Consider the following 71,191-nt stretch of genomic DNA (forward strand, 5'->3'; position numbering starts at 1 on the left):
TACCCTCTCTAACCACCGCAATGGAAGAATTCCCCGCGGGTGTCCCAGCTCGGGGCGGGTGTTGTGTGCTCTGTCCAGCCGACAGCCTTGCTGTCCGGCGCGGTTCTACATCCCTGCACTTCGGGAATCCGCGCATCAGTTCAAGGAGCAGAGGTGGCTTTTTGGGGCTGGATGAAAACAGCCCCGGCCTCCTCCACGCCCGTGCTTTGAGCCCCGCACCCGCGGAGCTGCGACGGCCGGGGGCTGCCCCTTTTCTCCCCGCAGAGCTGCGACCGCCGGGAGCTGCCCCTCTCCTCTCCCCGCGGGGGTGCCCAGGACGGACGGGGGGCGCGGGGTGCGGGGGCTCGGCGGGGCGGGGGATCCCCTGTCCCCTGTCCCGGGCCGGGAGGGCAGCGCCGGCGCCTTGGCCCCCCCAGGGCGCTGTGGGAGGGCGGCGAGGACACCGCCCGCACGGCCTCGGTCCGCTCCGCTCCGCCCCGGGCGCGCAGGTGTCGCTCGGGGTGGGATGTCGGCGGGGCCATGGCGGGGGCTGCGAGGGACACCCCGGCGGGCGAGCAGGAGGTAGGGGGCTGCGAGGGGCAGGGCGGCTGTCGGGGGGCTTGGGGAGACCCTGGGACACAGCGCGGGGCGAGAGCGGCGTTTGGCTTCCATCGCGGGCGGGTCGGGGGCGCTCGGCGGGGCCGGAGCAGCGCGGGTTTGTGCGGGGCCCCAGCGAGTACCTGGAACAGCTCTTGAGCCTTTCCCGCCGCCCCTGCTCGCCGGGTGTTTCCCCTGGAATGCGCTGCTGTGCCAGGGAAAAGCGCCTTCGCTCCCCACCTCCTGTCCCCATCCCGGACCGAGGGGATGCGGGAGGCAGGAGGGTTCCCTCTCTCTCCCGGAGCCTCGGACACTCCCGATTCCCAGGGCCGTGTTGAGGTGTGAAAGAGGTTTTCTCACGCTGCCTCCTCAGACTCGGTGCTCGCCGCGGTGGGAGGGGGAGGCAGGGGAGGGGGAGCGGGGATTCCCCAACTCCGAGGCTCCTGAGGGAGCACCAGGTGGAACTGGAAAGGGGCAGCTTCCAAAGAGAGCGGGTGAGGAAACCCTCCGCAGCGTGTTGGGGGCATTCAGCCCATGGAGCTCTTCAGACACCCGGCACGTCCTGTTGGGGGTTGAATTTTTGTGGTTGGGAAGCATCTGGGTGAATTCGCGCCGTAAATCTGCGGATGTTGCGCACATACACCGCCCGTGCCTCACGGAGCTCCTCAGGGCTGCGTTACCAGCAGCTGGAAGAACATCCCGAGAAAGCGCCACTGTATCCCACCTTACCCATCCCACCCTTCCCTAGGTGTGTGCACACAAGCCCCGCTCCTGTTTTCTCGCACTCAAGGGTGGCTGATGCCACTAAGAAACCCGAAACCCGCCCTGGGGGTGCTCGGTGTGAGGGACCCGGGATGCGGCCCCGAGTGCCGCGCTCCGGCTTTCCAGGGGCAGCTGTTGGGTCACTCACAGAACAGAAACATCACCGGTGGTAATTCCACGCTGAGAGAAAAGCTGACTCAAAAGCTGCTCCTCGCTAGCTCCATTTCATTGTTTCTCAGATAAACCTAGACTAGCATTTATCTTTGAGTCACAGGTTTCGCTCTCTGTTCTTGCTGCTTCTAAATGACTTGTTGGTTCAGTTCTGGACTCCACTGATAAGGAGTAGCTTAGGACAAAACGTGGCTGCTGCCTATGTCTATAGCAGTTGCTGAGCTGTTTTCCATGAGCTGAAACACTTTCTGTAGAAATAAGATGTTCTGCTATAAACATTGTATTCAATTTCTGTTCTGCTGGGGAAGGGAAAATTTACAAGTATGGTTTTAACTTACAAGAGAATTAAAAATAAAGGAACTACAATGTAGGAGAAGCATCAATTTTCCATAACAACGTTTAAGCTTTCTATTTAAGGAGCAAAATCAAATCTCTCAGTTATTATGCTTTCTTGGTTTGCCTTGAAACACAATTAAATTCGATATGATGGGAGCGTGTATAAGTGTGAAATTTTCAAGTTAATCTGAGAACAACAAAAAAAGGAACTTTGTTTGACCTTCCTTCCTCTTACCTCCCATGCTATCGTCTTGCATTTCTCCTAAAGCTTGTAGAAACTGATGTTGACGTTCAGCTGCACCACAGGGGTCTCGAAACATAATTTTGGTTGTACTTTTATGTTTCATTCCTTATTTGACCACTGCCTACATATTCCTGTCTCTAATGATTTCTGGAGCACTTTCAGCTTGCTGAGGAACCTGCGCAGGTGAAGAAGCTTTTGCTGGATTTCACAGGAATCAAGGGGTTTGTGTTTTTTGAGGAAGCAATGCAGCAGGGACACCCAGCCCTTGGAGGAAAGTCCTGTGAGCTGCTGATAGCCAGAGCTCTGCTGTTGGCCACGCAGCCCTGCTCGGTGTTATCCCTCCCAAGACACTTTGTGTCAACATTTATGGGCAGTATCATGCAGACCCAACCAAGGCTGGGGGACTTGCTCTTGTAGATCCTGTAACAGACAGCTGCCCCCTGCATCTTCTGTGCTCTTAACTGTAGGGAGTTAGAGGGAAGGAAATGCTTCAGCTTTACTGGTGCAGAATCCTACCTTCATTTTACCACTTTCCATTGCATACCGAGGCAGAAAATGTGGTTCTTACCATATGACTTCAACATGGAAAGACCAAAATCTATTATGGGCTGCTGCTTTTTGAAAGACACACCAGGATTGTTTCTCAGCAGATAGAAGCTCAGGGACACTCAATGAAATTACCAGGCAGCAGATCTGCAGTGACAGTAGCATTTCCTTTCACAGTACATGTCATTTCCATGCAGAACTGCTGTGGTGTTTATGGCTTAATGTACAAACAAGTTCCAAGAGCAATTAGGCAAAATAAAAGGAAAACAGATATGGAGCAGTGATTGGGATGTAACCTACCTTCCAGAGAGCTCATGAACTGCAGATTCCATGTGTTTCTGTGGGTGACCAGACAGAACACCTCTGTATGCCATGCCTATCTGACAGCTTGTTTTATTCTGAAAATAACATTCATAACCAAAATTTAATTAAAACTTAACTACTGCTGTGACCAAAGTATTAACTTTGCTTCAAGGTTATCTGGGAGCACAGTTCAGAGAGTAGTTGAGCAGCATTCTGGGTGTGTGTGGAATTGCAGTGAGACTTCATAAAAAATGTACTAAGATTGTCAATTTTCTAACCATGAAACTGCTGTAAAGACAGGAGTACCACTGCAGCCTTTGAGTTTAGATCTTGGTTGACCGTTTAGTGTACCACAGCTTTAATTAGATTAGTTCTTAAGAACTTGACATTCTTTGTGTTCTAAAAACATTTTGGAATCATGTATATTATATAGAGGCATTTACTTTTTCTGTCATACCACAGTCTTAGCTTTTGAAAGAACAAGGGGCAATGGTTTCAAACTAAAAGAAGCAAGTAAGAATTAAATTCTTTACTATGAAGGTGTTGTGGTCTTGGCACAGGTTACCCAGAGAAGCTGTGGCTGCCCCATCCCTGGAAGTGTCCAAGGCCGGGTTGGGTGGGGCTCAGAGCAACCTGGGAGAGTGGAAGGTGTCCCTGCCTGCAGCAGAGGGGTTGGATTGGGTGATCTTCAGAAGTCCTCTCCAGCCCAAACCATTCTGAGAGTCTATGAAAATTACTAGTGAAAGTAAGTGTGAAAGCAGCATTACAGACCTGAAAGGTTTTATCTGGTTTTGAGGTTGCAATAGGATACAGGGTTTGCATAGCAGTGGTTTATATCTCTTGATTTCAGCTGAAAGTCTTCTTGCCAATGCTTGGAGATCAGGAGGGAAAGTGTCAAGGGAAGGCAAACTTTTTAAGTAATATAATGATTAAAAAATAAAACTTAAAAAAGAAAATGACTAAAAAATAAAAAAAGCGAGACAAATTTTTTAAGTACACAGCCCCAGGAGCAAAGCTCAAGGGGATGGCAAGGCGTCAAGCTAGCAAAATTCTGTGGACTCACAAGTCTAGTAAAGCTCATATTTAGTAGGACTTATATATGGAAAATGAAGAGTTACTTTGGACAGCAAATATATGTATAGGCTGTTTGTTTTGTTTGCAATATCTTTTCAAATTAAATAGTATCATTGTTATGATGAAGTCTGCCTTGTGACTGTTTATCACTCTTTTTTTTTCCCTGCAAAGAAGAAAATTGCCAATGCAGTGTAAAGTGAGGCCTGCTGTGATGATAACATTCTGCAGCTCATGCCCTGACAGTGTCCACTTTCCCTGGGTGTAGTAATGGGATCCCACCCTGTCTTTTTCTGGGAAAACACAAAAAGGAAGGAGTCTTGATACTTGTGCTTGTTTGTTCACACCCACTCTGATAAAACAGTACAAAGGGAAATGTTTAGATGATGAAAGGCACTGCCTAGAAGTCTAAAACTTCTCAAAACTGTTACAGAGTAAAGATGATGGGTTAGTAAATTTAAAAATCTTCAGAAATTAGGTAATGTGTCAGAATATCATTGTGGTGGATTTCATCTTCATATCTCTATTTTTATCCTGATCTAACATAAGAATTCAGGGCTTGTGTAGTCAGTTGAGAGAGAAGGCAGACCCAGGATTAATATTGCTGCTCCTCTTCATGTTTCCTGGCTTCTGTTGACAGCAAATTTTAAAGAGGGACTGAAGGCTAAAAGTTAAAAATTTGATTTCATGTGTTGTTCCTCTGAAAGAGGAGTGCAGGTTAACAAAAAGTTTTTTTCTTTCTTAGTTTTGAATTTTATGGCATAAGATTTAATATTATGGTGGGGTTGTTTGTGGTTTTTTTTTTTTTTTTTTTTTTTTTTTTTTTTTTTTTTTTTTTTAATTTTTTTTTATTATTATTTTTTTTATTTTATTTTTTTAAGGCTTTCCAGTATCCTGGAACTTCTACTATTGGAAAAAAACCCCTATGTTCTTCATTAGAATCTCTATTAGAAACTGTGCAATTTTTGTTTTTTAATTACTGGTATGCAACCTTACTTTTTCAACATTTATCTTATTTGGCTATTATATTTGAGAATATTCTTACATGCTCATGGTACTTTTCAAACATCAAATGACAAATGAGAGCACAGTTTTGCAAAATTTTTTTACATACATTTGGAGTGATTTTCTAAAAAATATTTGGCCCAAAATCATTTACCATATGATGCCAATTTTCACAAAGATATAGAAAAGCCACATCAGAAGGAAGATGTGCAAGTCAAGTGACTTTGGCAGTGTCACACCAGCATTTTGTGACAAAGGAAGAAACAAAGCATGAATGTTTGGGATCTGTTTGGTCTGTGGAACTTTCTGTGAATGTTGTTTAATTACTGTGGTAGGAGAGTATTTATCAATTATTATCTGAAAGGTTAATAAATTTTTAATTTTTTTTAAGTAAAAGTTTTCAACCTTTAAAAATATGAATTAGGCATTAAAAGACAAAACCAAGGCCAAATAATGGTGTAGCACTTCTCTACTGCTTCTTGCTTGTTTGTAGACTTGTTTCCTTTTAATAGCTTGTGAGAGGAAGGTAGGTAAGCCTGAGGGCCACCACAACTCACTTTTAGGAACGCTGTAATCTGTTTTCAGGGACTGAATTAGAGAACAAACCCATTAAAAATCAAGGTAACGAGCACCCCAAATGCCTGTTGATGAGAGGGGTTGAGGGCATACAGATTTATTAGTGGAACAGCTGTGAAGCAAATGCATGAAAGTGGTGTTAACTATAGACTTTAACCTTATCACTTGTGTAGCTTTTAACTTGTGCACCTTGGTTTACTCATGGTTTGTTCTGCTTCCTCTCACACAGGGGTACAGGCTCTCGATGTGCAGCAAACTCTGCTATGCCATAGGAGGTGCCCCAAACCAAGTGGCAATCAGTGCTGCTTCTTTCTTCCTGCAGATCTACCTGCTAGACATAGCCCATGTAAGTAGCACAAGAAACATTTGCAGACTGTAGGCTTAACTCTGATATTGTCAGTCATGTGCCTGGAGTGATAGAAGGGGAATTGGTTAATAAATATTTTAAATTGTCTTGTTGTCATTGCCTCTAGCTGTTCAGCATCCTGGAAACTGCATAACCTTCTCCAGAATTATTTTTTTTTTCTCTCTAGTTTTCTTTCTGTCTTGAGATGGCTGTTGTTCACTTTTAATTTGGGATCATTATTAGAACTCTGTGCTGTAGAGCTCACACACTTGCAGACACAAGAAAAATCAGTTCTTGGTGTCAGGAGTCAAAGAGTGTAAGATATGAGACATCAGAAAACATTAATATCACCATTTTGAGGTTATGAAGTTTTGTTCATGGGGTTTTGTTAAAAATCACTCCAGTTGGACCCTTTAGCCAACATAGTTTCACGCAATTTTTATGTGGCTTTTCTAAGGTAATTTCATGGCAAATAAAGCTGAGTTATCCTTCCTGAAGGTTCTTTGCTTCCATTCTGTGGCTTTCTGGTATAGAAGCAGACCTAGTGAAACAAAGCACTAGGAGTCATCCCATTCACCTGACTTTCAGCTGCTCCAGCCAGAATTCAGGACATCAGAGACACAAAGAAAATCAATCCATAAGCAATTTTTACTGTTTTGGATTGTCTTGTATGCACACATGGTAACTAGGACAACATACTAGGAACAGAAAAAAAGATTTTATGGAGTTAAGGCCAAATTGCAGGGGGTGTGACAACAGCTCTGAAACTACAGGTGGGACTTCAGCACTGATGGCTGTTCCTATTTGCTGGGAAAAAACAGGAGGTTCTGGGTCAGATACCATTACTCATTTGCTCTCCAAAGACAGGTTATTATGACTGGAGGTGTCCAGAAGTTTGGATTTATGTTTTTCCTATAAAAGTCTGGTATTAAAAGCTGACTTGTGACTTAATAAAATTCTCAACAGAGTGAGGTGTGCATGTACAGATGAGATCATCTTGAGTGTCTCATTGAGATCAAAGTCAGAAGATGTAGAAAAGGAGGCAGTTTTGGTCAGCAGTGTCAAAGATGTCAAGGGGATGTTGTGGAATCTGAGGAGTTGGAGGTGGAAAAGGGAGCTTGGGGGTACAGCAGGGAGGTGGAGCAGCTCAGAATAAAGCTCCATGGACATCAAGGATGGCAGTACAAGCCATTGGAGATGATGAAGCAGGAAATAAGAGAAAGACTCTAATACCATTTCCCCAGGGTGCTTAGAAATAAGGCAATTTCCCCATTCTTTGCTTATCACAGACATCGAAAATTCTCAAAGCAAGGAACTGTTCCTTCATGCATTTGTGTCCAGAAAGCTGGGGTCCCATCTGTGCATCTTTGGGCACTATGTAAATAAGTGACATCAAAATAATTATTTTATTAACAAGCTGCTACTGAAACCCAATAATTTTGTCTAATGTTTGTAGTGATATACTTACACTTTCATTAAGGGGCTTAATTATTTGTTCCCTGATGGTTTAATCTGTTCTCTGAAGTAGTCCTGCAGGGACAGGATTTATTTCAAGACCTGATAAATAGCTCTGAAATCCACTCTTCTTTCCCACACATTTTCAGGGGAGAGAATGTAATTGTATAGTCACTACCTGGATTTATTTCTTGCCCACTTAGAGAGCAGAACTGTTTTAACTTCTTGAGAGAATGTGAAAGTCACCAAGTATAATCTTTCATACATAATCTGAATCCTTTCTAAGAAAATTATATTTTTATTAATTTTCTGTAACTTACAATTTTTCAATTTGAATTCCTTGTTCCACCTAAATTACCTGTATGGACTACAGATATAAATTTGTTTGGAATTCCAAACCACACAGGATCCTTGAGTCAAATTGCTGGAGAACACTAAAATTCTCTGATAAAAGGATTCTGGTCTTTATTCCTTTTGAGATGGGCGAATTTAGCATATTTTATCTTGTATTTTATTAACACCGAGAAGTTTCTGGCATTGGTGCTGACAGACACTGTCTAGATTTAGGAGATAAGAAAATGCAGCCAAGGGATGTATAAGCCTATACCAGTGATAAAGACAGGATGACTATACAGACTTCATTCCTAACATGAAAGAGATTTTGCTTTTTCCTCAAAGCTTCCTTCCACCTCTGTGTACCTAATATCCACTTCCTTTCAGTCTGTTCAAGTTATCCAAACAAGATACAAATGTGGAACTCACCTAATTTGTAGGTTTTTGTTCTTGACCCCCTCATAACTGCAATATTTCCACCCCTCTCTCTTTCTGGCTGCTATTTTGTGCTTATTTTGGCTGCCCTGTCTCTCCTGAGGACATCCCTGGTGCAGCCCCCCACCGAGTCTGCCTAAGGGCTGGTGGGCTACTTGTCACCTCTTGATGGCTGTGGGAGGGCAAGAGCCAGCAGAGATGGCTCAGCAAGGAGGTGGGACACAGTCCAGTGCTCATCCCAGCTTCATCCCACCACACAGCAATGAAATGGAGAGCCACTGCTGTTGTCTGCTGGGCACTGCCTTTCCCAATCCTTCCCTGCTCACAGACTTTCTAGGGTGGAGTATGTGTCTTGGAGCTGGTGGTGACAGAACATTGACTGCCACTGCAATTTCACCTGATTTGGCTAAAATATAATGGTTGTGTGGTCAGAAGTCCAGACCAGCACCTGCCCTTTGTGCTGGTCATCCAGGACATTCAGAGATAATTGTTTCTGTCCTTTACCTCTGAGAGAACACCTACAGCAAATTCTGCAGGCAGGGGACCAGCTGTGTTCCTGGTGATGCTGCCTGGTAGGCAATATCCTTTGCAGGAAAGCAGGGGATATCTGCTCAAGCATGGGGTTGTATCAGCTGTGTTTTCCAGGCTTTTGGAGCACTGCTGTGTTGAAGCATAGAGATGGAGAGATCTTGTCTGCTCTCACTGTTTAAGCCACAGAGGCTCTTTGAGCAGCTTCTCTCAATAATTGATGTGAGGAACATTCACATTTGTATAGGTATCAATGATTTTTTTTTTCTAGGACTATAGGGTTTTTTTCAGTACTATACTTGCAGTGACACAAACTGAGCACTTGGAAGAGAACCCACCTTTTTAAACCATTGTGTGATGGGAATTCCTAAGCTCTGTACAGATATATGTGAAAAAATAACTGCTTTGCCTGGGATAAACTGTGTTTCTATATAGGCACTAAAGTATAGTCTACCTGGGTTAATTTCAGAGGTTTTTCTACTTGGCCATTTTATTCTTATGTAAATCCATGAACGTTTTCCAAGTGAGATGTGATGGACACGTGCTGGCAACTCTGATTTGAGCAGATGTGCCTTACGCAATTCAGTTGTCACCACTCAGTCCCCAGTGGGTAAAGTCTGTTGTGCAACAACCTCTTCCTCAGCCACATGCCACCAGTTGGCAGCCTTGTTGCTAGTCTCAGGAGAAGAAAAAACATTACTGCATGTAAACAGCCCCCTCTGCCTGATTTTCTAGATCAGGTCAAGATAAAGATATGGGGAGATGGAGATGTGTGGGGGAAAAGCAAGAGGGTAATTACAGAGGGGCTCTGTCAGATTGTATGACTAAAACAAGGACTTTGCTATTTGACTGTCTGATTAATTTTCCTCATCCCAAACACATTCTGGATATTTCCTTCCTTGCATTTTTCCCTTCTGATCCCTTAATTCACAGTGCCAATCTCAATGTCTCATTTGTTTGCTCTGGGTAACCAATGGGAATTTCTATGACAGCAGCAGACGTGTTTTGTAAACGAACTATCATTATTCTTTAAAACACTGAGGTGTTTTTTTCTGGAAAGTTGCTTTATGCTGTTTCATTGTATTGTGAAACAATGGCTCTTGTTTACTGTGTTCTGCCTGTACTTTCAGATTACTCCGTTTCATGCCTCTTTGGTGCTGTTCATTGGCAAAGCCTCAGGTGCAGTTACTGATCCTATTGCTGGCTTTTTTATTAGCAAAAGTAGATGGACAAAAATTGGCCGGCTCATGCCTTGGTAAGTGTAAATGTGTACAAATATTTACATATATGTGGGGATATTGAGTGTTGTGATCATACAGCCACCTCTCTGCATAAGTCTCAGGGATTGTATTAATATATAAAATAAAAGCTAAAAATTGCCGTGTCATCTTTGGCTTGTTCACCCATGAAAACACAGAAGATATTTTCTACCACTGGAGATGCAAACTAATAAAGCCAAGTGACTATAATTTTAGCAAAACTGGAAGCCAAGATCTAAACCTTTCTTAAATCTGTGGTTGAACTTTCATCTTTGTCTAGATTTCTTTAGTTTGACTTCACTCTTCCACAAAGTTGGAACTTATTTCTCCTTAAGTCCTAGAGTGCCTTCAAATCTCACTCACATCAGCCTTCCAGGAGGTCCTTTAACTCCCCAGGCCTTTCAGTTCAGGAAAGGATGCATGCACAGATGTAAAACAGATGTGTGCATGGATGCGGAATAGATGTGACACCACAGCACCAAAGGGCTCAGCAGCCAGCACTGCCATGGCCCTGTGTGAGTTTCTTCTTACAGCACTCATCAGAGTCCTGCTTCTCTTACATCCCATAGCCAGAATGGTTCATTAAAAAATCACCATGACTCTTACAATGAATGAGATGCTGTAAGATTTTGATTTTTTTTTTTTTAAGGAAATGTGTGATGTTTCACTGTGACATCTTACCCGTGTGCACGTGCTGTCCATGTGCTCTAAGGAAAGATTAGAACAATGAATGTTGCCCATATAGAAATGAGATTGACAGGTGTGAAGCAGAAAAAATTGGAAAAGATTGGGTCATGCTAGAGGAACTCAAGCTCATCCATGCCACAGGGCATGTGTTTGTTTTTTTCTTAGTATTTTGGAGGCCAAGGGGAGATTGGCTACTTTGTGAAATAGGGAGTCATTCATCATTTTATCTCATACATTATATGGATGTGTTGTAAGATATTTTAAATTAATTGCAAATTTTTAATTGGTATAACTCACAAACTTGTTTTACAACAAAAATCTAAGAGTAAATGTGTCCTGAGCAAGGAAGTTGAAATTTCAGGGGAAAAGAGGGCAGTTTTTTAGCTGGTTCTCTTGCTCTTGTGCAGTTTTATGGCTACAGAAACTTGTCCATGGGCAGCTTATATCTGACAAAATAGAGAAGGCAAGTACAGGTTGGAAAAAGGCTGAGATCAGCTGCTCTTGGCCCAGTAGGAACAGGGCCTTCAGGTTGAAGTTGAGTTTTTTGTCAAGTCTCATGAGAAAAGAGGAGTTTGCTGATGTTTTGTTTTTCAGGATTTGGTTGGAGGCCAGGTAAATGGTGTGGTTTTTAATGACCACTGAATTAACCAAGTAAGAAAGCTATCTAAAAGGAAAACAATGAAAATTTTATACAAATGCCATGAGAAGTATTCTGATGCTTTTTTCTAAGTTGTCTGAAAATACAGCACATGCATGTGTTTATTAATAGTGTTACATTGATGTTGGAATGATTCCTGTCCTAGCACAAGCATGAACTTATCAGCCCTTTTCACTGTAAAAGAGCTCCAAGACATCTTACACTTCTTACAGAAAAAGTGTTTATCTAACCCCACCTTTCATCAAACAGCTGCTTTCTTTACAGGAGGATTTTGTCTGGGTTTTTTTTGTAATGCTAATATTTTCATGGGAATTCTGATCCTAGACTTTGAGAGTCAGGACATTTTTTTACAAAGAAGAAAATGGGTCTCCCCTTAGCTTAAAAATACTTCAGTATTTTGAATTTTTTCTGACTTCTTAATAATCTAGAATGAAGAAATGGAATTTTTTCATCAGAAAAGCTTACCAGAAAAGCTTTACATTAGTAAGGGAGGTGAATGTTTAACTATCATTTAATACTGTCCTCAATATTACACAAAGTCATCAATCACTTATTTAATGGCTTTAAAAGGCAGAAGCAGGCATTGACTTGAAATACTGGTCGAACATTTTGTCAAAAGAGATAATAGCTCACAATCGCATATTCAGCAACTCCAGCAAGGCTTTGAAAACCCCCTGGCATTAGAGAGGAAAGGAAAATGTGGGAAAGGGGAGAACAGCACCAAGACAGTTGTTCCTAAAAAGTTGCATGAAAAAGTGACTGTGAAGATATTTAGTGTAGTGACTCTGCTGTTCCCCATCTGGAAGAGCTCATGCTTTTGGAGAGGAAGGTGGATTCCCTGAGATGTGTTAGGATTTTACCCTTGTTTATGTTTTCCATTGCTGTGGGTGAACTGTGGGCTGGAGAGCAGAGGGCCAGAGAATACCAGAACCTGGCACTTTCCTGGTAAATGCTCAGCTCCCAGTGATGCTGTCCATCCCAAAGAGCAGTGTGGAAAAGCCATTGTTTTACTAAACTATTTACCCACATTACTCTTTTGTATTCCAGGTTTTCAGTTCACGACTGCAAAATAGTCAGCTGACCCCCAATGTCAGTGGTGCTGTTGTGAAGGGATTAATCTGTTTTCTGTTTTATGTGTTTGGAAATTTTTTGTTAGGATCTTGGTCATCTAAATACATTGTTCAGAGCCTGATTTACAGGAATACAGGACAGGCCTGATGCTGCAGCTCAAACTTTTAGGAAATAATAAAGCACCAATTCTGTGTCATGGAGTTTGACAAGTGCTATTTGCCTGAAATGGGTTTTAGACTAATGTCATTAATTGCTGGTTAATGGCAATGTCTGGAATATAAGTTTCTGTGGTTCTCTTTTTTAAACCACCTTCCACTCTGAAGATGATCCTTTTGTGTTTGAAGTGATTAGGAGTTAAATGGAGGAAATGGTCATATACCCAATTAGACACAGAGTGTAGGAGCTTTCACAACAGGCTGTCCTTTGCCTCTATGCTTTTTTCAGTATTTTTAATTGTATCAACATGTTTGCACTTACTTGAAGTAGCAGTGAAGAGTCTAAGTTCAGGGGAAAAGCAAAGACACTAAAATTTGAAGAGGGAATCTCAATAATAAGTAAACTCATGTAAAAATTGGTGGAGTATGCAAAGACATGATGGCAGAGCTGAGTTTTTAGTGATTCTTTCTAATAACTGTGTGATCTGAGACGTGCAGTGGCAATGGCAGTGTAGGTGTGCTGTTACAGTGCATGTAAAAGAAAATTATGTTTCTCCTGATTGGGATATTAATTTAACTGTAGCTTTTTTCTTTCAGATTTTCTGGGGGGGTTTCTGCTTTATGAAAGCATTAATCTGTGTATTTATATATTTTATATTAATATTACTATAATTTGTATTAATCTGTGTATTTAATGCACACTAACTTGATATTTAAAAGCATGCATTACTGCAGTTAGAAAAACTGCACATAAAGTAAATTGTGTTATATTGATTATTAGCAGAAAAATTTAATGTGCTTTGCTATCATTATTTTGAGATTGGTCATGTGTGTTAATTTTCTTCTTAGGGTGCTGGCATGCACACCCTTCACAATGATCTCCTATTTTTTTATGTGGTACCTGCCTCCCTTTGTATCAGGAAGAGTTGCTTGGTATGTGACTTTCCACTGCCTTTTCCAAGCACTGACCACAGTAAGTAGATTACAGGTCATGATGTTCTCAGCAGTAACCTGCTTGTTGTCCGTCTATATTAAAGTATTCATATTAAGTAGAATTGTTTACACATTTTACTTCAACATCTAGTGAGTTTAAGGGACAGGCAGATGCCCTTTATCAAACTCTCAGCTGGCTGATGGTTTCTGCCAATGCTTTTTCTGGTAAATGAACTGCTAATTCACCCAGGTTGCTTCCAGTGCCCTCAACTCATTCCTGTATAGATGTTCAGATTCCTAATTCCAGTTAGACATCCAACTCCTCATCACTTCTGTTCTCAGGAACAGATTAGGAATTCTGTATTCCTGTGCTAAGCTTGAATATTTCCCTAGGTTCTTTGTTTCCCCAGTAGAAAGATGGTCCAGAAGACATCCATAATGGTTTTAAATAATTTCTTTCCTCTTTCTTTTGAAAGAGAAACACAGGATTTCCATGGCAGAGTTCTGAAAATGTACACTCTTGCCTTTTTTGATGGAGGTGAACAAAAATGCATTTTGTACAAACACTGTGGGATGCAGAGTGCAAGACTTAATTTGGCTACAGATCTTTGGGGTAGAGGGAACACCATGGAGAACTTGGTTGCTCAGGCAGGTTCATGTCCCAGTTCCACTTTGCAATTGTCTTAACTAATGCTTAACTCTAATTAAGGAGTGTGTGGCACAATGGTGCTGAAAGACAGAGTAGTTTTCACTATTATCTCCTGGATTTACACAATTAGACAGATATTTGAAATATTTTGGATATTTGTGTAGTCTTCTGGCTTGAATAAAGTAGAAAACTGTATTTCTTCTTAATGGCTTTCCTTCCTGTTAGTTAGCTCAAGCTAGGAACATGATAGTGTCCTAGTGCAAAGAAAGCAAAGTTCTTTTGAGCCTCTCTGTGAAGGATGTTTAAACAAGGAAACTGAAGGAGCACAAGAACAAGGTAAACCCTCTGGTTATTTTATTATTTATTATTTGTATTCTGAAAGATACTGTTTTCCTATTACATGCTTTACAACCCAGAAAGACAAGGTAGGCCTTTGTGCTAAAAAATTGGTTGAGGGTTCTCAGTGCTCTGAATGAATGTTCTAAATTAATTCCACGGTCCTATTAAACCACTTTGTGGATTTCAAAGGAATACAGCAGTTTTATCCTGGTATTTCCTAAGTCATGTTCTTTCTTTCTTTCCATAGTTATTCCAAGTACCCTATTCTGCCCTCACCATGTTCCTCAGCACAGACCAGAAGGACAGAGATTCTGCAACAGCCTATAGTGAGTGTGATCTGGGCTCTCTTCTGGGGATTGGGGCTGAGTTTTATTGAAAATCCTTCTTAATCTATGGGAAGTTCCTGGTGATTTGTGTCCCTAAACTGAAGTTTTATAAGAATGTTTTAATATATGATGAAAACTAATTTGTCTTCAAAGGAATTGCATTTTTCTAGTTAAATAGGAGACATTAATGTTTAATTGTCTCAAATTGTCTGATTAGCTATAAACTCTTTTTGTTTTATTGCTAGCCAGAGGAAACAATAAAAATCACTCATAGCCAAGTCAGGGAAAGGAATAATGATTTAATTTGAAGGTGATTTGTAGGGGAGAACCCAAGAAACATTCGATTAAAGAAAGTATAAAAGTAATTTTGAGGAGTTTGTTGTTTTGGTTTTATTTGGGATTTGTTGTTTTGTTTTGTTGCCTTCTTTTTTTATTATTTCATTTTTCCTTAGATTTATGTGTTTCATGTTATAAATTCAAATCCCAAACTGTTTCTCAAAAAAAAAAAAAAAAAAAAAAAAAAAAAAAAAAAAAAAAAAGTGAGAACTCATAGAACCAAGGGAGTTAATTTCACCAAAAAAGAAAGTAATTTTGTGTTCATGTTCACACCAACTGAAATCTCTTTTTTCATTTTATCTGTGTTTTTTAAATTAATCCTGACATACACCAGGTAATTTAAAGGCAGCTCTTGTTGTTATATAACTAGCACTTTGAGTATATTAGTTAAAAGAATGAGGCTTTCCAGATTGTATCTCTGGCTTTTCAACAACCAAAACCAAACAAACTTTTAGCTTTGAAGCAAATCAATCAGACCAAAAAAAAAAGTGTAGTGAAAATATTTTCAAGGTTTCCTGTATAGCTCATAAATTGAATGCAAGAACAATTTCTTCCCCTTCTGCTCTCTTCAGCTCTGTTCTCATGCCTTCTTTACTGTGTAACTGCATTAAGCAAGATAAAGAGAAAAAAGTAAAATATTACAGGAAAGACTTTTCTGTCTTAACTTGTTCTTAAGGTGTTGCTTTAGAATAACTTGTAGAGGTTTTTTTGTTGCATCTGTTTTCTCTCCTGGCAAGATCCCTTTTCTCTTCCCTTAGTCTTTCTAACCCTCAACATACTTGATTATGTTGAAACCCACAGAGGCACAGTGAAATAGGGAGAAGTACTAAAAATGTAATGTCAAAAATTCTAAATACAATATCCCCTGAGTAACCCAGTCCCTCTCCAGAGACATGGAACAGTTGTAATTTGCATTACCATCAACTATCTTTAAGAAAAAGTCTGGACTGGCAGTCACAGGACAGGACTAAACAGCAGGAGATTCCAGTTGTGTTGGAATATTCTTTGGCACTGACTGTATTCTGAGTCATCTGGCCTAAATTCTAACTAAATCCATGTACCTAGTGTTTTCTATTGTCTAGTTTTATGTCTTCAGAGGCTGAGATCCAAATAAATGTGCTTTCTGATCTGCTAGTCCCATGCAGGGCTTCATAGGTATGTGAAACTTGTACTCACAAAAGCTGTTGAACTCTGTGGCTGAGAGGTGTCACACATTTATAGTGTAATTTTATTGTTCAGAAAGGGTTTAACTATTGAGTGTACAGCTGCTCTCCTAAACCAAATTAGGGTGGTGGAAGGAACTATAGTTTTGACTTTTCAAATGTTGGTATTGTTGTATATGTTGATATAATATTTGTTAGGAGCAAAGTTTTCTTGTAATGGTTATGCTTATGTAAGAACTTTTTTTTCATCTTTTTCTTTTTTGGTAAGTGTTTTACTTAAACACTCTTGCTTCTCTTTGGGCTTCATAGGGAATTCTTCTTGTTGATAGACTGTCTTGGATGCAGTCAGGCAATGTTCAGGCATTTCTTCAACTGTTAAAGAAAAACAGCTGTGTAATATAAAGTGTGCTCTTAAAAATAAGGTTGGGATCAGAGGATCCATTACCCTCTGCTGGAGACAAGCAGAACTGCTTATTATAAATTTTATTCTGCTGTTGCTATTAATGCAAGGTAGAAATACTGGATTCCAAAGTTGCTTTAACATAACTCCTGCTTATATTCTGGCCAAAATATGACCTGCTTCAAGGCACAGTCTGCTGGCAGATCAGCTTTCTGGGCTGATGTGGAAAGTAATACATCATAAATTCTGAGCACACAAGAACTGTGAGGAATACCTGTCCCTCAGCTCTTGCTACTACTTAGAAAATGAAGTTTCACAGTGGTTGTATTTCTGGTGCCTCTAATGATGCTTCTGAGTTTTATTCTATACAAGTGCTTGATAAAATGCAGATGTAGAGCCCTAGACAAAGGTTATGAATGTGTAGGTGGTGTTCTGAATGAAAAGTGTGATTTGAGTGCATTGCCTTTGCACTGACTTTGGAAACTCTGCAACACCCAGCTGAGACCAGTTTGTGTCCAAACACTTCAGACCAGACTGGGGTTAGATTTCCACCATTTGCCAGGATTTTTGTGTGCATGGACTGAATTGCAACATTGCTGGTAAGACTGGATGTGAAATTTGGGGAAGAGGCTTTTTTTTTTTCTTCCCATTGGTTTAAATTAATGTTACAAGGCACCTCAAATTTTCCACTCAGAAACATTCTCAGTTTGGGAACAAAGTAGCAATGGTTTAAAAGCTCCAGGTCTCCTAGAGAGCCTCTCTTTCCTTTTCCTTACTGGATCTTGCACAGCTACACTCAGCCTGCATTACTGCACTGTCTAAACCCCTTGCAATCTGTGTGCATTGCTCTCCCTTTAGATGGTGAAGTATTTTTATTCCTTTACAGGGACACACAAAAAGCCACATGTCTGAGGTCACCTAGGAAGGGTTTTGCAGATCAGAAGACTTGAATAAACATGAACCTAGGAGTTTTGAGATGCCTGTCACTTCCCAGAGGGAGTATGATAACCACCTGCTCTGGAAGCATCCCTTCAGAATCCTCCATGGTGCTCCTCAGAAAGGAACATATGACCCTGGGAGGCACTGAAAGAGAAAAAATAGAAAAGAAGCCTGAAGTTTGGGTCAATGAGAAATCCATTCCCTCACAAATAGGGAGACTTTGTCCCATACTTAATGTGTTTATGCATTCAGCCCTTATTGTATCTTTATGCATTTAAAGAGTCTCTGGAGCTAGGACAGGAATTCAGGTTGTGTCTTGGCCACGGGGATGCTGGATATGGCCATATTGCAGGGAAACAGGCACGGTAGGCTTGGAATCCCTCAGGGTGAGGAGGGTCTAGAACCCAAATTTCTCACCATTTGCCTTTACAGAGCTGGTCAAGTTATTGATTGATTTCATGAGATGATGTCCATGGTTAGAATTTTCTTTTCCTAAGTAAAGGCTTTGGTTGGGGTTTTTTAGATGATCTCTTTTTCTGGAGAGAATTAGTGATCTGAATCGTTCTCTGAGGTTGAGGGAAATAGTTCTGCCTGACTCTGGCCTTAGGCAATTAAGAACAGCACCTGCTGTTTCCAAGAGCTTTGTAGCTGTACTATTTTCATAAACCTGAGGCAAGTATCACTTTATTTTACAGTTGGAGGACTCAGAGGTCTGATTAGATAAGTGTTTAACAAGTTGCTGTCAAGTTTGAGATGAACAGTTTGATGTCATGACTCCAAGTCCTGCTTTGGAAAAAAATGACATTTAAAAAGTAGTTCTGCTCTGTTCCTCAAGATGAAAGATCTCCACGTTATCCCCTTGTGGCTCTCAATTTCAACATTCACATCTCTCAAACAGCTTGCGTAGAAAAGGCTCTTCCATGGAAATGTCTTCTCAAAGCTGATCAGAAAATGAATGACAAAACTCTCTTTCCTTGAAACTGTTCTATTACTGACCTTTCAGTTCTTCTGTTCTTGGCATTGCTCATTCCTGTAAGAGAAAAGGGTTTGGTAACGTTTCTTTTCAGTGAGACAGATAAACAAGACTCTCATCCTCAGTGCACATTTGTGCTTCCATTCTTTAGGAATGACCATGGAAGTGCTTGGGACCTTGATTGGAGCTGCACTCCAGGGGCAGATTGTGGCCAGTGCTCATGTCTCTCCCCACTGCACTGTGAATCCCTCGGTAAACACCACTGACTCCTGGCATGACACTGCCACCATTCCAGACCCCTCAGACCCCCTGTCTCATCAAGTAAGTGTCTATGGGAACACACTAAAACTTCCTGCAGAGGAGGCTGGGGATGTTTCTCTAATACCATGTCATATTCAGTTGGATGAGTGTGAACAGGACTTCCTTGGAATCAGTGATTCTGGAGCTGAGCAATGACCTTGTTGCAGACAATGCTTTCCATCTTTGCTGCATTTGCAACCCCTCCTCAGTGTGACACCAGAATTTCTTTGAGGAGCTTTGCAGGAGGCACCAAACCTGTAGAGCAGCTGGGAGGGACATGGCCACCCTTTGTTGTCACTAGGGGCTGATTTACAGTTTATAGAGCCTTAGTAAGAAAAGCACAGTTTACCCCTCCAGAAATAATCCATCCAGTTCTGGGGTCCCCAGCACAAAAAAGACACAGACCTGTTAAAGCAGAGCCGGAGGAGGGTCACAAAAATGGCCAGAAGGTTGGAGGTCTTCTCCTGTGAATACTGGCTGAGAGAGTTGGATTTGTTCAGCCTGAGGAGAGGAAGTTCCAGGGAGAACTTATTGCAGCCTTCCAGTACAAAAAGGGGTTTTTTAGAAAGATGGAAGAAACTTTAAACCAAGATTTGTAGTAACAGGACAAGGAGGAATGGTTTTAAACTGAAAGAGGGTACATTTAGATTAGATATTAGGAAGAGGGTGGTTTTGTTTGGTTTGTGTTTTTTTGGTTTGGTTTTTGTTTTGGTTTTGGATTTTTTTGGTTTTTTGGTTGGGGTTTTTTTGGGTTTTTTTGGTTGTTTTTTTTTTTACAATGAGAGTGACAAGGTACTGGAACAGGTTGCCCAGAGAAGCTGTGGGTGCCCCATCCCTGGAAGTGTTCATCCCTGGAAGTGTCCAACCATGTTGGATGGGGCTCAGAACAACCTGGTCCAGTGAAAGATGACCCTGCCCATGGCAGGGTGTTGGAACAAGATGATCTTTGAAAGTCCCACCCGACCCAAACCGTTCTATGATTCCATGATAAAATGGTGGCTACAGCAGGATCTTCCAGTTCAGCAACACTGATTTTGAAAGGAGTTACCACTGGAGAGCTCCTGTACAGATTAATGGCAAATTTGTGAATGAAACTGTAAGTCCTATTGGAATCTGTACTTCTGTGAAGGTACAAAGTTTTGGAAAGTAAATAGTTGGTAACAGCCCATTAGTGGGGCAGATCTCAGTGGTTAACATGTGGAATGAACCTAGGGATCCATGCTTGTTTATTTAATTTTCTGTGACAGGTTTTTCCTGTGATTTTGCACAAATAATTTAATCTCCTTGTACTTGAGTTTTATATTTTTTGAGACACAAAGCAGGTTTTATATCTGGGAGGAAAACCTAAAACCTGATCCAAACCTCAGTTAACACAATTTGATAGTCTTCCATTGTTTGCAGTGGTCTTGAAACAGGCCTGAATTAAACAATTACATTGTGTAGTGTTTTTTTCCTATGTCACTTGTGAAATCAGATGGTTGGTTCCAATTTACCAACTCCTGAATTCATCCTTTCTTTTTATTATCCTTTCATCTGTTGCTCTGTCAGTGCAAGTACCAACCAGTACATAAAATACCCTATGAAGACGATTCCTTGACCTGAATCTAATCTCAAATGTTTGATGCAAATGAGGCAGTACATATTTGTGCTCTTCCTAATGCAGTGGAGCAGCTCCTATTATCATGCTTCAGCAGCAGTAAAATCACAAGCTAAAGGCATGTTTTATCTGTCTTTTGGATTTGCATACTCTGGCATCAGAACTGTTGGTCCAGGAAAGGACTCTTGGTCCCTCAGCAATGTTGGTCCATGAAGCCTTCCCTCCCCCCATTCCCAGATACTATTCTTTTCCTCTGTGCCACCTGATCCTTGTTTTCTTTGGCACAGGTTTCTCATAGAGCTGACCTGGGCAACAGTCTGAGGACAGCTGGGCTACTTCTCTAAGTGGCCATGCCATTTTATGGCTGAATAATGTGTTTTTGAAGATGCTTGTTTGGTAACTTGCAGTGTGTGTTTTAACAAGGCAGAGGACATCATCCTGCAATCCTTTTTAGCTTTTGGGACAATGGTTTGATATAGAACACTACTGTGTTTATTACACCTCTGTGAATTGTCAAGATGAGTAGCTTGAAAAGTCATGGAGCAAGCTGAATTTCATTCCACAGCAGATTCCCTGTCTGAGTCTGCTTCAGACTAAAATCCACAATTTCTATTTTGAAATCTCTGAAATGGTTTTCAAGGGAAAAAAATACACAATCTTGATTTATTTCCTTTCTGTCTAACCACACGTGCTTTCCTGTCCTTTTTGAAGTAGGAGAAAGAAACTTCACAATGAGTTGAATGTCAAGTAGTTTTTTATTTTGAAAAACTAGCAAAAAATCCATAGCCTAAAGTAGCCGGAGTTTGTAGGTAGAGACATTATCTTTCATTAAACTAGATACTAAAGCTGGGAAATTATGGCAAAGCTTTTAGACACAAAAAATTTTCAGACCTGAAGAAGCTGAAGTGTGACTGGAAACCTGCCCTTTGTTCACACCACACACAGCAGAATATGCACCTAATTAATTGTACAGTAAAGGGGAGATCTTGAATTGAATCTTGATGGATCTTGAATTTTGGTTGTATGGCTGATGGACATTAAGTTACAAGTTGAGGCAAGACTAGATTAATTGAGCTTGAAGTACCTCCATCAGGAAATATTTAGAAGAAGGCAAATCTTGACTTTCTTTTAGTGCCCTTCAGGAGTATGACCCTGACTCTTTTTGTCACAAGGACTAATTCTTAGCTGCTCACGAGCACACCTAGTTCTAAAAAGCACTTAGTGAACAACTTGATATTATTTTTCTCCTTATTGAAAGAAAGGAAGTAGAAGAAATGGTTATTTTTTTGCCCTCCTGAAGTTGTTATTATAAGCTTCTGAATGTATCTTTATTACTGGAAACCAAACATGGATATTGATAGAGTTGTAGACGGGCTAACAAGTTTTGTTCAGGGTTAGAGAATCTTATTTGCCCTACCATGAGTATCCTTGGTGCTTTAAGCTCAAATTACATTTAATGATGGCCTATGAAACACAACATTTAATTCAAATGCTTCAAGCAAATTAACAAATACATAAAAACAAAATATAAAATTCATAAAGGAGTCCTGTTGCTATCCTTTTTTTAAATCTCCTTCTCTCCTGGCCCAGCTCCATTCGAGGCTGAAATTGCCTTGGTTAAGTGAATTCAGATATCTCCACAACTGCACTCTGTATTCTGTGCAAGCCATAACCAACTGTGAAAGTACTCTGTGCCTTAATTTATGGCTCTGATATAAAAAAATCCCAAACCTTTTCACATATAAAGAATAGTCCTGCATTCCTTTATCTTACCATGTTATTTTCTGAAGTGTAAACATCTTGACAAAAGTTGTTTTCTTGAAAATTTTCTATTCTTACATGGTTCATCTGAATACATTTGCACCTATACTAAGTGTCTTTATATTTTGAAGTACATTCTTGTAAATGCATTTTTTACCAACTTCTTAGACTTAAAATAATTTCATCTACAATATATAACAAATAAGTTGAAATTCAGTTTTCCTATCAAATAATCATTGTTTCATAAAGCTCTATAAGTTGTCTTTGATAACACGGTATAAGGTAAATTCTTGCATCATACTAAAGAAAAATATTTTTTAAAACTTTAATCCAAAGTTAGTGTAATCAGAGTTAGAAACAGTAAATGTGATCTGGTGGTGTGGGTGGTATCCTGGAAGGCTTTGCTCCCCTGGCTAAATGGAAGCAAAGATCTCTGAATTTGCTTGGATATTTCACTAAATAACTGGGAAAACCAGCATGCAAGGTACCATATTCTCAAAACATCAGTGTGTAAGTATGATTTCCAAGCTCATGATTGTCATTATTATCATCATGTGTAAATGCAGAAACTGTAGTAACTGTGTTTACATCAGTACTGAGGACTCTCCCATTCACCGTGAAATTCCAGATTGCAGTGTGTGTAGCCAGATCAACTGGACTTACTGAAAATCAGAACACCTCTGTGGATGATGCATGGTTTTGATCAGGTGACTGTGCATGTCTGTAGTTAGTCTTAACATAAGCAAATTTTTTAAAACATTCAGGTTGCCAACAAAGTAACCCTTTTGTTCACTGCTTTTTTTTTTTTTCTTTTTTTTTCTTTAAGAAATATATACTTATATGCCCTGAATTTATCCTAAGGCAGTTGTAGTTTATAAATGAACTGCAGAAATGAAGATTTTTTCAGAGAAGTAGCAGACAGGCATTTGGCTGTATGCAGATGGGCATTTCTTCATTTGCAGGTGGCTTACCAAAAAGGGACTGAAATTTTCATAATGACTTATCATTCTCCTGTCACTATTTCAAATGTCTTTTTTTCCTTTTGAAAGGCAAAAGTTTACATGATTGCAGCAGGGGTCATAGCAGGTGTGTATCTTCTTGGAATTACCGTTCTTTTTCTTGGAGTAAAGGAAAGAGATGGTAAGTTATATTTAAGTATGCCTCAATTTAATAATAGTTATTTCACACTCCTTTATTTAAAAGATTTTTACTTTATGTATTCTGCTTCTCTCAGATCCTTATGCCTTAAATTCAGACAGAGCAATTCCTTTTTGCAAGGGGCTGGCGCTCACCATGAAGCATGGTCCATATGTGAAGCTTACAGCTTCATTTCTTCTCATCTCAACAGCAGTTCAGGTAACTTCAGACCCTCTCAGTCTGTGTGTTGGCCTCATTCCACTCCCAGCATGGGAGAGTCTGAAATGCAAATAACCTTTGGCTGGTGACTGGAGGGGTGATCTAGGGGGTGTTGCCTTCCCCTGTAAATCAGTAGGGAATCAGAGTCCTCTTCTGGTGCCTGGGGTCTTGTGTGGCTGGAGATGGTTCTTACAAAGGAGAAGCAAAGCCAAAGTCCTGACCATTTAAAGACTTTTTTCTTTTTTTCTTTTTTTATTTTTTTTCCCCATAAAAGGTGAAGAACTAGTCCTAGTGACCCAGTCTGGGTTATTCTGTGTTATCCCCCCACAGTCTCCTGTGGTTTCAGTTGCTTAGAGAATGCTTTTTTTCTTCTGCCTGTTCCTCCCTCTGTGTGCCCTGCTTTAAACTGTTGCCCCTTTCCTTTGCATAGGTGACTGCTCTGGCAGTGGCTGAACTGGGTCTCGTGGAATCTTTTGTGATGGAAGGCATTAGGTCAGAGTAAGAAGACATGCAGAGGCAGGAGGTCTCACCTGTGTCAGAGTTAGGTAGAGCTCATTTTGAAATGAGGGCTTGCAATTGGATGTGGCTCTCACGAAAAATGCTGTGCATCCTCCCAGAGAGATGGGCTGTAGAAAAGCCTCTCAGTAAGAAACCCTTGCTTCCCAATAAGTACAGCAGACTTTTTAAGCCTGACTTTTAAGACATGTTCAATTCAGTAAATTTATTATTTTACTCTGAATTTTTACATATCAATTGAATTTTTTTTATTTTATTTTTTTATGAACTTATTTTTTATTTTATTATTTATTTTGAAAAGCAAATAATTATCACACTTTTGCCAAGAGACTCTTAGTCATGTGAACCATTGATCAAGGCAGTATCAGGACAGAAGGCAAGAATATGGCATGTAAGAGAGCAGTGCTGTGCTGTGCTCACCAGCAATCCTGGTGAATTATTAAGTTCCTTGGAAGGACTGGTTAGAAGTTTGTTTGTCAACTTGAACTTTTTTGTTGGCCTGAATTTGGGCACAACATCTGTTAGTCCTTGCTGGAACACCCAAGGGTGAGAAACAATACAGAAGTTATTTCTGCTCACGTCTGGGATCTGCAGGTACTGTGAGCAACTGCAGAGACAGGGAGAAGATGAAAGGTGAAAGGTCCCTTATTGTCCACATCCTTCCAGTACCCACTCAGTCAGCAGGGACATGGAGCACATCTGGTTGCTACTGGCAGCCAGCAACTTGCTGACAACACCCAGAGAGGAAAAGATCTTCTGTCAGTCCATATCTCTCTGTTTTGTTATTTGTGCTGACTGAAGGAAAGGTGTAAGGGGAGGCAGAAGCTGGAAGGTGTGTTACTCCAGTTGAGCCAGCATAAGCAACACTTGCTGCTTTTAATTGAGGGAAGGGACACTGATTTTGTGGAATTTAGAGAGTGGATTACTGATCAGCAAAAAGAATGAGCAGGTAAAGATGCATTGGATGTAATTCCAGAGTGTGATATCCTGTGTCTAAAATTAGGGCACCATAAACAAGAACACAAACTAGGGAAGGGTTTTGTGGGAATAGAGACAGGATGCAACTTTTTTGGATATCCTAATTTGTATACAGGTGATACCTGTAACCTACAAGCACACAAAGGAGCAAGAATTGATCATGCTGCTGTGGCATGAGTATTAAATCCTCCTCTGTCACTCTGCTTCTGCAGCATTGCTGGGGCTGGCCCTCCATCATATTCTGGTGTTCAGAATCCCCCTGAGTTCTGCAGAAGTGTGGTGGTGGCAGTGGCTCCACCTGTCATATAACACAGTTATAAGCAGTTAGATCCTCCCGTCTGATGAGGATTCAGATGTAGGGAGGTATGTGACCCAAAGGTACACTCCACAACTGAGGGTGCATACAAAACCAGCTGCTTTACCACAGGAAGTTGGCAGGAGTGTTATTACAGCTGAAACGTTACTTGTTTTGGAGTCAGAGCTTCTGGGGAAAGATTTATGGCCTTGCTGGGGAAGAGAAAGGGCAGTTTCTTGCAGTAGCCTGCAGCTGTGACAACACAAGGCAATTGGGACATAGGGAATAGAGCCTCGAGACAGAATCCTTTCATAAGGCTTTCTGTTTTGGTCAATTTCATGCTCTATTAGGTGTGGCTTAGCTTTTGCTTGCCCCAGTATTATTGGCATGTTATTCCAGTGGTAATGGGACAGTTACTGCTTTTTTAAATTGTAGCAATCAAGGGAAGAATGAGACTCCCAAACCCTGCATTTAACAAATCAGTCACCAACTATATTTAACTAATAAGAAGTGTGATGCAATTTTTTGTCTTTTTAAAATTTTCCTTTGTCTTTTGGTGGTCACCAAATGTCTTAAATTCAACAGCTGGAGCAGGGAAACTTTGTCCTGTTCTGCACTCAGGCTGCCGGCCTCCGGAATCACTTCCAGTACTTGGTGGTGACCATCTTGGTGAGTTGCACTTCTCTCCCAAATGTTACCTGGTTCTTGCTGGGCTTTGGCACAAAATTACAGAAGATAAGAGTTTCGTGTCTCAGCAGAGCCATTAGGAAGCTACACTATCTTTCGCATTGTCTGTTTGAAATAAAGCTGGTGTTCCCTACTGAACGTCTAAAAAATAGTGGTTTGGAGCTTTTAATTCATTCCTTATTGTTTTTACCTGTAAGCTACAGCTTCTATAAAAGGCAGAAGCTACTTCTAGAAATGAGGTCTGGATTTTACCTCCTTTGTCCCTTTCCTCAGTCCTGTGTGCTGAAATTAAACAACTTCAGTTTGCATATCCATACACATGACTCCTCTGGGCTAGGCAGCTTGCAAGGATAAATATTTAAAATATCCAGAAATACAAGGATTCCTCTCTAGAGCAATTGGCAGTATGATAAAAAGATCCTTTTACAGAATCTTTTCTTTTGACAAGCAGAGGTAAAATTCTGCTTGATTAGGTGATACTTATCCTTTCCCACATTATAAGACATTCTTTTCCAAAACCATTAAAACCAAGATGCTGGAGAGCAAAATAGGAGTGCTGGGTATCTTAAGGCTCTGCAAGTGATAGTCACCAAGAAGAGAGACAAGAGACAGTAGAGTTAATTTAAGTAAAGATCAAAATATAACTAACAATTAGATGCCATTTAAATAAAGGGCAAGTGTAAGACTGCCATTAGTAGCAGTACTTCAGTGCATAGGAACTATGTTGCTTGTGGTTGTTTCTGCTATAGGTGAGGGTTTCAGTGTCTGAAACAGTAATGTCAACTGCAAAAAACAATTTTACAGATTGTTCCCAAGAAGGGACCCACAGTATGGATTATGTACTCTAAGTACATCTTAGGATAGGTTTATCTTGCACTTCAGCTTTCTTCCTGTACCACGGGGTAGAGTTAAATTCAGTCATCATTTCAGGTTCAGGCCATGTGGCAAAAGGCATTAGTACAAAGTGTGACTGTTTGCAGTGTGTTTGAACTTTAATGACTGAGCACACCTTTGACTGCTGTGGCTCACACTAGAAAAGGAAATTTTGAGACACTGTCTTCTGAGATTTGAGTGTGGAAAACCCTCTGATGGATAGCTTAGCAATTAATTTTAAAAAGTCACTTGAAGTATGAGGAGAAGCAAGAATCTGCATGTTCACCTCCCTCTCAGGATTTATGTACTAGACAAAAAGATGTCTGTGAGGTCTACAGCTGGAGAAGACAGTGGAAATAAGCACAGTACAGAAATGGGTTTTTGTTCCTTGTAGGTATCAGCAGCCCTGAGCGTTCCCTTCTGGCAGAAGTTTCTGCAGAGATTTGGCAAGAAGTGTGCAGCATGTGGGATTTCGGTAAGCAAATCCTCTGAGGAAAACAATTCTGCTTGTGTTCATTTCATTTGACAACTGGAGCCACTTCAGGAGCTCTTTCAAGTGCTTATAACCTCAATCTATGTAAAATTTGCTCAGTTCCAGAGATTGTTTTAAATCATTATACCAAATTTCGACAGATTCCAAGTTTCCAAGGGAAACTTTTGAGAAACGGATTGATGCCAGAGGGAGGTCCCAGTTTATTTAAGAATCTGCACAAGTTCTCATTTGAAGTTCTCAGAACTAAGCCTCCATGAGGTTTTATAAATTCAGGTCTGAATTGCCTCATGTTGACAAGTTCCCCGTTGTGTAAGGCTTGTTTTGTCTTTGTTATATGGTGCTGAGGTGTCTCCATTGGTAATTCAGTCCCACAGAAGGAAACAAAAGCCTGTTACACACCCTCTCTAGGAGTATCCACATCCCTCTGAATAGGGAGGGACAGTTATTAGTGAAGTAAAGAAAAAGGTGACCTACCTGAGAAAAGAAATCTAGTTTAACTCTGACACAGCTCTGCAAAGCCAGCTCAGTGAGCCTGCCCTTGTCACTGATGGATTATTTTAAGTCCCTTACTTAGTGCAGACAGCAGCAATTTTCTGTCATCATCCTTGGTGAGTTATTGTATAGGCCTGTTCCTCCCCATTTTCCCCCTGTTTACCTTCAATTACTTATGAAAGAGGAAAGAAAAATTGCCTTGTGCACAACAAAGCGGGAGGACTTGAAAAATCCAGCCCAAAGCTATATGTCAAAATCTGAACAAAGCTGAAAAATTTAGGTCTGGTGACAGTTAATGAATAGAGTTGAACAGTTATAATTTTTGGAATTAAAAGCTGTGTTGTAATGACTTCCAGAGAATCAGAAGTAACTTTAAAACCCAAGTTCCAAATATGCTGAATTGTTATGTGTTTTGAAGTAGGCATCTGGAATTCAAGCCCCATCCTTATTTCTTTTTACCACTTGAGCAAAGAGAATTGCCAAAAGTAGTATTGGCCCATTGACTAGACCTGGGAATGCAGATTTCCTCCTTAGGAAATCTCCTCCTCTGTCTACTTGGCCACAAAAAATGCCTTCTTCAACCAGCTTGGCTCTATAAATTTAGTTTTACATGACTGGAAATCCTGTCAGCACCTCTGTAAACATGGTTTAACTTAATTTTACAGTTGAGTTGCTTGACTGTTATGGTCTAAGTGGGGGATGGATTGAAAAAAAGCCACCTCTCTGTTTCACCTTGTAGACATTTCTCAGGGGACTCAGTGTGTGCTCAGTGATGGATTTTGTGTCTGACAATGCATCACAGGAGCTTTCTACCCTACCACCTTGTGTGATCTGTGCAACTAATCTGTACTCTCCCACTATGAAATAAAAGCACATCGTTTAAGGCTCCCAAGTTTGTCATTGGGGAATATTCTACTGGAAGGGAAGGAGACAGGGAAGAAAACAGTTGTTGTTTTTTTTTTTCCTCTAAAACCTCACTCAGCTTTCAGGATGAACATGTGATTAGAAATTTGGTTTCCTGAAAAAAAGTCACAGTGCTCCAGAATAATTTTTTCCTGTTAAAGTGATTCCATGTTGAAGAGAGCCCTCAAAGAGTTTAGAAGTGGTAGATAAGCAACAAGAATCTTGGGTTTCTTCCACTGATATTTCTCTCTTTTTAGCCATTCCTCCAAAAGATGTTACCAAAAGTCAAACTACTGATTAAGTATCTCAAGTTCCTAGAAGCTTAAAACCTCGAATTTCTGGAACTATCAGGAATTATCCTGCTCCCAAGCAGAATCCTTGATAGCATTCTTCCCACAACAGGCTAGAAAATATTATCTTCTGTTTATTTCCTTCAGCTTCCACATGCTATTTTCATTTAGATGTCTCCTCTGTCCTCAAGGGGCAAACACTGAAGTTACACTCAGTAAGTCTCAGCTGGTGACCAGAGGTGAAGTTGTCATGAGAAATTTTAAGAGGTGTGGCATCTTCTTGGTTCATAGTTTTGGCAAGGTGTCTAAAAACAAAGATGGCTCTCTCCCATGACTCTAGCTTCCATCCTAGCCAATAATATCTTTTGGCTGTAGGTTTTGCAGGATTTAGTAAAAATAAGAGCACCTCCTCACAGATATGCAAATATTTGGCATTTATGAGCATTGTGCAGCATAGAAAGATGCCTTTGGATGAGTCCTGGCTCTGCAGCCCCATTTCCACTCTCCTATCCTGTTTCCACTCACATCCTCCCTGCATCTTTTCCTGATTTGCCCTTCATAACATGCTGCTGCAGAGACCAGTTCCACCTTCAGCATCCCAACAGGGTCACCTTGCAGAGCACTGTCAGGGAATGGATGGAAGGCAGGGGATAACTGTAGAATGTTGTTCATAACTCAGAGGGCAGCAGCCCTGTAACAAGGGAGCAGATGCCAATAACAGAGTATTTGCTTTACAAGTCAGAAAGAAGGAGCTGCATTAGCTGTTTATTGCAATGGGAGCACTGGCCCCATGACTGTGCTGCCACTGCATGAGCAAGACTTTAGGGCATTGTAACCTCAGTCCTGCTGGCCCTGCTTCTCTTTCTCTAGGAAATTACAATTACAGTGATTATTATTATCGATCTAGAATTTTGTTTAAGTGCTTTGGTTTCTGAGTGGGTGCCCCATGTGGAGCATAAGGCAGTCATAAAATTGCTTATAGACAACATAAAATCTGATATTGCTGGAGTGCTCTCTTGTGGTGAAATAACGATTTTGCCACAACACTGGGCTAATGCAAGGATTAGCTGCCTGTGCTGGGAACTTGCAGTCAGGAAAGGTTATTTTCTGCCTCCTTAGCTTGGGAGCAAATGCTTTAGATGGGAAATGCATTTAAAACATAAACATAATGGATTAGACTCCAGGACTCCCAGAACCACTTATCATACAGAACTGTAAATAGCAGTGCTTAGGGGAATCACTCTCTGTGAAAGCTCTTCTCATACCCTCAGCTCCCAAGCTGCACGTATAGAGGATTGAAACACTTAATGTTAAACTAATCCCCCATCATTAAAAAGCCCTGTAGATAAGCCCCTGGTTCTGGATTCTTCTTGTGCTGCTGTGCCTGTGGTTCACAGGCGTGGGAGATGGAGCATGTGACAGGCATAGGACAGCTGGGCAGTAGGCATTCAATCAGCATTTTAAAAAGTGGATTTTCAGTCCTGTAAGCCCATTGCTTCAAGCTGAAGTTGGAGAAATCTAGTGACTATGACTACTGCCAGAAAACAAATCCCAAGCATCTCAAATTAATTTGGTTTTGAGGGTAACCTCTGTGGCTTGTCATGCAATGTCATGAGTGGATCCAGCTGTGGGGAGTGGAATAAACCACTCTGACTTTTGGGTTTAGTTATTGCTCAGTAGGTATATGGCTTTTAAGTGGTGACTGAAAATGAAAGCAAATTCCTCCTCATTCAAGACTGAAGGTGATCCGTGAAATGGTATATTTACAGTTTAAAATGACCGCTGAAGTCCTGCCACTCCCCTTGAAATGCAATGTGAGGATGTTTTAAGGCATTGCCTCTAATAGTAAATAGTTCCACTGGCCTAGAATAGAAATGGACATTTGGCTATCTCTGTTATTTAACTAGCAGAAAAACCCACCCCCCAGCTGATTAGAAATCTCCAGAGAATTATCAGTGTTCATGGATAAGGGAAGAGCAACTGACAGTGTCTAGCTGGACTTGCACAAAGCATTTGACACTGCCCTGCATGACATCCTTGTCTGTAAGCTGGAGAGGCATGGATTAGGTGGATGGACCACTCAGTGGATAAGGAATTGACTGGATGGTGGCACCCAAAGAGTTGTGGCCAGTGGCTCAATGTCCAAGTGGGGACCAGTGAGGAGTGTTATCCCCAGGGGTCTGTATTGGGACTGGTGCTGTTCAACATCCTTGGCAGTGACTGTTTTCTGTGGCAGGTTTTCTGTGACACTGATGTGTGTGTGCAGGTGACACTCTGGGGGGAAGAGATGCCATCCTGAGGGGCCTGGAGAGGTGGGACTGTGGGAACCTCATGGACTTCAGCAGGGCCAAGCACAAGGTCCTGCACCTGGGTCAGGATGATCCCAAGCACAAAAACAGGCTGGGCAGTGAAGGGATTGAGAGCAGCCCTGAGGGGAAAGAAATGGGGGTTTTGGTTGACGAGATGCTTGAGATGACCCAGCAATGTGCACTTGCAGCCTATAAAACCAAATGCTTCAAAAACAGGGTGGGCAGCAGCTGAGGGAGGACATTCAGCCCCTCTGCTCCAGCTCTCATGAGACCCCTCCTGCCATGCTGCATCCAGCTCTGGGACCCACAGCCTCAGAAGGTTGGGGACCTGCTGGAATGAGTACAAATGAGGACCACAGAAATGATCAGAGGGTTGGAGCACTTCTATGAAGGCAGGCTGAGAGAGCTGGGATTGCTTAGCCTGGTTAAGAGGAGGATCTGGGAAGATCTTCGAGCCCCTTCCAGTGCCTAAAGCAGCTTCAAGAGAGCTGGAGAGGGACTTCCTACAGGGACATGGCTTTAAACTGACAGAAGGTAGATTTATATTGGATACTAGGAAGAAATTCTTTACTCTGAGGTGAAGAGGCCCTGGCACAGGCTGCCCAGAGAAGATGGGGGTGTCCCATCCCTGGAAGTGTTCAAGGCCAGGGCTTGAACACTTGGATGGGACTTGGAGCAGCCTGGTCTAGTGGAAGGTGTCCCTACCCATGACAGGGGGGCTGGAATGAGATAATCTTTAAGGGTTTCATTCAAACCAAAACATTTTATTATTCTATCTAGCACAGTTTGGGAAACAACCACTTTAGGGCTCTTCACAAAAAGTATTTATATGGCCATAGGTCTTTTGGAGACCATGAATGTTTAGCACTGTGAACGTGACCAGGGTCTGTGAGTTGGCTTCAAGACTGGTAAATAGGCTCTTGGGTCTGTTTAATTTACCAGTTCAATTGTAGCCTTAATACTGCTAACAGAGACAACATTCCTATCACTTGTCCTACTTTTCTCCAACTATTCTGGGTAGTTAAGTACGGATTGTCTCAGGGCTTTTTGGAAATTCAATTTGACCAAAATATTGAAGTGTGAGACATTGCTCTGTGTGAACTGTTCTGTAACACAGTCTTGTATTTTGAAAGGAACAATTTGTGTAGCATTGAGCAGTGCATGCTGTAACTTAGATATAATGCTTTTCTTCTTCAGTGGATGATTCCTTTTGCAGTCATGCTAGTGACCATTCCAAACCTGATCCTGGCTTACTTCGTGGCCTTCATCTCTGGTCTGAGCATTGCAGCATCTCTTCTGTTGCCATGGTAGGAGAATTTTACATTTGATGTGGGAAATGAATGTATTTCTGCATTAGATGTATGTACTACTGCATGGAATTTACCTTTAAAAGAGGCAGAATATGGCAAGAGTCACTTCTTCCAAGAATCTTTTTTTAGTTTTATAGTGGATGCTATTTGCAGTGATGTGACTTTTGTTGCCCTGTTATTAACAGACTACATTTACTTTAACTGTAGCTGCTTTTTGTACATGAGAGTATGTAAATTATTCAATAATCTAACTAGCTATACAACATGTAATAACATTGCTTCAGGAATCATGAAGTTAGGCAAATCAATTAATGCTGAGCAATTAAGAATGTAGCAGAGGAGACATAATGCAAACTATGTCTGACCTTACTTTTTATAAGGGCATGTAGTTATAGAACATGGGGTAATGGCCTTAAACTGAAAGATGATAGATTTAGATTAGGTTTTAGAAAGAATTTATTTACTCTGAGGGTGGTGAGGCCCTGGAACAGGTTGCCCAGAGAAGCTGTGGATGCCCCATCCCTGGAAGTGTCCAAGGCCAGGTTGGATGATGCTTGGAGATACTTGGCCTAGTGGAAGGTGTCCCTGCCCAGGGCAGGGAGCCAGAATGAGATGATCTTTAAAGTCCCTTCCAACCCAAACCATTCCAGGATTCTGTGTATCCCTGCTTGAATAGTCCCTTGTTATAGATCAAATACACAAGATTATGATTAAAAGAAACAAAGAATTCAAGGTCTTTTGCTATTGAAGACTTAAAATAAGTGGGGAGAAACAACTCAAGGATGAGTATGGCAGGACATTTCCTCTTTGGATTAAATAATTGTTACTGAGAACACATTAACCAGAAAGCAAGACCATTGCTGAGAACACTGTTTTTCATAACTTGTTTGTACAATGCCCTGAAAACTCCAAGAGATCATGAAATACATAGTTTGAAATTAGTTGTCAACTATGTAGGCTTTTCTGCACAGAGGGTGAGAAGACCTTTCTTTTTCCAACAGTAAATGATTACATATATTGGAAATAAAATGTCAATAAGAATTAACATTCAAGCAGCTTTCATTCTCATTCCCCATTACAATTCAGTCTGTTTAAAATAGAGAGAGAAAAGGTTTCATTGGTTTCTGAAAATGTTGTTACCTTGTCAAAAGAGTTATTTCAGAGAGCAACTATTCAGACATTCAGAGTCTCTTGAAATCTTAAGAAACGTGTGGGGGGGTTGTTGTTCTTTTATTCATATCATAACTTTTGATTGGAATGACAGGCAGACTAGAAAATTCTGTCACCTCTCAAGTGTTTGATGATTTTTCAGTGATTTTCTACACTGTAATATGTGGCCATGCTTTTCTTACACACTTTTTGCTCTCCTTTCCAGGAGCAGAACCTTTTGAACTGGATTCTTTCATGTGCATGGCCACATCAATCAGCTTAAAAATGGAGGAGGGCTGTTCTCTATTTCATTAAGTTTAGGCTTTGAAAAGAAATTTTGGCTTGAGTTTTTCTTTTATCTTGCTCACTCCTAGGTCAATGCTGCCTGATGTTGTTGATAACTTTCGCCTGCAGAATCCCCATGGGAAAGGACATGAAACCATTTTCTATTCTTCTTATGTTTTTTTTACCAAGATGTCAGCAGGAATTGGCTTAGGAATTTCTGCAGCAGGACTGGAGTAAGTAACACTGTGTTTCCACTTAGTGGATCTACTCTGAAAGCATTCTGAGGTTACAACACAGTTAATTGCCTTCACACCCTGAGCCTGAAAGTGCCAGCAGCTCCAGATGGCTGACCACTAAAGACAGGATTGGTGCCATCTAGGCCAGACAACTGAGCATTAAGTTACTTGCCCTGACATGGTTCTGTTCAGAAAAATCTGACTTCCCTTCAGATTTTCCTCTTTTCAATTACTCATGTAAATTTAAGTGGCTCATATGAATAAAGAACTAAACATGAAAGTGCAGCAGATGAAAGTCCCCCACAGGTGATAGAGGTGCTTTGTGCATTCCCTGTTGTACCTGGACTATTTCTATGAGCCTGTAAGACTTTACATGGATTTGAGTGCTTTCAGCATGAAATGATCACCAATTCCTGCATGGTTTTGGGAAGCTGGATACTGATCAGAGTCAGGAACAGCCTTTCTCACAGCTCTGCCTGTCACCTAAACTGCATCACTTTAGGAGAGGGTTTATGGTCTCTTTCCACTATGTCTTGTCTGGTCTGACCAGACAGGTTGAGAAAGTGTCCAGGCATCTCCTGCCCTGCCTTTGTGCAAGACCTGGCAGAAAGGGCCTGTGCCTGTCCCTGCTACAGCACATAATAAATACTCAGAAGAGAAACCTAGCCCTCAGCTCCAGACTAGGTTTTGGTAACCACTATGTTTTGCTTTGGGGCCTTGAGCTGAAATTGCTAAATAACAGGCAATGCTTGGCTGAACATTTTGGGCTTAGGAATTTTAGCTGCTTATTGCTAAAACCCTCAAACAATTCGCTGTTCCCCAATTAGCCCCTTTTCAGTTGCATTCCAGTTGGGTCCTAGCAATTTGCCAAGGCAGATGTTTGTGGGAGAACACAGAAGACAGAGTGATTCCAAATGAGCTGTAGCTTTCATTAGGTGGATGTTCAGAGGAAAAACTCATTCCACAAATTGGGAATAGGAATTTGGGTATATCAGCAGTTGTGGGGCTGCATGGAAGCCCTGAATCAGTGAAGTGTGTGTACCTAACTCTAAGCACTTGAGTAAATTTGTCTATCTTGAGATGAGTGCTTAAGTGTGTGTTTAAATTAAAGTTAATTATTGCTGTTGAAATTGGTCAAATTGCTTGCATGCTTTTAAAGCAGAGCTTGAATACTTTGCTGAATATTAATAGGAAACACACAACAGATTAAATTCACAGAACCACAGAATGGGTAGGGTGGAAGGGACCACAGTGGCTCGTCTGGTTCCAACTTTCCTTGCTCAAGCAGGATCATCCCAGAGCACAGGGCACAGGATTGTGTCCAGATGGTTCTGGCATATCTCCTGTGAGGGAGATTCCACAGCCTCTCTGGGCAATCTGTTCAGTGCTCAGTCACTGCACAGGAAAGAAGTTCCGCCTCCTGTTCAGGTGGAACTTGCTGGGCATCAGTTTATTTCCTTACATGAGATTCCACAATCGTTTCTTTGAAAGTATGCAAGTAATTTGACCAATATCAACAGCAATAATTAACTTTAATATTATATATAATAACAAGAAAATACAGAGGTAATGCAGTTATCTGAAGTTGAGCATTAAAATGAGGCTGAAAAACAATTTGAAATGTAGTGAGGAGAAAGAAAAAAGAGAGGTGTAGAGAATATGGGAGAAAAGTCTTGAAGAGTCAGGGTGGGGAGAAGGAAGCCTTTGCTGAACAACAGCCTTTTAGCTTTGGACAGAGGCACATCACTTATCTCTATTTCTTTAGGTTTGCTGGATACAAGCCAGGGATATGCAGACAGTCAGATAATGTGATCCTCACACTGAAACTCCTCATTGGAGCAGTCCCTGCCATCCTCATCCTTTTGGGTTTATTTATACTCCTTTTCTACCCCATCACCGAAGAAAGTCGGAAGGAAACAAAGCTTGCCCTTGAAGAGTTAAGGTAAGTTTGGACTGGCAATAAAACAGCAGCAACACCCCACAGCAGCTCTTAATGATACTGGGAAAATTATTATTGTAAGGAATCCCTATATTCTTTACAACAAAATGAAACAACCTGCTCTTAGTGAAATTATTAACAGAATAGTACCATGACATGTTCCAGCATCTCTTTTTTGTAGTGCAGTAAAACCTGCTGAGAGGACCATTTATCAGAAATTTCAACTGCTCTATTTTACATTTTCTCTGGAGTGGCTCACAAAGCACTATTGTGGTACATTGTTTCAGGCCAGAAATGAGGAATATTCTGCATAGATCAAATTTGTGGGGGAAATGTGAATAGTTACAATTTACTTTTATATGGAAGAAAGTGGTATTGTTGACTCCATTCTTGGTGTTTATGGGATACAAGAAATATCCAAACCATTTAGAAGCGTAGGCAGAAAAGATTGTGGGAGAAAAAAAGAGGTCAGCTTTGAGCTATTCTTTCCCTTTTTACTCTTTTCACTCTCCTTTCTCCTTTTTCTCCCTCTCCAAGGAAAATCTTGTCTAGCTCAAATTCATCCAGCTCTGTCAACTCTTGAGGACATACATAAGGACAGTCCTAGCAGACTGATGGATAAAATACCAAAAAAATAGGTTGTTCTTTTGTCTTGATTTTATTATCCCAATTTACTGGGATTGGAAACTGATTTCCATGCTAAAGGGTCAATTCCAGAACCTAAGCATGGGTGCCTGGGACCAATTCATGCCCTAAAATATCCAAGATATGTGCATGGGGTTGGCAGATACGGCAAAGGCTTCTGGGCAGACTGGAGGGAACGGGGTCAACAATCTGAAATGGGAGTGGTCCCTCTGTTCAGGACTTTCAGTCATTGTCCAGAACAACTACACCTTGCTGGAGGATCTCAACTGTTTGGGATTGCCAAACTCAGCTTGATTAGTCAGCAGTGAAAGCCAGAAGTGTGTTCATGTAACATTTGCTCTGCTTTTACCAGGAGGAGCCATCAAAGCACAGAGAACTTGGACAGACACGAAAAGGACACCTCTGTCTGAAAGCTCTGAATGCAGTGGCTTTCCAAATACAGTGGCTTTCCACATCCCACCAACAAACTGTGAGAGTTTTCCAGGTCATTTCTCTGCTCACATTTTATCAAAAAGGACAAAGGATGATTCTGACATAGCCAGTAGTGAAATCAAGAGAGGACACCATTGTGCAAATATGCATCTATCTCCATGCACTGTGCTAAAAAAGACATTACACATGTTCAGAAATGCAAGCTATTGAAGACTTGGGTTTGGGGGTTTTTTTGGTTGTTTTTTCAATGATTAATGGGAAGCTGTGATCTTGTCCATGGAGGATTTAATGCATTTGTAACTTAAAGTAGAAAAAAGAAAAGTGTGAATGTGACCAGAGAATTTTTGAAGGTTCTGCACTGGAAAATACTCACAAGGGTTATTTTGTCCAATTTATGATGCTCCATCAAAATATTAACTCACAATATACTTCACCCTTGCGGGCTGGGGTGGATTTTGAGCACAATCTCTACCTAAAACTTGCACACTATTGTGTTTGGAAAGCACTTGGGAACCTGAATTGTACTATATGAAGTTAAGATTTATTTTGTTTTGAAATTAATCAAATCACTGATGCAGACATATTTTGAGGATTTTTTTCCATTTTTCTGAAGGAGATTTTGAGGTAATCAATGTTTATAGATTCTATAAGAAATAGAACCCTGCGTTTCCCATTACTGATGTTTCTTGGTTCTGAAACCTGTAAACTCATCTCTGTCAGAGAATGAGAACTTAAAATTTTCAAAATCAACATTTCCCCTCAGGATATGAAAAATCATATTCTCTTCCAAAAATCATGTAATTCAAATTTCTTTAAATGTTGGCTTTTAAGTAATCACCATGCCCATTTCTCACATTGTGTAGGCTCTTCGCCTCACAAAACACCATGGCATGGGTATTAATCTCAGCTTGCACATATTTTGTAATAATGAGGCTACACCTGCCTTTTAAATGGTGATTTTTTTCAGTCAGGGATGTTGTCGTGCTTTAGATACATCATCTCATTTCTACTATACACTGTTTTACACTGTTGAGCACAGTTTTTAAATGAAAAACACACCTAATCTCAGGCACCTTCTGGAGTATTGAAGCTCAGACCTCTTCATTTTTGGCTTCTGTGGTCAGTGCAGGTTCAGAGATCTCCAGAGACTGGCTCCAAGCTTAAGCTAAAATGATGGGACTCTGAAGACATATTTAAATCTGGAAGGGAGAGTGAGGAATTCAAGAGGTTTGTTCACCTTGAGGAAAATAGCACAATGCAAGACAAGACATGAATTTCACCCCACTGCCTTCACTGTGTGACTCTCTGAGTGCCTTTTTGCTGTACCAAAGTGCCTTTGGAGGACAGGCTTGCTGCTGTTGGGGAGCACCTGGAGGAAGTGGTCACCTGTAATTTGCTCAGGGCCACCTGGGAAGTGGCTCACAGTGCTGGGACTGGAAATTGGGGGAGATTTTGCTGAAGGACACTTCAAATGGCAGGTAAAATCACGTGCAACCACAGAGCGTCTCATTAAGTTTGATACTGAAACCTTGTCAGGCAAGTTTGTAGTCAAAGGCCTTATGAACTGTCCTAATTCCTCAAAGTGCTTAGTTTTGAGGAGTTTCTAAGGATATATTTTGAGTGTGTGTGGGTAAGAGTTAACTGCATTTAAGATTTCTGTTGACTTGCCATCTAAGGCTGGAGGGTTTTGTTTTCTTCCTTGTTTCAGTTTTTGGACAAACCAAGATATGTATGCCTGAGGCATATGTGTTTACAACAATAAAAACCATAAGCCTGTTTACAATTTTGAGTCTGATGGAATTTGAAATAGGAGATTTAAAGCACTTTGAAGTAGGTAAGTTATGTAGCAATATCACATAACTCCAAAACATCACAGAGAACAGTTTGGGGCATTTGATTTATTCTGTAATATTTGTGTATTTCTGAATAGTCATGTTTAAAAATAACTGGAAGGCCCAGTCAAGGCTGTTAATGTTTTTTAATAGGTTATGTTTTCAGCTGCTATAAATCTGTAGCTACAAGGCAGTAGGTCCTTGTCAGTTTATATAAACTGAATACTTAGCCCAGTGATAAAAGGGCTGCAGAAACTGCTGGCTGGGATTGAGTGGAGCCATTTGAATGTGGCTTAAGATATTATTTCTAGATCAGTTGTGCAGTTGTCTCTAAAATTGCATAACACCCAGTCAGAACTCAGACTCTTGGGAGGTAAACTTGGTTGATTGTAAACTGTTTTCTTATTCTCCAAAGAAACACTGTGATCATTGTCTCTCTGAAATGTACTCAGTCCTCACTTTGCCTATGGTACCAGCAATGGGAACTGCCAAAAGAAAAAATAAAGCTTTTGTAGATTAAGTGAAGCAGACTATTTTTATTTTTTGAAAATCTTACTATTTTATTTCATTATGTGAAGTATAATGTTGTAATTTTGTTGAGAAAAAGGCTATATTTTTGTAAGTCAAAAGAATGGAGGATTAAGTGTAGGGTAAGATGATTTTTGTAACTTCCTTTTCTTAGGGTGCAATGTTGGTGCAGTAAAATGAAAGAGATTTATGTCTCTTGTTGGTTTTAAATGATGTGTATGCCTTATGCATGTTCAGAACATGTAACTGAAACTAGCAAATTCATATGTTGACAAGCATTCAGATTAAATGCTAATCTATTGTAAACCTCTTGCCTTCCTGCTGATTGCAAGTAACGGGGCCAGGTTTAATTCCCAGGGGTTCTCCTTCAGGTAATGTCCAAATACAGCAATAAGAATATGAGAGATTGAATTAAACCAGCTGGGTGCATAAGGGGCAGCACTTGCCCACCTGCACACAGGCAATTCCAACAAATAGGGGGAAGAAAAGAGAAGGATAACAGAGTTATGTGTCACTGGGTATTGCTCTGTAAGCCAAACCATGTCCAATTCCTTGTCCTTGCTGAAATGTAGTGAGGGCAGCCCAAATTTTCCATACTGGGCTGGTTACTGGCAGTCAGTAGTTGAGCTGGTCGCCGGTCATAGAATCATGGAATCCCTACAGTTGGAAAAGGCCTTTAAGGTCATCAAGTCTAACCATCCACCCAGTCTTCTCTTCCAGTTTCATTGTTTTTCCTGCCTAACAACAATGCTGACACTTTCCAAGGTGACCCCACCTCCCTGAGAGTTCCTGCTGGTGACCAGGTAATCCCATATCCGAGCTGCTGTTCCCACCAGGCACTGATGGAGGGGGTTGCTGTCACCACCAGCTGTGCCTCTGTGCTCCCCTCCTGCCTTACTGTCCCCTGCCTGCCCCTGGGCTCACTGACCGACCTCGGCTGAGCTGGATTAAATCCCTTCTGCCGAGTCCCCCACTTGGACAGGTGGACATCCCCTCAGACATCTGTCCCTGGGGAGCCCCCAAAGGCTGGGACCTTCTGGGTCAGGTCACTGGGTTTTCAGGAAGGGCTCTGAAGATTTGAGTACTAATTCCTTAAGTCACTCCTGAACCTTACAAGGATTGCTGCTTGATTGAATCCCTGCTGCTGCATCCTCTCATCTTTATTCACCTTCAGCATTCCAAGCAAAGTAGTTGAAGAGGAAAATGTTTTAAAGTAAACTCCTTTTGATTTCAGAGTTTGTTTCCAAATATCACTTGGTCATTTACTTCTCTGCTTGCCTTTCTGGGCTGTAGGCAGAAAACACAGAATTAAATTAATCTTCTTGAGAGGAGGAGTTTCCAGCAGGGAAGCTCAGCTCCTTTCAGACCTGGTTCTGTTGTCCAGCTGTAAGATGAAGAAGAGGGCAAGCTAGCTCAAAGTCCCATCCAAAAGATTAATAGCAGTTTAGTGGTCGATCATATACATCATACGAATTTCATATAATAGTTATGTAAAAACAGTCTCAAAGTTTTACAACAGCCTTTTCCTTAAGAAATCTTCTAGACTGATAGGAAGCTCAGTTGGACTCACACAATGGGTGGGTGGAGGAGGGAATTTTCTTTTCATGCATTTTAACTGATTTTTTTTTTTAACTTTCTGCAATTCCACAGTTCAGATACTCAGCAAGAGTGCTGAGTATTATGGTTACAAGAACACGTATATGCTGTAAGCTTAAAGTATGAAATCAGATGGCTTTCACTTCACAAACACCAAACCTGCTGCTAAAACCAGATGCTAACCCACTGAGAAGCTTCATTCAAAAGATGAAGCAGCAGCATCTGTCTGTCCCCAAGGCAGAGGAAGAAACTTTTTGCTACATAGCACCAGAGAATTTACAGTCTCTGAAGACACAAACTGGCATGGCAGAGCCAAACAAAGAGAGAGCACCTCTAAGCTGTGGCACTTTTCAGAGTGGTTGGGTCCTCAGTACCACCTCAGAGACATTATAGAGCAGCAGCCTCCAACCCCAGCTGGAGAGCAGCAGAACAGCTGGACGGTAGGGAAATGTGTGTTAGCTCTGGAAGTGTGGAAGCAGAAATAAACCTTATTTCCTGATCTGTTTCTTACTCCAAATGATCTTAGATGAGACTATGAATTTCAGCTACACCATTTGGATGTCTATCCTTACTTTTGCTGTGCTCTGCTGTAGATGGTGAGGAAGGATTGTTCAGGTCTCATGGAATTGATGATGATTGTTTGCTCAGCTTCACTGATAAAAACTTTGGAGGCCCAGCATCCATCCCCTACCAGCCTGTTTTTGCTGATGTACATGGAATCATCCATATTCAGCAAAGGATCAAAAGGATTTCCTTTGCACCTTAGTGTTCTCCATCATGAAATTTCATCTGTTTTACCTAGAGGATGTTTTTGTCTGCCTAGAGCTTGTCAACATGATGATGTAACAGGTTTACATTGGATGAGAGGTTCCTGTTCAAAGTGGCTGCAGCCCATGAGGATTTAACTTCCCTTGTGTTTCCAAAGTAAACCCACTTTTTGGTCACCTTCAAAGTCATGGAATAGAATCTGCACATTTCCACATCCAGCAGGTTCAGCAATTCCCACAGTTGCTGGCTGTGTTGGGTCGTGAGTCTCAGTGCACAGAGGTACCTGCTGACATCAGTGTGGGATGGAGCAAAACTGCAGCCAGCCCAGACTCCTGGCAAATTCTCACCTGTGTTGAGCTGGCCAAGCAGAGGGAATGGGCAACTCCAGAATTCCCAAAGGGATCTGTAGGGATGAAAGAAAAGCCGTAAGAGAAGAAGGTTCCTTAAAATCCCACGGTTTTCTCTGAAGGATTCTTGGATTAGGCTTGGTACTTCTTCAACTATTTGGGCCTTCTTTTAACATTCAGCTTTGGTGCAGATCATCCCATAAGTTTAGAAATGGTGTTTTGATTTGAAATAAAGCAGCCCAGAAAGGAAATACTTGGGTGTGTTGGTTGACAAGAAGCTCAACATAAGCTGGCAATGTGTACTCAGAGTCCAGAAAGCCAAATGTGCATCAATGTGCTTTCGTTGTGCCAAATGTGTCCTGGGCTGCATCAAAAGCAGCATGGGCAGAAGGTGAGGGAGGATCCATGTGAGATCCCACCTGGAGTCCTGTGTCCAGCTCTGGGGCCCCCAAGATATGAAGGACACAGACCTGTTTGTGTGAGTCCAGGAGAGGCCGTGAAGGTGCTGTGAGTGCTGGAGCAGCTCGGCTCAGGAAACAGGTGAGAGAGCTGGGGTTATTCAGTCTGGAGAAGAATCAGGGCAGGCCTTAGAGCTCCTTCCAGTGCCTACAACAGAGCTGGAGAGGGACTTTTTACAAGAGCCTGTGGTAATAGACAAGGAGGAAATAGCTTTGAACTGAAAGAGAGCAGGTTTAGTTTATGCATTGGGAAGGAAATATTTTCTGTGAGGGTGGTGATGCACTGGTACATATTGCTCATAGAAACTGTGGATGCTTCATCCCTGGAAGTGTTCAAGGCCAGGCTGGATGGGCTTGAAGAAACCTGGTCTAGTAAAAGGTGTCCTTGCCCACAGCAGGGCTTGGAAATAAATGATCTTTAAGGTCCCTTCCAACCCCCATGATTCCATGAAATAAGCAAGTCTCTTAACATAGGAATTTTATTCTTCCAAGATTCCTAGGATGATATTTTAAATGCAGCATTTGTCCACATGCACAGAGCACACCATGAAGAACCAGTGCAATCTGACCATACTATAAACAGATTTTAGCAAGTGTCTTGCCCTTGCTGTGTCTGCTCCAGTTACCCCACACAGCACTGCCCTGTGCACAGGCAAGTCCTTGGTGCTCACCTGGAGAGCTGGAAGAACTCCACAGGTCTGTTTGGTGCAACCTGAGATTGAGCATCTTCTGGTGGGAGACACTATCTTTTGTCAATCTAACACAAATAGTAACAATTCCAAAATAAGCAGCTGATTTTTATACACTGGCTACATAACAAAATTACAGAAGCACCATTTGAGGCATGAGATTCAAGGTCAAGGTGTTCTGCAGAGCCAAGAGCATTCAGCTCTGACCCTCTCCTCCCATGGGTTAGTGGGATGTTGGAACCAGGAACAGGCATGAAAAAGGACTGTCAGGCTGCTGTGAAGAAACATGGACCATTCCCAGCATCCAGCCTGATTTGACCCATGCCCAGTGCTGAGGTTTCAGTGACTTTCTGGTAAGGACAGGTGTAACCATGGTCCACCTTCTGACCATTTCTGAGAAGAGATGATTGTTATATAAAGGATTGAGCCCACAACTGCCAAGTTATTTCACCTGTTTTCCTCCTCTCCTGTTCATCAAAAGCTGGAACTTGTAGTTTCACCATCCAATACTGAGTGCTCTGCAGCTTTTATGAGTGTTGTATCTCTAATATTGTATTTTGTGGATAGATTTCTTTTGACAGTGGCTAAATATCCAAATAGGGAATGAAAAAAAGAGATTATCTTAGTCCCGAGACAGCAATTCTATAATCTAGTTGCTTGATGCCTTCTCACACAGTAAGTGCCACTGTGAAAGCCTGATAAACTGCTTAATGTTATCATGCTGTGATTTTATGGGGAGCAATCTTGGATTAGTCTTTTCTTCAGTGCTACAATCCATGTTATATAAACTTGTACTTACATAAACTTTTCTAAATTTCCCCTTTGCATTTTCTCTCTCTCTCACTATGAAAGCCCATAGAACATTTTCTTGTGTCAGACTTTAATTGGATGTTCTCACCAGAAAAGATGAGACACACGGCAACCATTCCCCCATATCCACAGAGATGGAAGCAGAGAGATGTTATGGGCAGGTACAGCAGGGGAAAAGGATCTTGCTTCCCCACAATATGGATATTTCACGTGATCCTACTTTCTCCCAAACTCCATGACCTTACCGTGGTGCTTACACCAGTGCAAACCCAGGTGCACTTCTGCAGACACTGCTTCTAAGTAACACCAGTGTAATATTTCAGGCTTTGGCAGAAGAGAGGAAATGAGGGACAATGCAGCATTTTCAAAGATTTCTTTATTATCCAAGTTTACTATTATCTAAAAACACCACTGTATTAAAGACCAAGATGGAAACTTGAGCTCAGAAACTTGTAATAATGCATTTTCAACCTCATTTGTACTGCAAGAGGCATAGTTAAAAAACACTGCTCAGTATAAAAAAAAGTTAATGTTTCCAAGGATCAAATAAATAATTTACAATGCAACAAAAAAATTATAGAAATTGTACAGAGATTTGAGACTGTTGTTCATAATTTGCAGTCCCATACCATACAGTAAACATAAAAAAGCCTCCCATGATCAGTGAGGCATTGCAAAACCACTTGTCAAAAACTACATTTTATTGCTGGGCTGTTCTGAAGGGCTGACGCCATCCAAGCTCTTGGAGGAGCAGTCCCTCAGGACTTCTAGAGAACTGGTGATATCCAGGCTTTCAGAAGAAGTGGATCTACAGCCCTGTGTGGAACTGATGATGTCCAGAGTTTTAGAGGAGCGGGCACTGTAGCCTTTTGCAGTGGCATCTCTGATGAGGATCTCCTGTGTGGATGTAAACGTTAACGGGATGAAGCCCTCACTGTCCGCTGTGAGAACGATCCAAGAGGAACCTGTGAAGACAAGCATGTGGCTGCTGATAAATTCTTGTGTAATTAAGGTATGTTGAAGGTAAAAAACCAGTTTTCTTCTAGAATTAAATGCTTCTGTATATTCACACATTTATAGAAAAGAAAAGGTATGAAAAGATACAGGTTGTACAGTCTCAAAAATAAAGGACACTTGGAAACTGTGATGGATTTTGCCACTTGGAGATGAGACAATAATAAATGCACGCTTCAAATGAGGAGGAGGAATGAAATTCTGAACAGAATTCATAAGCATTCACACTTGGTTTTAATTAGGTATTAATAAGCTACTTCACAGTGCTAAAGCTGTGCAGACACTATAAAAAGCAGAGATTTAGTAAATTAAATGACAAATTAATGTAATAAAGACAATTTAGAAAGTGCTTTTATTATCTAATTTCACTACACTTAATTCCAACAAATACAAAGAAGAAATACTTTAGAATACTGTACAAACCAAACATCTCTGGTCCATTTGCTATTTGACTTCATTCCTAGTTTTTTTCTTTACTATTTGAATCTAAAACCCTGACTTCTACCAAAACAGATAAACCAGAAAATTTTTATACTTTTATCCATTAAGCTGATGAAGTAAGAAAATAGAGCTCATGAGGGGTAAGGGAATTCAGAGAAGTTTCCAGCTGTTTGTAAATTTACATTATGTAACTTTACATCACAAGTAAGGTCACAAGAAGATTGTAGCTTAAAAGCACACAACCCTCTAATCTTTTAGCTTAATTTGGACCAAACTGGAAAATCAATACAACTCAGGATTTGAAAATACCATTCCTACTTGGCATCTGTATATTTCAAACAGACATATTCCATCAACAATTCCTTAGGAGAACTAAAAGTAGGACAATGGCCAAGAACAGCAGCCTTAGGCTTTGGGATGGTTGCCCAGCGACCTGCAAGCAGGCAGAGAGCAGACACAGGGGGCAAGTAGATGGATATAGCACTGGGAAGAGCTGTAGTAGTGAGAAATCATATCCCAAAGTGTGTTTTCTACCTCTGCCCAGGGTGAGACGCTCAGAATTGACAGAAACACGGGCACATGGGATGGGCATGGCATGAACTGGTGACAGCAGAGGAAAACAGCAGCAAGAGAGGCACTTTTCTTCACAGAAAACCTGATGTGAAAGGCACTGCTGATGTACGGAGCTGCTTCTGTGCTACAGGATCTCCTAAAGCAAGACTAGATGCTGGACCTACAGATTCAAATATAGAACACTGTACTCCCAAACCACCAGTCAAACCTACCCTCCTTGTTACTCAGACTTCTCTCTATAGAGCAGCTGAAAACAAGTAAAACACTGGCTGAAAGCAATTTTCCTGTGTAATTTGTTACTTGATAAGGGGCATCAATATGTAAGCTTGCTCTTTTTTTTTTTTTTTTTTACAATGCAAAGATTCTTCTCAGTCAAAGAAGATTCAGAGAATTTTTACATTATTAAAAATAAGGGCAAAATTTTATTCATCTTCCATTCTTTATTCCTTGGGTTTTTCCCTGGATGGAATATTCATATTGCTATTGCTCACTAAGAATGACACACACAATCACAGAATGGTTTAGGTAGGAAGGGACCTTAAAGCTCATTCAGTTCCACTCCCCTGCCATGGGCAGGGACACCTTCCACTAGACCAGGCTGCTCCAAGCTCCATGCAACCTGGCCATGGGACACTTCCAGGGATGGGGCAGCCACAGCTTCCCTGGCAATGTGTTTGAAGTGTTTGTACTCTTGGATAATCCCCACATACCGTGCTGCATTTCTACAAGGGAGAGGTTGAATATCTGCTGGACGATGTTCAGGCGCAGTTTGCCACCACAGAGGAGAACGGCCCGACTTTCATCTGCATCACTTCTGGAAAGCTGCTTCTGAAAATGCAAGAAACGGTCATTAGCTACTCTGATGTATAGTTAAAACGGCATTAATCAAAACAGGATCACAGATGTGTCTTCAGTGGCGTCATTTACAGAAAGTCAAATGCTACACACATTCAGGCCTGTTTGCAGGATTTGTCCTCTGAAGTCTCAGCTGTCAAAGTGCTGATGAGTGAGTGACAGCAGCAAGGAACAGTGTTTATCCAGCACATGTCAGAACAGGAGAGAAAATCAGGCACTGCTGCTGAAGAAACCACGAGCTTCACCCACAGCACAATCCTCATCCTCATTCTTCCATCTGTGAGGGACATTTCCCCAGGGAACTTGTAAACCACAGGCCTTCTATCCCCACCTTCTCCCACCCATCCCTGATCCAAAACTTCAGAAGTGAGAACTCCTGCTCGTGAATGCTGGAGACTCACAAGTCAGAAGGGCTTATCTGTCTCACCCCTGACCATCACTGCCCCAAGCCTTAAATTCAAAAAGCATCTTCAAAGAATATACCCAGTTGGACAGAGCGAAGCATTTTTAAAATCTGTTATTAAAATTATTAAATGTTTACAATGGGAAACAGCGGAGAGAGTGAGAGAATATAATCTAGAACTTGAGTTCGATGCTACAAAAGTTGGTAATGTTTTGCAATAATAAAGCTTAAAAGTAAGAGCTAATTGAAAGGAAAATGGCACTTTAAATTACTTTGAATATTGACTAAGGTTTATGAATCTGAATTCTAGAAATGACACAGTAGATCTCTGCCAGGTTTTGATAATCAGGTAATTTAACCTTTTTAGCATGAGATTTGCAAGAGCAAATCTTTCAGAAAAAAAAAGTGTTTTTCACATGAAATTTCACTTTAAATCCATTTTTAAGCTATGTTAATGGAATTATCTATTGTGTCCCTAAAGGTCTCTTTCCTCCTTGGAAGGTGCTCTCAATGCTAATTAGCAACATTTCTGTTTCAAAGCCAAGGCAATTTGCCTTTGTTTCAGTCTCCATTATTTTAGTTTTCCTCACAGGAGAACGGGATATCGATACCAATTCCCACACATGGAAACCTTCACTTGTCTAAATTTCTATACAGAAAGCTTTAGAAGTTGCCTAGGAAAAGCATTCCCTTCCTACAGCTCTATAAAGGGCTTTTATTCTGCAGCTGGGCTGTGACATGTGGGTCCTCTGGAGTCCCAGCAGCCTTGCTGCACAGCTGAGGAGTTTGGTCCAGTGTGAGGTGGGGACAGGGAGCTGCACATTCCTGGATATCCCATTGCTTTAAAAACACTGGAAGCCCGCAGAGTAATGAGATTTATAACCACATATAACCACCTGCAGGAACAGGATGGAAATCTAATCCTACTGACTGTTACTTGAGCTGAAATACAGCCATAAACAGGCTTCACCATTAAGGCTTCCAATATTAAAATTACCTGGCAGGTGATGTTAATAAATGAGGGTTCCTGAGAAGACGGGTACACTGGAAGATTTCTCTTCCCAGATTTTAGCAGCTCAGTTAATTCAGAAAGATGGTGCTGCAATTCTGCGAAGTTACCAGACAATTTTTCCACATTTTTCAAAAAGTAACTCGCCTCCTTCTCACTGAACAGGTTGTTCTTGTAAGAGTTGGGTATTTTGGAAGCTGCCTCAGGCTGCCTTTTTGGGGACGTTGGCTTGTTGGAGGCGTTAGACAGTGCCACGCTCCGATTAACCGGCTCAGCATCCAGAGTCTCGACAGTTGGAGGAAAGTTCATGGAAATCTTTTTGTCTTTGAAGTCGCTGATGTTCAGCACCAAGTTTTGTTCATAACCAGGACTCTTGATTTCTTCAATGAGTTTCCTTCGGCTTGTAGGGGACTGAAGGGCAGAGCGATCTGGTATGAGGAGCCCACGGCTGAGAGGGTGGACATCTCTAGAGGGGTCATGAGTAATGTTGGAAAGGTTCAAACTGGAGCTGCCATTAGCTGACACTGACTTTGAAGGACCCATTTCAAGTATCAGTTCTTTAATCATCAATCGGATCATGTATTTGTCTGATCTTGAAGAAGGAAGAAAAGCAGGGTCACTGAATTTTTGTTTTCCAACCAGTATCAGTAACAATTTATTGGTCAAGAAGCACAAGCCCTTTGGCTTCTCGCTTTTCTCCAGCTGAATTTGTTGAATATTGGGCAAATTGGATGAAGTCAGTGAATAGACTAAGATAACATTACAAGTATTGGAGGCAACAGATACAGTTTGAGTTTTGGAGTCAAAAGCCATTATATCAGGAACAAGAATGCCTGGAATGCTCACTTTTTTGGTAGAAGTAACCTTTCTTTCAAAAGTCACCAAGATGAGGTGTGAGGAATCTTGGCCACTTCCCGTCAGGTAGTCCTTGGGCCTCAGGTGGAGGAGAGGGCTGGAATCAGCACCCTGCTTGCTAGAAAGTATGTGAGTTAGATCCACAGGAGATGTAACTACAGACAAGGGCTTCTCAGAGTCCAGTGACTTCTTCCCTCCATCCAAGGAATACTCTTCCTCCCCACACAAGCTGGACTGTGAGGGGAAGGACTCTGTTTCAACGCTCGATGGAACTTCGAAGGCAACACCAGCATTTAAGCCACAGATCTTGTCCAGAGGGAGCTCGGTGGCAACAGCAACCTGTAAATTCTGCGTGGCCTCCACGGCACAGATGTAGCCTCCCACATCAAAGATTGGGCAAAACGAGCAAGCGCTGAGTGTTTTCTGAGCATCATCCCAAATGTAAGAGTGGAGGGCACTGCCCACCCCCACGACCAGGCGGTTTCCCTCCTTGGTCCAGCAGGCGCAGTGGATGAGCCCACTGCCCTTGATGTCCGCGTTAATCCTGGAGTTGTCGAGGTGGACAGAGGGCAGGACGGAGGCGTCCCTGGTGGTCAGCACGGCCAGGACCTCCCTGCTGGGGTGCCACACGCAGCCCTGGGGCAGCACGGGGTAGGGCTCGCTGATGTCGCAGAGCTGGGACACCAGGAGCTTGTTCCTGTCGGGGCCGTTGAAGCAGAGCTGCCAGATGGTGATGTGCTTCTTGTGCTGCACCGCCAGCAGGGCCGGTGCCTCGGCGGGCCCTGGGCCCCAGTACAGCCCGTGCACGTGCTCAAACTGCCCCACCACGCTGGAGTCGCCGAATTTGGGCTCCCCGTCGTGCAGGTGCAGCGCCGTCAGGATCACCTGCTTGCCGTCTGTCCAGGCCAGCCCATGCACGGGGTGGATGGCCTGGTGTAAGGCGTTGAGGCCGGTCCGCAGCAGCTTCGCCTTCCCCAGCTCCATCGCTTTTAGAGGGAAACATCTGCACAGAGCAGGATGAGAAGGAAAAATAAGTTATTGTGGAGGACAGAGGACAGTACCTGGATGATTATATTGAGCTTATGATGCTGCCAGTGCTGGACTCTTCCTTCTAGTGAAGTCAATATACACATAATGTTCACCTACGTTTAATTGCCAACTGTGGGCCTGGTATTTCTGGATCTGAGAGATTTTAGCCTGCTAGCAGCTGCTAACGTTTTCCCAAAGAAAAATTTCTCATGAAAGCTTCTTCTCAAAACAACCTTGGCAAACAACTCTCCTTTTTCAAACAATCTTTCTCCAGGTAGTGTTTTCTGTTTCTCTAGTTAACCAATGGCATTAGAGAGGTGTCATTCCTATTCATCAATCATGTTAAGTCTGTATTGGAACACCTTATAAAAGGTAGTAAAAATTATACAATAAAGCCTTTTTTCTATGCTCTTTGCCTTCTGAAATATTTGAACTCTCTCATCTTTCTTTCCTGTCTTACGACACCCAACCCAGTAATTTTTTTGTTTATGATGTTTCCACCACAAAATGCAATTTTAAGAGAAAGAAACTTTGCTGTTTCTATAGGCTTACCATCAGATTTCTGCTGCATTTTCATCACAGGTCCTTTCCTTCTAATCAGCAATGTGCTGTTTCTCAGAATATTTTCTAATTACTTCAATATCAACAATTCTCAAGATATTGTTGCTCACTCTCAGCCTCCTGGAGCATTTGTGGTCAGCTGCAGTAATCCCTTACAAGTATAACCAAGCATAAATGTATTATCTACAAATCTGATCCTGTATTAAGCGTGTGAGAATGAGGCATTTGGATGGTTATCCCAAAAGCTCTCTGAGAAAGCAAATACAATTTTGAAGAAAGTTAGCACAAAAGCAGATTTTTCTGAGGAAATGAAAAAAAAGAAAAGAATTTGAAAAAGGACATACACCAGGCATCAACACTTTGGAAAACTTCAGGATTTGACACAAATTTCTAGTTTTTGAGCTGTAAACATCTCTATTCTGTGAACAAAAGCCAGTTCAAAGAAATTAATGGTTTCCTAACTTAAGAACTCCACACAATTTGGCTCAGATGTAAACCCATAGCACAGAATGAGTTGCAGTTTTAGCAGGAAACAACGAACACGAAGGAAATGACGAACAAGAAGGAAGTTTTTTGACAGTAAAAACTGTCAAACTGAAAGAGTTTATCACAATGTGCAGGGCCTGGCACCACTCAGTATTTTAATTATTTGTGGATGACCCTAAACTTGCAGGAAGAGGATTGCAAGAATGGATTTCAAAGATTGAAAGTTATATTATAACCAAAGTAACTTTTTCTCAACTTAATAACAAGTGAAAAATAATATACTTAGTGAAAAAAAAACCCAAACCACCAACTTGGATACCTCTCCAGAAATAATTCCCTAGGTAGAGATATAGCAAAAAAGGATCTGGCTTACAATGAATCACAAACTGAATATTTCAGTAATGTGAGATATGTTACCAAGTGAGAATAATTCATCATGGAATGTTTTAAGAGAGATGGAGGTAAACAATTATTCTTGCCAGGTAAGAATAATGAATTCTGGAATGTTTTAAGAGGGATGGAGATACACAAAGGAAATCACTGCCTCACTTCCTCACTGTTAACGGCACTTCCCCTGAACCTACTTTTTGAGTTCAAGGATGATGGAAATGCTCAACAAAGCTAAGAGATCAGAGAAACACAGGAAGTGGGTTCTCTGTCTGGAGAAGACTGTGAGTGGGAACTTGAGAACATTCACCAGCCCAGACACAGAACATCCATCCACTGTTCTCTAGGTATACTCTGGGCAGTGCACGATAATAATAATCAGCTGCATTTCAACAAAGATTTAGGTCAGCTATTAAGGAAAAATTCTGACTATATGTGACAGCTAAGCATTGAAGCAGGTTACCTTGGAGAGGAGGGGAAGGGACTCCATGAATTTCATAATCTGTAAGAGCCAATTAAGGAAATGTCTGTCAGGGATAAGTTTAAGTACACTGAATCCTGCCTCACAGGAGAGCACTCACGATACTTCCAATGCAACTTCTCCACCATCTACTTGGCCTCTTTTCTATAACCAACCTCAGTCCTGTTAAGCAGCTCCCAGCTCCAGGAAAATTAACACTGGATGTTTGCTGTGCTCAGAACCCCACACACTGCTGGGCAATACTCACTGATGGCAGGGAGATGCAAGATCAGGTGCCCCATAAGACACTAAAAGATGCTAAAGCCTCCTGGGCCGTCTGGAGAGACTCCTGTGTCACAAGGGGCGTTTGCACTATCCCAGCGGCCCTGGAAAGGCAAAAAAAGCAAGAGACCCACTGGCCAATGCATTCCTGTGCCCAAACCCACACCGCCTCCTGCAGCGCCCGGCCCGGCCGCAGCTCCCCGGGCAGGTGTCACAGCACATGCCGGTGCTCGGCGACACGCGGTGCCCGTCCCAAGCCCAGGGGCAGAGGAACTCGGGGCAGAGGAACCCGGGGCAGAGGAACCCCCCAGCACCGAGCAGCGGCCCGGGGAGCCCGACACCCCGCCCGCCCGCGCCGCCGCTCCCTGCGTGGGCCCGCCCGCACCGCTATTCCCCGCCCGCCGCGGCCCCGGCCCCGCTCACCCGCCCTGCCGGCGGCCCGGCCCGGCCGGCTCCGCTGAGGCGGTCCCGGGGCCCTGCAGCCCCGGCGGCGCTGGGCTGTGGCGGGCACCGCCTTCCCGCAGGGCCGGCCTCCCCTCCTCACCCGGCCCGGCCCAGCACCGCCCGGCCGCGGGGGGCGCCAGCGCCGCTCCCCGGCCCGGCCGCTCTGTGACTGCGGCGGCGCCGCTCTATGGCCCGGCAGGCGGGGCCCGCACGGGGCGGGCGCCTGGAGCCGCTGCCGCCCCCGGTCCCCACAGCGCCCCTGAGAGGCCGCGGGCGCTGAGCTGAAGGCGGGAGGTGGCGGCGACGCACGAATCTCAGGGTATCCCCAGCTGGGAGGCACCCACGAGGATCATCGAGCCCGGCTCTTGTGCGCAGCACACCCCAAGAATCACATCGTGTGCCTGAGAGCGCTTCTTCAGCTCAGGCTTGGTGCTGGGACCGCTGCCCTGCGGAGCCTGTTCGAGTGAAAGGGTGAAGAGCCCTTTCCTGATACCCAACGTAAACCTCCCCTGACAACTCCATGCCATTCCCTCAGCTCCTGTCACTGGTTGCCAGGGGGATCAGTGTCCACCTGCTTCTCCACTGCCCCTCATGAGGATGTTGAAGACCACAATGTCCCCTCAGTCTCCTCCATGTTGGACAAACGGAGTGACCTCAGCTGCTCCTCTAAGGCTTCTCTTCCATACCTTTGCCATCCTTGTGGCCCTCCTTTTGGTGTTCTGTTTATATTGTGGCACTCAATACTGTACATGGGACTTGAGGTGTGGCCACAGCACTGCAGGACAGAGAGGCACAATCCCCTCCCTGTACCAGCTGTCAGTGCTGTGCCTGATCCACCCCAGGGCATGGTGGGCATCAAGGAAAGCATCACCAGCCAGTCCAAGGAGGTGAATGTCCTGCTCTTGTCACTTCCATCACCCCCAGGGGTCACCCACCGTGTGACACTTCCACACAGGACTCCAGCCTGCTCACACCCGTGTGGCTCTTGGAGAGACCTGAGGAATGGCACAGCAGAGCAGACGTGCCACCAGTGGGAGGACATCAGGTCCCTGGTGTGCTGTGTCCCATCCTATGAAGTTCAATTCACATTGACCTGAGGAAAGCATCTAAATTCAATGCCGAACTACTCCAATACAACTTACCTGGTCCTGATTTATTGCATTGAGCATAGCTCCTTATAAATCTCCGAGGGCTTTTAAAAGTTAATTATATTGCACTACTGTGCCACTTTGCCACTCCTCAGCACTACAGAGCAGTGTGATCATTGCACCATTTTTGAAACTCACATTCTTGATAGGATGTTGAAACACTGGAAAAGGTGCCATAAAAAAAGAGCTGCCAAAGGTATGGGAGGAAAAATGCATATAATAGTTACAAGGTCAAATACGTAAGTAGTTCAAACTTAGCAAAAGAAGAACACTAGGTGGTGACTTGGCCATATCATATGAGTGCCTGTACAGAGGGGGAAAAAGCACAGAAAAGCTCTGAAGTTAGTCAAGGAAGGTTTAACAAGAGCTTTGGACAGATTCAAATATGTAAGACATGTCTGTGAGTCTGACTGACCACTGGAACAAACTGCCAACAGAGCATCTTCACATTAAAACGTGGTGATTTTCAGGGACGTGCCATTTAAAATAGTAAGTCATAGGATGGTGTAGGTTGGAAGGAACCTTAAAGATCATCTCATTCCAACTGCCTGCAGCAGGTAGGAAGACCTTCCACTAGTGCAGGTTGCTCAGAAACCCATCCAGCCTGGCCTTGAAACCCTTTGGCAAAAGACCCCCCCTCCTTCCTCTCCACCACTGGCTTACCTAACAGCTCACTCAAGCCAATTTCCCGAGAAGTTCTGTTACACAAATGTTTAATCTGTTCTTGCGTTCATAATACCCATTTTCCTCAGTGTTGAGTCTGGCCAAGCAGGATTGACATTTGGTGTCTGGGACCCTGAGCCACCACCTGGCTTTATTAGACAAAACCAGTTTTCTGACTACAATTTTAGTCTCTCAAAAAATTCTGTTGAACAGTAATGATTTCACTTTTTTTTTTTTTAATATAAAACTTAAATTGACCATCCATATTAATAGAGAGAAATACATATTTAAACCACAGAGTGACCACAGTTTAAGAATGCCTCAAAAACATTTTCATGGTAAATGTCTATTTTTGTTTCCTATGCATATAATTATACAATTAAGTATTTTTAAAGACTTATTTTCATCATGTAATTTGTGTTATATGTAAATTACTATTAGAGCTCAACAAATGAACTGAAAACATCACAAAACCTCAGAGTTAGTTTAAAATCTGTAAAATAATATTTTCATTGAAATGTAATTGACTGAACATACCTAGAAGAGTGCCAGAATGGTGTGCAGGTAGTTGTTATTACACCAGTTGTTTATTTCCATGCCCAGCAGTGTGTATCTTATTTGTGTAACCACAGCCTGGTTATTTTGACATGTAGAACAGCATGAAAAAGGCTGGAGGCTGCTTGGCCAGCAGCCACGAGCCATGGCTGGTCACACAGCACAATGTGCATAGGCACAGTTGTTATTCCTCAGCAGCTGTACTGCAAATAAACATCTCTTGTCTTTCTTTCTTTTCCAGACTTCCCAAGCTGTTCACTGCTGATACATGTGTTGTGTCTGTGACTTTGGGGATTTTTTAATGACGCAGAACCCCTCAGGAGATGTCTGTAGAAGGTAGAAAATGGGTCAATGAAATTATGCAAGGAGAAGTGTTTAAAAGGCTGAAATGACAGAAATTGTTTCCTGTGGTCATGCTCATTTAAAGCACACATCTTGGCTTTTAAAAACATGTGATTGCATCGAGTCAGGCTTATCCTTAAACACTGAGCAGAGTCACAAATCTGTTCTCAGGCCCTGCATGGAGAGCAGATTTGCCTTCTCATAACTTAATTTGATGTATCATTTGGGTGTCTGCTTTTCAAATTAGTTGAAACTCAACGTTAATAAGGGTACAGGAGAGTCTGAGACAGAAGAGTTATGAATACATTCTAGAGGGAGGGAATGGCAGGGAAGGAAGGTAAAATGATGAGATATGTAGAATTGTTGTTTTTGTACTCTGTAGATTTTTTCTTTGCTCTTACTGAACTACAAATTTAAAGAACATGATGCTACAAGGGAAAATAATAATTTGAAGATACTTTCTCTTAGCTTCACAAGCATAATTTTAATATATATATATATGTTTAATCCAATCTATGGACACTACTGAATGAGCAAATTGATCTCATAATTGTATTTCTTAATGGGAAAACTTAATGAGGCACTACCATGTAATTTAGATCTCTAAAATATGATGTGGTGAAGCCTAGGATGGGTAGCTAAAAGATACAGATGTTTTATGTGTTTTTTTATTATCAGATTAATAATGTTTCTTCATTCTGGGAGCTGATTAGTAATGAAATTAATATAGGATGAGCAATTTTGCAGAAAATTGCCTCGTCCTGAGTCAATATCATGTTGTCAGAAGAAGTCAGACAGTGCTGGGGGGGGGTGTGAACGGGATCCTCGCATTGTGTCTGCTCGGCTTGGCTGAGTACAGCCAGACGGGGTCACAGTATTTCCACAGCACAGGCAAAAATGGATTGTGTGCTCTGCAGCACAAAGTCTTCCAGGGGATTCCTTGTGGCTCCAGGCTTTGAGGAATGGAGAGAATCAGTGCAAATTTTGTGTATTAGAACAGTGGCAGAGTGGGAATTGCTGCTTTTCTCTGCAGCTGTAGCTACCACACCTCTCCCAAGGCAGCTGCCAGTACAGGGCTCCTGTACTGCACAGGGATAACACTTTGCTGGTTGTTGTAGAGACAAAGGAGACTCAGAATGTTTTTTATATTAGTTTTCAAACAGTTGGTTGTTTCCTACACCGGGAAGAAGGCATGGGAAATGTACAAAACTCAAAAGGAATGTTTATCACTCTCTGCAATTGTTCACGTTGTGACAGGCTATTTTTTATGTGTGTAAAAACCTGCACCAGTGTCTGAAACAGGCCCTCAGCTGAGTTCTACCCACTCTGCTGCAGGTCAGGAAGGACACTGCACGCTGGGATAGGGCAGAAAAACGAGATCCAGGGTGGATGTCTATGAGAGAAACTGAAGAGTGGTGCTGCATAGAGAAAAGGAGATTGAAGGGACACCTAATGGATAGAACAGTTTTCAAGTATTTAACAGACAGCTGCCCCAAACGGGGATCTAAACTGTGAATAGTCAAAACAGACCTTCCAGACCTGGAACAAAGACACTGGCATAAACCTCTGTGTCAACCTAATATTCTTGTGCTGCTGTGGAAGTGGTACAAAGTAAAAATCAGTCTCCCAACTTCTCAGTTTGTTGTGTACCATAAATGACACACAAAACCAGAATAGCATAATGTATATTGAAAATAAGGTAGCCTCTTAAGAGTCTTTCCATTTTAAAATTGATTTGTGTAAACCAGTCATGTTGTAAATAAGGATTTCTGATATGACAGTGTTCCTTTGGAATAATCTTTGCAAGGACATTTCCAGACATATGTATTCAGACCAAACAGTATCTTCTTTTAAGTTACACATCCTTGTAACTGTGGTTAATCCAGAACCAAGCTGATACAGAAATCACATAATTAGGGATAGTTAACAATAGTTTGTGAAAGAGGTTGTTCAAATCTTAATCTTTCAGGTAGGGTCTGGATTCCCTTTTCCTTGTGCCACCATCTTTTCTCCTTCTCTGTAAATGTTGCTGTGAGAACCCTTCGCTGTGCCTGTAAACAATTCAGTCCTAGATACTTCTGTCTCCTACAGATACGTTTTCTATTTTCCTTTTATGTAACTAATCTGCAAAAGTACTTCTTTGATCTTAGCTGCTGCTTAGGTTAATGCTGCATTTCTGGCTCACTGTTGTCATGCACAGTTTTCTTTTATGCTATTAAGAGGTACAAGTGTTTTGAGATAACAGTGTAGATCAGTGTAGCTGCATTTTGTACTGATAACAGTATCATTAAAATCTAAATAAAATGTTAATGAGGAAAGGTGGAAATGGAGATGACAGCTGTGTACAAGTTACATGAGCATAAGAATATTTACAAACTGAAATCGTGACTTGTTGAAGTTCAACAGAAACTCTGACAGTAATTTGCTGTGGAAAATGAACTTTTCTTCATTTGACTTAGGTGAACTAAGTTTCTGAGGGAAAGATAACAAGGAAAGCAATTAGCATTACACAAATTAAATGGTGTTATGCTGTCTAAGGTAGGAAATGTAACAAATGCAATGAGCCATGTTGAAAATGTTCTGAAGTGTTAACACTTAAAAGGAAATTTATTGATATTTAGAGACACAATTCACTGACAGATAAAAGGACTGAGCTATGATAGCAATGGGTATGTTAGTATTTGTTGGTGTGCCTTCTATGCTGGCACAACTGCACAGCTGAGCTGTGGGTTGGATTGAGAAATGGATCTACTTTAAAAGTGTTTTTGTTGGTACTTTTAGCCCCATAAATGTTTGGCTCTGTGTATTTCCATCCAGTGACTGCAGGATGAATGAAGAGGGCTCCAATGGAGAATGAGGAGTCCTGTCACTGGTATTGCTTTGGAAAACTTCACCTCCAGCTAAATTTCCATAAGGACATCAGAGCTTTTCTTACACAGCAAAAGTTTATTTTTTGTCAACTGAAATTAGTAAATAATTGTCAATTTTATACTATTCGTATAAAATAATGTTTGAGAACTGTGCCTTTCTATACTGCCTTTTATGTTTTTAAAATTTATTAAGCAAGTTTGATTGGAAGGAAGCAGCTGTTGTCTCTGAAGTGAACTAAAGGTTTGCATTTGCCCAGTTTCAGTTTGGAATTGTCTGTGGTGTCACCGTGTGGTGTTTGGATGCTCTCCTGGCTGTGGGCTGCCTTGGCTGGGGAGATGCCAAGGTACCTGCACAAGAGGGGTGGATCCTTCCCTCTTTGGAGACTCGAATCAGGGGTCATCAATGTCAATAGCTGGGGGGTAATGGCAGCTCTCTCCTTGTCCATTAGGAAATAACACTGTCAGGAACTACTGAACCTCAGCAAAGTGAGTTTGCATTTAACATCAAGATTGTGAAATTGCCTCAGTCTGTTGGAAAAAAATGAAACCGTAACACTGACTAATTAACATTATATAAATATATAAAATTGCTATTAGCATTAAACCACTAATGCATAAGTTAATCTCAGTTGCATGTGACAATGGAAAATAAAGTAATACTTGCATGTGTGAAATTTCATAACTCCTGGGATTTACTTTGCCTAACTTCACATGCTTAAAAGTCAGGTCAGATGAGTTCAGCTCTAAAGGATGGGTAAGTGCTACCAGGTACTGTAGGTTGGGTTTTTCAGGAACGAGTTAGGTAAACATCTGACAGGAGTTACTTCAGAGTATTTGACACTGTTTTGGCTTAAAGAGATGGACTTTTCAGCTACATTTTGGGTGGGAAAATGGTCCAGGGCTTGTGGTTTTCTGTTAAGGCAGGAAAACCTGAAAGTAAATACACCTAAAAATAAGTTCATTATCCAAGCTTAGAAATACAGAGGGAAATGAGAATCAGGGGAAAGTAAGTTAGGCTTGATGATACTGTTGATACTATTTTAGTGACTGAAAAGATATTAAAGAAATTCACATGAGTATAGAAAATACTTTTCTAGAGTAATATAGGGAAAAATGGAAGAACTAGTTGGGGGCAACGCAGGGCCTACTTTATACACTTCCTGCTGTGATCCCTTACTTTTTAGCTGTTATAAAGAATAACAAAATAATATTTCATTGTGCAAAGTCAGCATCATAAACTGGCCAGCAGAATGTCAGATCACTTTGATTTTGCTGGGTTTCATTTGTATATTGTTTTATTATTGTTCTCATGAAACTGTTTTCAAAATCAAAAAAAGAAAAAGCCTATGTGGAATACAGAACTTCTGTTGTTAGCATTTTCTCAAGAAGTGGGCCAGTATTAAAAAAAAGCCATGAAAAGAAAGCAGACTGTTGCATGCTTAGCAGGCAACTTATGCAAAGCGTAAGGTAAGTTTTAACTTTACTTTGAAGCAGATTGTACTTTTAAATAAAGCCGTAGCAACTCCTAAAAATATACTGTGGTGCATATAAATGTGCTGGATAAAGATGCAGAGTAAGTAAAATGGAAATTTAGACTTTGTGGTATGTTGTTTATTCCCCACAGGGGAAATGTTTTGGAGTAGCTGGTACCCCATTTAGACTTCTGAGTGCCACTGGTTTGGCGTACTGAGTGTCGTCATTCTGCTTCCACTTCTAATTTAAGCTCCTAGTCTTCCTAGCTCTCCTCTGGTTTAATTACAGAATACAGACTTCCCTGCTGGCTCACTCTGCACATGAGCTTAGCACCAGGAGTCTCCTTATTCTTCCAGAGGACACTGTCCTTTCTGGTGACTGTCCTTTCTGGTGTCAGTCCAGCCTGGTGACTGTCCTTTCTGCTGGTGAAAGGAGGAGCTAAAAAAGGGGGTTGGCGCTTCATGACATTTAGATGATCTGAATAACTCCCCTTTCCTAAACTGATCAATTTTGTCCCTGTAAATAACATTTGAGGAGGATGGTGAATGCTTCTCAGTCTATGCTTTTCTCCTTTTCACAGCCTACTCTCTTCTCAACTTGTTTAGTACAAACTCTTTCTCCACATGCCTTTATCACTGTTTTTGCAAATATCTTCTGTACAGCTTGTGCTTAATAGAACAGTCATCTTTTATCTCTCTACTTCACTGATTCTCCATCTGTTCTCCATCCAAACCAAAGCTGAAAATTTATCCTCTGCTTTGCATAAATCTCTTCAGCACTTCTTCCAGCGCTTTTATTGCTTTCAATTTTAACTTTACAGCCCTGTGATAGACACTAGATAAGATAGCTCTGCACTGTGCTGCTCTCCTTAATCATTAGCTGAAAACAAATATTTCTTTGTTCAATTTTGTCCATTTTTGAGTGTATCTGTATGATTTAAATACCTGTTTTCAAGCGTATGTACATAACAGTACATTCATAAATGTGAGAACAGTTATATTCTTTAACATTATACAATTTTAACTGATGTATAGTATTTTTTTTTTGTAAGTCTTCCCATAAAATTTTAGATGTGCAACTGGAGTCCTTATTTGTCACTAGAATATTTGTGCTGGGTGATGATGGCATCTTCAGGTAGATTCGCTCCTACTTAATCTTTGAATCATACGGGAGGGAAAACAATGTCACTAAAATATAACATATCTAGAAATTCATTAAGCATCATAGAACTAAAGTTTTTAATTTTACAGCTAGTTACTCCCTGAAACTAATTGTTTTGTCATCTGAAAATTCGTCCATTTTTAGCTCCACCAAACAGAACCACAGCAAACTTTGATAGCTGTTCAAAGAATCTCCTTTAATTTCTGATCTCCTGAACACTCAGATTGTTTTATAGGAGAGTAATGCATGAAAAACTAAAATGGTAATATGACAGAAGGACAAAGAAATGTCTGGTTATAAGTTCTGAGGGACCTTTAATGCCTGGGTACTTGCTGATCTCCTCTAGTTCAGGTTTTCACCTTCCCAGAGTTCCCCTGTAACATTTTCTGTGTTTCATTAGCTTCAATTCGAGTGGACTAAACTATGGGATTTTCACCCAAAGAAGATAATATTTGTGAGAAAAATTTCATTGTAGTTTGCTCCTTTATTTCAGCCTACGTACTCCTCTAAAATATATCCTCCCATCACTCCAGTTAGTTATAATTAAGTTTTATTTAGCTTGGCCATAACACAAGCATTGTAAATACCCAAGACTTACGAGACACAAGGATGTTATTCAAGGGTATTTGCAGGATTAGAAACATCTGCTGCTTTGAAATGTGCTATGTCCTTTAGAAATCTGATCATGTCTTCCCTCACCATGCTATGGCTGTGAACCTCTGTGTTACTTGTTTGATTTCAGTGATTGGTGCTGATTTCAGTGAAGGAAAGTATCATTAAAATCAAATTCTTAAAGCAGTAGTAATATAAATACCAATTTGAACATAATTCTAATGCAAAGAAGCAGAGAATCCAATTAACCCAATAACTGATGTGTTTAATACTTAAAAAGTAATATTTATTTGTTGTTTGGGATTTTTTTTTTTTTTACACAACCAGAAATGCTTCTTGAGGCTGCTTAAACAGATCTTTGCAAACAAGGTAGAACAAATATACTCCGCTGTATTGCATGCCTGTGGTTGTAGGTGATTTAAAATGATGATTCCTTTGTCCCTGAGAGGAAACTTGCATGAAGAAGACATTTAATTCAATGAAATGAAACTGTTTACTTATTTCAAGAATTGAAATTTTTCCTTATGGGATTCCTGGCTGCATCACTGTAATGGTACTGATACCAAACCTCCAAACCCATTAAGGTCCTTCAGAGCATAGATCTACAGTCTCAATCCAGCCTTTGTATGGGGTGAAGTATTGTAACTGGATTTTAGCATCTGTGCCCTATGAATGCACTTGCCATAGCTCCCAGGAAGGGAAAAAGGACTCTCCAGGAGCATTAACAAGACCCAAAATGCACAGTATGAAAAATAACCCCTAATAGTAGCTTAAGTAAGCATCCTTCCTTGTCTGTTTCCCTGGCTATACGGGGTGAAGCAGGCACGCCTTTCCATGGTTCCAGCAGTACAGAATGCCCTTGCACACGTGGCTGCTCACTCTACTTTATCCTTCTCTTTGCATTTCAATGAGGAAAAGTTAGGGAGTTCATTAAGTTCTCCCCTTATGCCTGTTTCTATCACCATGATCACAGTAGTTTAGTTTCCATGGATCTGCCTGCCTGACTCTCACCTGTATTGTCTCTTGTCTCTGAGGGTGAGGTTCACCTGGCTAAATGTAAATGTTTGTGTTCAAACCAGTCCCCCTGCTTGCATTTGCAGTCAGTGGAAAGGAACAGGCACTTATTTACTTATTTAATAGGGACAGTTCACCACAATCAGTTCTAGAAATCTCTGTTAGGGCATGAATTATCTGCTATAGAAGTGCTTTTCTTTTTTTGACTGATTGTGCAGGAGAGTAGATGAAAGGTTCAGTGTATACACCTGCATTTAGCCAAATGAAATTTACATTCAATGTCTTTGATCCTCAGTTTATCTTGCAAGATTATTTCTTTCTCTTCTGTGTGCATGTATAAATCTACATGCTGTGTAAGACACTGACAGGAGACAGTGATGCAGCCTTTTTAGTAATTGAGTATTTTCATATAAAAATTAGGCATTTCTGAAAATGTTGCAGGTTTCCATGGGATCCAGCTGGAACAGAAAAGAGCCTAAAGCTTTTTTTTTTTTTTCTTTTTCCCTATCCTGGTTTTCCTTAATGAATATAAAGACTCTTTAGTTGTATTTTCTTCAGATTTTATGTAGACTGTACACCTGCTAGATTTGTTGTTATGATTCTTAGCATAATACTGTTCCTCCAAGAACATCCTGACCTCAAAGTAGACAATAGTCTCTCTGCTCCAGTCCATGACAGCCATTAATAACAGCAGCTGTGGTGAACTTCACTCTAGGTCCAGTCCTTCAGAAGAAATCGTGAGGGTCCAGCCAACCCAAGGCTGTAGCTATAGTGTAACCATGCCACAGATTTTACAGTTACAATACATGGAAAGTGGTGAAGACAGATTTTTAGTCTCTCTGTCTGAGAGCACAGAATGTCTCTGTATTGTAGGAGAAAAGAAGGTCATTGGGGTTTTTTGTTCAGAAATTATGTCACTCTGCTTGGTGGTCGCATTGGGATGCTTTTTTTGTGGGAGTGACCTCCACAGACTTCTGAACTGTCAGTTCCATCCCTTATGATTATCTCTTGTGTGGCTTTGAATATTAATGGCACAAAGCCGTCCTTGTCTGCAGTGAGCACAATCCAAGAAGAACCTACAAAAATGAAGCAACAAAAAGAAAATGAGTGTATGGCTCTGGTTACGTAAATGTAGAAGCACGTTTTTAAAAGTCAGTGAGCACGCAGGCAGAGTAGGTTTCTTTTTGTGCACTAAAGCCTTATTACACTAATGACATTAAGGTCTGACAATCCATGCTCAACACACCTTTGTGCAAATGCAGTGAGGGGCTAAGTGAAAGGTCTTGCAAGGTTTGAGGCATTTTATCCCTCATTTAAATTAAGTTCAAACACAAGGTGCATCTTCGCTAGTTCTAATAAACTATAAATATCTTCATCTTCTGAAAACTCAGCCAGCTTTTCCATGCTGACTTTTGTTCTAATGACATCTACTTCTGCTTAGCCTTTTCATTCATCTGCTCTACCCAAATGACGAAGAGATTATAAAAACTGGAAAAGTTGCCAACCAAAGTGACTGTGCTGTACTTGTTCTAGAAGGGAGAAGGGGTTTCCATCTCATTACTGTCAAATCAAGATTGTTCCATGTATTTTCAAATTCATGTAGCAAATAGAAGAAAGTTACACCTTGAAGATGATTTACAAAAGCTGCGACAGTAAAATTTCTTGTATTTTAATTATTTATTGAATCTACTCCTAAGGAGAATTCTTAGCAAATTGGCTTAAAAATGAAGCTATATTTTCTTTAGTGATTCATCTGGCTTTCTTTTTGGCTGGATATTGCAGTTGTCATAGAAAAGAGTGAATTCTTTTTCTTTTCTTTTTTTTTTTTTTTTTTCAGCTTGACACTTTATGGAAAAAAAAAATTGTGGCAACTTAAAAGCTTTGGAGGAGCCCTTATGTGACACACTTTCCTTAGTGCATGTGATTCTGTCATTATTGAGCAGGGGCATTAGCTGGGATATGAGGGAAAGAAAGCCCTGATAGGTTCTGTGCTGGGATTTTAGATTTTGGGATATAAACCTGGTTTTGAAATGGAATGCGAAAAAAGGAACTGTAGAAAATCCAAATGAACCATTCTTATTTTTTGTCAGTCATAACAAAGCATGCTCCTGAAGAAAGTAAATCCCTCCTTCTTTAACTACTAACAAAGCACTTTTCCAGGCTGGTTGTATGTTGTCATGTCACCTGTTACATCATAAGAAGATTGTCGTTCCAAACCATGAATCTTTAATCTTCTACTCTTAATACTTTCTTTCTAAATCTGAACAGAGTTCAGATTCTGTGAGCAGTGGGCCTGAAAGTAGAAGTTCTACAGTCCAAATGGGTTTTCTATTGTTCATCAAATTGATGAAGCATACTTTTGTCAGACTCTTGGGACTTTTTCTCATCCATTGAAATGCTGGAAATTCTCATTGTCATTGATAACACTTGTGTGGAAGCACAACCCACGGAATATTTAAATAGAAAAGTCATGTGCAGGGTGTAGAACCCTTTTACTGTGAATAATTATTATGATGATGTGCCAAAAAGAGAGACACCTGTGTGCTGCTACCAGGGCACTACATGACAAACTATATTTAGCCCAGGTAATGGTATTAGAGTCCTGGGCTTAAAGTGCAAACAATGATGCCGAGCTCATTGCTCTTTTAACTCTGATGGTCTTAACAGCATTGCTGTGGACATGAATTTGACTTACAGTTGTGAAGCTTTTCCCTTCAATCTATTAATTCTTAAGTGTTTACTCATAGTAAAAAATGCCAGGCTGTCATTATAGTACAAGCATGCTCTTCATTACACACCCTTTAATTACATAGTATTAAAGGATGGGAGTGATATTTTTAAACTTCACATTTAATGTTTATGTCTTGTGTCAAAAGAAACTTTTAGGAATATAAGCAAGTACCATCTAGGACTGAAGAAAGATCTACACAACTGCTTCTGCTCCAAACCTCATAATTTTACAGGATTTTGGTGAATTTTAGAAAGATTATTGTTTCAGTTTTTGTTTTTGCTGTAAGCATACAAACTCAATATCAGAAAATCTGAGCAGAAAGAGGGACACATTAGGATGATTCTGAGACATTATCTTTTGATATCTCTGAAGTCTAATACATGAAATTGAGGAGTGGTGTTCTGCTGATTAAATATTCAACTGTTCTATAGAGCTCAAAATAGGTTTTCTCAGTCCCCTTCTTTGTTATGGGCATTCCTTTCCATATCAAGATCTGGAAATACAGGCCAAAAATGAGCTCTCCTCTCCAGCAGTGCTGCATCATGTCGCTGCAGACGCCTGCTGGGAAATAGCTCAGGTCTCAACAGAGGTAGAGTTTTTTCATATATGCTTCCCCTGCACTGCACAGTCAAGGAAGATTCCTGACAAAAATATGGAACCTGCATATCCTTTTCTTCTGGAACAACCTCAGAAAGAGGATCATAGTAGTCAGTGATGAGAAAAGCCATCAGAAGCCTTATAGAGAAATGGCTGAGAAATGGCAGTGTGTGTGTTGCTGTGAGGGTGTCACATAACAACAGACAAGAACAAGGCAATTCAGAGGCCAGTCTGGGGCCAGAGTTCCCCTTGTGGCATCTGTCTTTATGAGTTAATCAGTGGTGGGTGGTGAAAATGGGAGATTGGCAAATAGGAACATTGAGCTTCATTTTTTAACTTACATTAAAATAATCCCAAATGCTACTTGATACATAAATATATATATATATATCATATTCTGAGAGTGAATTTTTCTCCAACCTATACTCTGTTGTCCAGGCTGAGACATGCTAGTAAGGATGGGTGAAGCAAACTGCCAGAAGGTTTCAGGAAAGCAGTTCTACTTCCAGGTAACACAAGGTACTGATTATTTTGTCAGCCATCCTTTGCAGAGGCACCTAACATATTACTCTGCTAATAGATAGTTTTGCAATTACTCAGCATTTAAATTATTTCAAGAGACTCTGCTGTATTTTAAACAAGGGAAAACACATACTTGCCAAAAAAAGTTAGCTGTCTCAGTTTACTAAAGTCTGGGGTAATTATTCCATCTCAAATGCCCCTTTTATGCTAAAAATCTCAGGTGAAACCAGATAGCAGAAATATAAAGAACATACCGTGTTTCATTTCAATAACGGGCAGATCGAACAGCTGCTGGACTAAACTCAAATGGATCTTGCCATCACAGAGGAGAACATCTTTTGTTTCTTCAGTAACCGATCCATTTGAAAAGGTTTTCTTCATATGCATGTATGTAAAAGAAAAGATCTTGTTAATGGCTTAGACATCCAGCCTGAGCTCTTCTAACCTTTCCTCTGCTCTTACTCCTTTCAGTTCTTTAGTCGTTTTGCCTTTTCTTTGTCTGTCTTTCCTACAGTTTATACATGACATCATCATGCGGGACCATTCTAAGCACAATCTCACAGTCCCATGTGAGGTGTATGAAAATCCCTCTGGTTTTTGCTTTGTGAGCTTCTGCAGCTCAAAGCTGCCTCAGCCCCACACCTGTATTGTCCTGGGGTGGGCATCTGTGTGTCTGTTTGGCCTGCCTGCCTGAAGCCAGTTTAGTGGAAGGGAATGCATCATTCCTGGAATAACATTGTTCCAGATGCTGCCAGAGTAAATGAGTAGTCTGCTCGGTTTCAGCTGTATGTGTTGGGTTTGAGAGCCATTGGGCAGCTATTCCACCCTGGTGAAATAACCTCAGTTATTTTGGCACAGGGAGTATTACAGAGAGACTGGACATAGCAACAGCCTCTCTGAAAAGCTGTCACAGCAAGGTAGCTTGAGAATCCTGTGACTTGCTTTGACAGAGAGGAAAGGTATGGATTTACAGTCTTGGAATTTTCTCTGATATTCACTGAAAGAACACACTTGAATGTAAAGGTGGCTTGTTTGTGCTTCATGAAATTTAGCTGGCCCTGAGAATCAACATCTTTGTGTTTCATCTTTCTGGGTACTGCAAGGTGCAAGGACAAAAAATTAGTTGAGCTACTATGGTCATGGAGTGGATATATATTTGAATTTACATTTTCCTATCTGTTATCATTTAAAAGTCCTTTTAACATTGAAAAATTTCCAATGACTCAATGTCATTATGAAATAGATGTGAATGGGACATTTTCTTCCAAATAATTTTGCTATACTTTGTCCTGTGAATTTCATTTTGTTCTTTCCATGCTTTCCCCCTGTGTAGTTCCATGTGTTGTGCATTGTTTCCTTTTCTTTGTCATCTTTATGTTTGCAATACCCCTGGATTTTATATATTTCTTATGAATAAACAGTCTGTTTACCCAATTTCACAGACCCCTCTGTTTCATACATTCGAAAGGGATCTAAGGTAATATTTCAGAATGGGTTGACAGGATCTCATCTATCCTAATTCCTGTTCTAGTCCTACTCTGTCTGTGTCTACTTCACACCCTTGAATTTTTCTTGCTAATGTAGAACTTACAGTTGAATGAATTCACAACTGCATCTTCTATTTGTGTGCACAGTAATCTAACCTTTGACTAAATAAATGTCTCTTGTAATGCTTGTCTTCATTTCTAATTGTGCTGTCTTTTGACAGTTGCTCTCTGTGAATGTGTGTTTTCTTGCTGTGTAACAACCTTTCTAAATCAATCCCTTTCACTTTTCTGTACACAGTATCTGTGCTGTCACGCAACTGCATTGAATTCTGTAAATCAGAAGGCCTGCTGACTGTTGCAAATGTATTTTCCCTGTCTCTGCTATAATTTGCTCATGCAGATAGTCTGTGAATGATTTTTATTTGTTTATTTATTATGATTGATTTTAAATGTAGGAACCATAAAAAATATTTTTCCATTAAAAATGTAAACTTTCCAGCTTTCAAAGGCCTTCTCATCTTTTTTCCGCATTCAAAACAACCAGAGATTTGTTGATGCATAATTAATAAAGGACATACCTAAGGAATGCATCAAGGAAGCATAATTTTCTTAGTCATAAACCTATAGCAACTTTTTGCTACAGCTGTAACTATATAAGATAAATTCTTTGTAATTTTTAGGTATTTCCAAGTTATGTAATACTCTATTCTATTGAACCTAAACACACCTGAAACTCAATGGGCTGAATGTTCAGCAGCGAGTGTGTGCTTTGCATAGGCATTGCGAAGGTGCTCTTTGCCTGTGCAGGTATTTGTGCAGAGCTTTGTCATTGCTGCAGACTGTGGACTAGCACATCTAACAACTATTTAATTTCTCTGAGTTCAGGTTGAAATAGCAGAGTTTATTCAAACTGGAACTTCACAAATTAAGAAAAAATGGACTGTAAATGAGACAGGCTCATTGCCTTGACCCAAGTGATCCATTTTTCACATAGATATGCTTCAACTCAAGAATTATCAGAAAATAATCTAGTTCTGTCTCTCTTGACTTGAAATCAGTTGAATGGAAGTGTATACTCAAGATGACTCTGTTCTATTTTGTTTCCTATATAGCATTGCACGTTATTATTGGAACATCCATTGGAAGTGGAAGACATTTTTGTATACATAAAACTGCACAACACCTATTTTTTATCCCAGACAGTTTTTCAAGTACAGACCTGAAAGATCAAGTTTTGGTTGTTTATCTTCTGTTGCTTGTCAGTGTTCATATGAGCTATTTTCTCTATCTGTGTCATATGCTTCTGTTTATGATAAAAGTAATCATCTTATACATTTATTTTTTACCTTTTACAAATTCTGTCAGGTCAAGAATTTTTCTCAGTTACAATCTTCTAATTATTTATCCTTTTTGTTTAATGCTTAATTTAAGCGATGATAATGTGCCTTCTCTTGTAGGAATGTGTCCACACACGTCATATCATAGATTAACTGATTTAAACCTGTACCTTCTTGTGAGGCAGGTAACTCTTAGTATCCCCTTTTTATAGATGATCATACCATTAAACAGGGAGCTTAAGAGATTTAGCCAAGGTCATGGAAGTAATTTGTGACAGAGTTAGAGTAAACTAAAAGCTTGCCTTGGTACTTCCCACTTTTATGCCTTAACCCAAAGACAATTTTCTAGCCAAATCTAGACTTTATCTACCTCTTCCCAAAATCCATTATTGTTTTTACTATGTTGTTATTTACCTCCAATAGGAATCAGAGAACTAGAAATTCCCAAATTAAAGTCCCTTGTGTTTGTTGCTTTATCCTAGAACGAAGTTTATTAGTAGACAAAGAACATGTTAATCACAGAAGAAACAAATATATTTCCACATATGTTACTGTATATTTTCGGATTAAGTTTCTTTAGCCAACTTCCTGTAGTATGTCAAGTCCAACTCTCCTTCAACAAAAACCCAGCAAAAAGAAACTGTCAATTCAATAATTGTTTTCCTTCACCCATATCAGCCTGCCCAGATCAGATTTTGTAGCCCATAAAGGGTGCTCTGGGCAGCAGCCAGCCCATCACAGCAGTGCCAAACTGTCTTTCAAAACTCACACTTTAGATTGCAAATATGTACAAGAAAAAAATCATTTACTAAGGCAAAAGGATTCCTGGGTGAGATGTTACATATATCACGTATGTCTGCACAATAGGTGAACATGCCTTCTCTCCCTTTTTCGAATCCCACTGAGCAGTCAGCTGGAGCTGGTTCTGCCTCTTGACCTTTTCTTCATTTGTCTTGTATTTCCTAATGCACTGCCTATGCTCCCCTGCATGCTGAGATCATCTTAATGAACTTAAATTCAACAACTGATGAAACGGGGAGTAAATGAGAATGTGCTACCAATCAGAATTGTTTTTACTGACACTGGGTTAGCCATCAGTTGAAGTCTCAGTGTGTCTTTCTTGCCCATGGATATCCAGGAATGTGAAATCTTTTTCAGATGAGACGTGCCAGCTCTGTGCCCAGTGCTCATTACCTGCTGAAGGATGTGCCTCACTGAAGTGCTCACACACTACCTTTGTTCTTTTCCTAACAGTATTGTATTTTGGATTCACAGTCATCTTGTAGTCACTTAATATGTACAAAAGCAGAAATTTCATCTCTTAATCCTGGAATATATTACTGTGCACTTTATATTAGTTCATTTAGTTAATTTCAATCCTTTTAAAAATTATTCTAGATGTTAAATAATAGCAATCAATTTACAGGTGCG

The 71,191-nt window shown here is 41.1% G+C and overlaps 3 protein-coding genes across 6 annotated transcripts in view; 1 reads left to right on the forward strand and 2 right to left on the reverse strand.

The window, feature by feature from the left end:
• The first annotated feature begins 489 nt into the window (after positions 1-489).
• MFSD2B (MFSD2 lysolipid transporter B, sphingolipid) lies at positions 490-39,884 on the forward strand. Of its 2 annotated transcripts, XM_083856469.1 has the most exons (14): positions 490-561; positions 5,820-5,936; positions 9,818-9,942; positions 13,367-13,490; positions 14,686-14,764; positions 18,727-18,896; positions 23,283-23,373; positions 23,468-23,589; positions 25,964-26,047; positions 27,333-27,413; positions 32,623-32,732; positions 34,259-34,402; positions 36,171-36,347; positions 37,342-39,884. In XM_083856469.1, the coding sequence occupies exons 1-14, from the start codon at positions 520-522 to the stop codon at positions 37,397-37,399; spliced, it is 1,524 nt and encodes a 507-aa protein (XP_083712595.1). In that variant the 5' UTR covers positions 490-519; the 3' UTR covers positions 37,400-39,884. The 2 variants fall into 2 exon arrangements, with proteins under 2 accessions (XP_083712595.1, XP_083712596.1); XM_083856470.1 differs by lacking the exons at positions 23,283-23,373; positions 23,468-23,589.
• A 4,943-nt stretch (positions 39,885-44,827) lies between these two features.
• Positions 44,828-53,276, reverse strand: LOC310906642 (WD repeat and coiled-coil-containing protein). 3 transcript variants are annotated; one of them, XM_083856071.1, is made up of 6 exons: positions 53,228-53,276; positions 52,791-52,908; positions 52,526-52,564; positions 48,733-50,602; positions 47,188-47,305; positions 44,828-45,414 (listed from the first exon to the last, which is right to left on the reverse strand). In XM_083856071.1, the coding sequence occupies exons 4-6, from the start codon at positions 50,581-50,583 to the stop codon at positions 45,143-45,145; spliced, it is 2,241 nt and encodes a 746-aa protein (XP_083712197.1). In that variant the 5' UTR covers positions 50,584-50,602; positions 52,526-52,564; positions 52,791-52,908; positions 53,228-53,276; the 3' UTR covers positions 44,828-45,142. The 3 variants fall into 3 exon arrangements, with proteins under 3 accessions (XP_083712197.1, XP_083712195.1, XP_083712196.1); XM_083856069.1 differs by lacking the exon at positions 52,526-52,564; XM_083856070.1 differs by lacking the exons at positions 52,526-52,564; positions 53,228-53,276 and having other exon boundaries at positions 52,791-52,924.
• Positions 53,277-63,995: 10,719 nt separating this feature from the next.
• LOC310906937 (WD repeat and coiled-coil-containing protein-like) overlaps positions 63,996-71,191 on the reverse strand; it is a gene marked incomplete at both ends in the record, with an annotated part of 13,982 nt that continues 6,786 nt past the window's right edge. The window contains 2 exons of the mRNA XM_083856658.1: positions 63,996-64,162; positions 67,191-67,311. Of these exons, the coding sequence (XP_083712784.1) occupies positions 63,996-64,162; positions 67,191-67,311 (288 nt within the window). The remainder of the gene's footprint in view (positions 64,163-67,190; positions 67,312-71,191) is intronic.

Source organism: Zosterops lateralis (genome assembly GCF_965231275.1).
Source record: "Zosterops lateralis genome assembly, chromosome: 3".
Classification (NCBI taxonomy): Eukaryota; Metazoa; Chordata; class Aves; order Passeriformes; family Zosteropidae; genus Zosterops; species Zosterops lateralis.

Bases quoted from the DNA above. Each gene is read 5' to 3' on its own strand.
- MFSD2B (XM_083856469.1), top strand. From the start codon at position 520: ATGGCGGGGGCTGCGAGGGACACCCCGGCGGGCGAGCAGGAG. The intron at 14,765-18,726 runs GTGAGTGTGATC...TCCATTCTTTAG, and splicing joins AGATTCTGCAACAGCCTATA to GAATGACCATGGAAGTGCTT. The intron at 18,897-23,282 runs GTAAGTGTCTAT...TCCTTTTGAAAG, and splicing joins CAGACCCCCTGTCTCATCAA to GCAAAAGTTTACATGATTGC.
- LOC310906642 (XM_083856069.1), bottom strand. From the start codon at position 50,583: ATGGAGCTGGGGAAGGCGAAGCTGCTGCGGACCGGCCTCAACGCCTTA. The intron at 47,306-48,732 runs GTAATTTTAATA...TTGCATTTTCAG, and splicing joins TTATTAACATCACCTGCCAG to AAGCAGCTTTCCAGAAGTGA. The intron at 45,415-47,187 runs GTATGTGGGGAT...TTGTCTTCACAG, and splicing joins CCTTGTAGAAATGCAGCACG to GTTCCTCTTGGATCGTTCTC.